General features: G+C 36.9%; 1 non-coding gene across 1 annotated transcript; it reads left to right on the top strand.

Moving 5' to 3' along the window:
* The first annotated feature begins 36,898 nt into the window (after nucleotides 1–36,898).
* Nucleotides 36,899–36,970, top strand: TRNAS-GGA (transfer RNA serine (anticodon GGA)). Its single transcript has one exon. It is a non-coding gene; the product is annotated as a tRNA-Ser (tRNA).
* The last annotated feature ends 35,119 nt before the right edge of the window (nucleotides 36,971–72,089 follow it).

The following is a 72,089-nucleotide window of genomic DNA, read 5'->3' as shown; positions in this document are numbered from 1 at the left end:
CAAGGACATAATATTGCCTAAATTAATGGAAAAATTGTAGTAGAAGTCTCCTTTTTAGAGTTAGAGAGGCACTAGTCAGAAAACTGAAATCAAACAGTCTCATATGTGGAGGGAGAAGTGCGGGAGTTGGCAAGAGGCAGAATAATGTATTTCTTGCCTTGTGCATTATTACTTATTTTTATTTAAAATAGTAAAATTTATAATGTATTGTTCTATTTAACCTGCTAGGTAAAGCATAATTAAATGTACTATTTGTGATCCTCTGTATTTTGAAGACATCTTAAGCAATTCTTGTTTTTGTGAAAATAATATTGCCTTCATAGGAGCAATCATTATGTCAAAATTCTAACAACGTGTACCTCAAAAGAAATAAGGTATTAATCTGCAGAAATACACTTTAATAAGTAGCTGCTAAGCTGCTACATCACTTCAGTCGTGTCTGACTCTGTGCGACCCCATGGATGGCAGCCCACCAAGCTCCCCCGTCCCTGGGATTCTCCAGGCGAGAACACTGGAGTGGGTTGCCATTTCCTTCTCCAATGCATGAAAGTGAAAAGTGAAAGCGAAGTCGCTCAGTCATATCTGACCTCCAGTGACCCCATGGACTGCAGCCCACCAGGCTCCTCCATCCATGGGACTTTTCAGGCAACAGTACTGGAGTGGGGTGCCAAGCAGAGATTATTTTAAAAACAAAAAGTACTTTAAAGTATGGGGAATTATTGAGTATTGAAATAAATGTGAGATATTTTCTTGGTGAAAAAAATAAACGTGTTCTTTTAAATGTCTTGGACATAATAATGATTGGGAACAATTTAAGAAATGCTTATAAAAATATAGGTACATTAACACAATATTGTAAAACAACTATATTTCAATAAAAAATTAATTTCAAAACAATATGAATGTGAAAGTGAAGTTGTTCAGTCGTGACCGACTCTTTGTGATCCCGTGGACTGCAGCCTGCCAGGCTCCTCCATCCATGGAGTTTTCTAGGCAAGAAAACTGGAGTGGGTTGCCATTTCCTTCTCCAGGGCATCTTCCTGATCCAGGGATTGAACCAGGGTCTCCCACATTGTAGGCAGACTCTTTACCATCTGAGCCACCAGGGAATCCTCCCCTGAAAAAAAAAAGTATAGGTACTAACTATGTGTGAAAGGAAATATCACTCAAAACCACAGGTTCCATAAATATACATACACATACATATGTGCATGTATATACACATTCAACTCTGTATATATATGTACACATGTATACATATATCCAGTTGCCCTCGAACAATGTGAGTTTGAACTTCACAGGCCCACTTATATGTGGATATTTTTCAGTAATAAATACTACAGCACTAAATGTCTGTGGTTGGTTGAATCTGGGTTATGGAGGAAATGAATATGGTGGATATGAAAGACTAACTATAACTTACATGCAGACTAACCACCATGCTCAAGGGTTGACTGTATATATGTGTATATTTACATATTATATATTATATATAAATAAAACAAAGAGCACAGAGAGCAATTATGCCTCAAATTTACCTGACCTATGCTTTCTCAAAAAGTTAAAATGGCAGCAAATATATGATGACTGTTTGAAGAAGGGACCAATACTTGAAAAATGATGATTTCTCCAAACTTAATGTAACAAATAGCATAACAGATGTTTCTCCATAATCAAGTGTGCATAGGAAATGAAAACCCAAAAGCTGTTTCATATGCTTAATCACAATAAATAAGTAGTACTGTGGAAAAAAGCCATTTGTGTTAAGCAGCTAAAAAATATATCATGATCAGGCATGTAGGCAATTGTCTTGACAGTATTTATGAAATATTCTACCCTTTAGCACCATGGTGTATTTATCATATAACCCATATGCACACTTATGCCTCTCTACTGTTCTAGATTCCTAATACTATCACATTTATTTGTCTATGCCACACAAATATCATATTGTTATCAATATACTAACTTCATGTCCTCTTTCTATAATCTGGTAGGTAGCCCAATTATCACTACAGTCTCTGTTTCTTCTTTAGTCCCAACATGTATTCTTTCATTCATTCACTCACTCACTTTTGTTACTCTTGCAAACTTATTTTGATAAACTTTAGACATAACTTGTCAATTTCAACAAATGCCTATTAAATGTGAGGGTTTTTTTAATATTAATTCAATTTTTTCTCCTTCCTTATTGAGATATGATTAACAAAAATATATATATTTAAGGTGTGTAGGTATATGTTTGGTGTTTTTATACACATATACATTGTGAAAGAATCTCCACAGTCTAGTTAATTAACATCCATCACCCCACATAAGGATTATCCTTTGTAGCAAATTTCAAATATACAATATTATATATTGTCACAATGCTGTATCTTAGATTCCAGGAACTTAATCAATTTTGAGTAAGTGAAATTTTATACCCCTTGACCAACATTTCCTGCTTTGTTTCTCCAGCCCTTGGGAACCACCATTCTATTGTCTACTTCTATGACTCTATTTTAGATTCTACATATAAATGACATCATGCAGTATTTATCATTCTGTGTCTGACTTATTTCACTTTGCATAATGTCTTCAAAGTCCATCCATGTTGTCAAAATGGCACAGCTTCCTTTCTAAGACTGAATAATATTCCATTGTGTATACATACCACTTTATCCATTTAATCATTTATGGGCATTTAGCTTTGGGGTACATATTAACATTATATTTCTGCTTAATTTACCCTTTTTTCATTATTTGATGACCTTCTTTGTCCCCAGTGATAATTTTTAACTGGAAGTGTATTTTGCCTGATACAAGTATAGCCACTCTTGCTTTCTTTGGGTTACCATTTACATGGAATATCTTTTTCTATCTTTTCACTCTCTGCCCATGAATGTCTTTAAAGTGAGTCTCCTGCAGAGATTTTTCAAAATCTGTATAGCCACCACATCCCTTTTTACTTAAGAGTTTAATCCATTTATATTTCAAGTAATTATTGATAAATGATTTACTATTGCCATTTAAAAATTGTTTTCTGTATGTTTTTCAGTTATTTTGTTCCTCTCTTCTCTTGCTGTCTTCCTTTCATTTTCATTTTTTAGTGATTTGCTTTCTTTTCCCTTTATCTTTTATGAATCTACTATAGATTTTTCTTTATGTTAGCTCAAGGCTTGCCTAAAATATGTTAGTTACAACCATCTATTTTACATTGATAACTTCAATCTTATAGAAAAGCTCTACATTTTTACTCCTCTTCCCCTGTGTTCTCATGGCTTTTTATATTGTATATGTATTAACAAATTTTTATCATTTTTATTTGAATTATAGGTAATTTATGAACCCACATTGCAATGTCAAATTATTCTGTGCTTATCTACATATTTACATTTACCAGGGAAATTTATACTTTCTTAAACTTCTATATTGCTGTGTAACATGTTTTCATTTCAGTTTGAGGAACTCCCTTAAGCATTTCTCCTAAGGCATATCTATAATGGCTGTGAATTCCCTCCATTTTTACTTTTCTGGGAAAGAATTTCTCTCTCCATTTTAAATGGATAATTTTGCCACATTTATTTTTCTAGGTTGGCAATTTTCTTCTTTCTGTACTTTGAATATAACATCACTCTCTTCCAGCCCACAAGGTTTCTGAAAACTCTGCTCATTGTCTTATGGGGATTTCCTATAATATGATGAATCATTTTCTCCTGAAGCTTTCAAAATTCTTCAACTTTTGACTTCTGATAATTATAGTATATCCCAGTGCAGCATTCTTTGGATTGATTCTACATGGGATCTTTTGAGCACTGAATATCTGGATGTCCATCCCTCCCCAAGATTTGGGGAAGTTTTAGGCATTATTTTTAAAACACGTTTTTTGCTCCCTTTTCTCTCTCTCCTCCTCTGGGACTCCCATAACACGTATATAAATTCTTTTATGGTATCCCATAAACCCTATAGCTTTTCTCCCTTTATTCATTCTTTTTCTTCTCTGACTTGATAATTTCAAATGACCTGTGTTTGAGTTTGCAGATTGTTTCCTCTGAGTCTACTGTTGAAGCTATTTCATTTTTTATTTCATTCACTGTATACTTCAGCTCCATAATTTGCTGTTCTTTTTCATGATTTCGCTCTCTCTTTGCTGTGCTGTGCTTACTCGGTCATGTCTGACTCTTTGCAACTCTCTGGAGTGTAGCCTGGCAGGCTGCTCTTTCCACAGGGATTCTCTAAGCAAGAATACTGGAAAGGGTTGTCATTTCCTCCTCCAGGAGATCTTCCCATCCCAGGGACTGAACCCAGGTCTGATCTTGTTTTGTTAATACACTGCTTTGCTGATTTGAGTTAGTTATTTGTTATCCTATAGCTTACTGAGTTTCTTTACAACAATTATATTGTCAAGCAATTAGTATATCTAACTATGGTTAGTTACTGGAAACTTAGCAATGTCCCTTGGTGGTGTTATATTTCCTTAATCTTCTTGCATTCCCTATAGCCTTACATTAACGTCTGCACTTTAGAAGAAACAGCTATCTCTTCTATAGTTTATGGATTGGCTTCAGTGAGGAAAGATCTTCCCCTATTGCTGGATCTTTGAGTGCTATCTGGGTGGAAATACAGTGGCTTTAGCTCTGGGAGGTGGAGGAGCACAGCAATGGTGACTCCAGATGGCAATGATAGCTGAGATCAGCTGAGGTCAGCCTCAGTGAAGACTTCATGGGCCTCAATGGTGAAGGCTATAGGTGTCCATGGCAGCATGAGCAAGGACTACTGGGGTCTTCCAGCCACCCTTTTCCCCTAGAGGGAAGCTTCCAAAAACACTGGGGCATGGGGTATTGGTACATATATAGAGGTGCCATGGTATGTTTGTGGTGGCCATGTCCTCAAAGGATTTCAGTGATGGAGATTCCAGGCAGTTCTGTATGCTGGGGTCAATGTCAGTGAAAACTACAGGGTTCATTGTTGGCAAAATATGTGAGTGTCTGTGGTGATGGCTGTTGACATCCCCTTGTCCTCCTTTTCCCCTGCCTGGGGAGCATCACATGGGGCAGTTAATGTTCCAGGATCCATTTCTAAAAAATATTTAATATTTGATGGCTCAGTGTTCTTTGCCCTGCTTATCTGTCTCTCTCTGTCTTTACAGCATATGAATCCCTCAGTCCTCTCTATGTGTCACAGGCTTTTTCTACATATGGGTCTCATGATAGACCTAATGCTTACAATAGCAGCTAGACTTCAAGAATAAAAAATTCAAAATACAGGAAGTGTAAGGTTTCTGGTACCTTAAATCCAGGTCCAGAAAATGCCACAGCACCACTTTCACCATCTTCTGTTATAAGCAGTCATAGGGTTCCCTACACTTGAAGGGGAAGCCAGACCTCACATCTCAATGTGGGAAATTTTGAATAATTGTATCCATCAATCCAGCACAGATCCTAATGCTTCCAATATAAAATTCAATCTTCATACACAGTAATCATCATTAGCCCACTGCCTACTTTTCCAGGCATCAGGTCACATGACTACCACCCACCTAAATCAGCCACGTCCCCCAACACACACACGCTCCACTAAAGGTCTCTCCACTGCACCATGTACTCCCAGTTATTCCTGTAGTTTCATCCTTCACTGTCCCACTGAAGACTACAACTGGCTAACAATCACTCCATCACCAAAGTCAATGCTATTGCCAAATGAGCTATGTTAAATTTTCAACTTCGAATGATATAAACTACTGCATCTGTGAAAAATCACTTTTAAATCAATAAAGTTCAAGCTTTTAGGATCAACAGTCAAAACAACAAATCCGTAATTCTGAAAAAAAGTTCCAGCTATTCTAAAACAGGAGACAGACTTTGAAAACATGCAACTTTTCCAAACTGATATGGTGTGTCTTTATGCTGCCAGTTTTACAGTCACTGTGAATATGTTCATTCTCTGAATACAGGTGTAGAATGCAAGAGCAAATCACCTGAAAATATTACCAAGCAGCAGAGAGAGACTCTTGAGTTTGAAATATTCTATTCAGGAGATGTGAGGATGATACAAAGTTTGTAAAACACTGTAAGCTTTGTCACTACATAAATCTTAGATCTCCTAAACATAGAAATCTGCCATGGAGTCCTCAATATTACATATGTAAACGTTAGGTTATGCACCCCTCCTGTGGAATACTAAACTTCCTTTCTATCCTTTGCTTTTATTACAGTCTACACTGAAAAAGAAAAGCATGCTATGTAACTCCAATATGTACCAGAACAATTCAACAATAGAATAATAAGTTCCTGATAACTGATAGGGTAATTTGATGACTTCATATGAATTCTTATGCACTCCTAAGGCAAGTTAACAAGAACAACAAAAACATTCTTTCATTATGAGATTCCTTGTTACATAAATTCTCCCTCAAAGAGTTTCTTTTGGCTGTGAAGATAGCTGTATAGTTGCACATGTACACTGCTGAATAGCAATTACCTATATGTGGATTATGCAGATAAATCTTAACCCTTATCTGCCCCCAAGGTGTCCTCAATTCTCTTGTCAGGGTATCTGGCTGCAACGAAATGCCACTGTAACTTAAATTCAGATTTTGAAAAATACGATATGCACACACTGAGACACAGGTAACACAGCTGACAAAATACAGAATCAGATTTTCAAGGATTCTTAGCCCCACTGCAAATATACCTCACAACTTTTCTAAGTTTATTGAATTGTGTCAACAACTCAACAGAAAGGAGGGATATGATATCATTAATTCAATATGCTTCCCAGGTGGGTAACAACATTGGAAACCTATACCTCTTGTAAATTATCAGGCCCTAGATTCAGACTGGACAGGTTCAACTGCAACTTTCATGTCTTACTGGCTAAGCGCAGTGAGGCAAAGTATTTTATTTATCTATTTCATAATCTCTCAACTCTAAAATGTAGGCCATGGTGGTGGTTTAATCGCTAAGTCATATACAACTCTTGTGACCTCATGGACTGTAGCCTGCCAGGATCCTCTGTCCATGGGATTCTCCAGGCAAGAATACCGGAGTGCGTTGCCATTTCCTTCTCCAGCGGATCTTTCCAACCCAGGAATTGAAGCCAGGTCTCCCGCATTGCAGGCAGATTCTTTACTGACTGAGCTATGATGGAAGCCCTAATTATCTATCAGGATTATTAAACAAATATAAAAAAGGTAATTCACATGAAAAAGTACTAGTAGGAATCAATCAACAGTAGCTGTTATATTATTGTTATTTATTTTCTGGTTATATTTTCAAGTCTCTATTTTGGTCTATAATCTGTATGTATGACAGGAACAATATTAATCTATTCTGAATTTATTTACTACCTACTATACACAAGGTACTGAAGATAATACATGAAGTGCAAAAGTTCCTGTTCACAATGAACCAATAGCAAACATGTGCAAATTGCTTTGCCAAAGTAGACTGCTTCTGATCCTCTCTTCCAACATGAAATAGGTTTTATTATTGTTATTGACTAATTTCTAGATGAGGAAACAGCTTCATACATGTGGAGACTTGTCCCCAATCTGATAGTTCATGAGTATCAGGAATAGTTGAGGTAAGTTATTCTAGCTTATCCTCATTCCATTCTACCTTTTTTGGTTTCAACTCAGCAGAAATAGCTACCTAACCACCTATATTTACCCTCCCCTTCCACAAGGTATGACCATTGCTGGGCAAAGGCTGCCAAACAAGGGGTTAGAATTCTTACTCTCTTATGATCTGGTGGAGCATGTGCTTTATATTGCCTTGTTAAATGTGACTACAATGATGTGTATCCCTCCTGAGCAACAGGGAGCTGGCAGTCCATGTCACAGAAGGCAGCATTATGAGATGGAAGAGTAAAAGTTCTAAAACAAACTACAAAATCAGGCTGTATATAATTACCCCCTGACTTTCAGTTAAGACTATATTATTTGAGTCCCAAGTACAGTGATTTGAGAAGGGCTAAAAATCAGGAAACTTCAAAAGAAAATGGTAAGCCCTATAACAGAGTTGAACGTAAGGTAAAAACAGAATAAGATGGGAAACTCTGACAAAGGATTTAGAAAGCACTTTTAAAAACAAAGGGTAATGGAATATTACTCAGCCATTAAAAAGAATGCATTTGGATCAGTTCTAATGAGGTGGATGAAACTGGAGCCTATTATACAGAATGAAGTAAGTCAGAAAGAAAGACACCAATACAGTATACTAACGCATATATATGGAATTTAGAAAGATGGTAACGATGACCCTATATGCGAGATAGCAAAAGAGACACAGATGCAAAGAACAGTCTTTTGGACTCTGTGGGAGAGGGAGAGGGTGAGAAGATTCGAGAGAACAGCATTGAAACATGCATATTATCATATGTGAAACAGATCTCCAGTCCAGGTTTGATGCATGAGACAGGGTGCTCACGGCTGGTGCACTGGAATGACCCAGAGGGATGGGTTGGGGAGAGAGGTGGTGGGGGGTGTTCAGGATGGGGAACACATGTACACCCATGGCAGATTCATGTCAATGTATGGCAAAAACAACTACAATATGTCAAGTAATTGGCCTCCAATTTAAATAAATAAATTTTAAAAAAGGAAGAGGTAAAATAATTAAGAGATTTTTCCAGGTAGAGAAAAACAAACACACAGTGGAATAGCATTCAAGCAGAGTGCATTTTGCAAGGCTGTGACAGTCTTATTTTGAGCACGCTCTATTCGAACTTGATTACATTTATGTACTGATGCTCAACAAACCACACCAAAATCCAGTGGCTTAAAATAACAAACATTAATTAGCTCGGGGTTCTATAATTTAAGTAGAGCTGGATGGGGAAGGCTGACATCTGTTCAATGTGGCATCAGCTAAGGGTAACTCGATCAAGGAGTGGGAGAACGGATTCAGTGCTTCAGAATGGCTTGCTTACATGGCTGGCAAGTTTATAATGATTATTAGATGGTGCTGAGCTAGGTTGAAACCTTCGATTCCTCTTCATTCTGCTGCTGCTGCTGCTAAGTCGCTTCAGTTGTGTCCGACTCTGTGCGACCCCAGAGACGGCAGCCCACCAGGCTCCCCCGTCCCTGGGATTCTCCAGGCAAGAACACTGGAGTGGGTTGCCATTTCCTTCTCCAATGCATGAAAGTGAAAAGTGAAAGTGAAGTCGCTCAGTTGTGTCCGACTCTTAGCGACCCCATGGACTGCAGCCCACCAGGCTCCTCCGTCCATGGGATTTTCCAGGCAAGAGTACTGGAGTGAGGTGCCATTGCCTTCTCCTCCTCTTCATTCAGGCCTCTCCATATATTCTCTAATTCCATACAGCATGACAAATGAGTTCTAAGCTCAAGGGTACCGAGAGAGAGAGCGCTAGCCAGAGGCTGTATTATCTGTTATGACTTAGCCTAGAAAGTCACATGGTGCCACTTCTTCCATAGTGTATTAGTTAAGATAGTCACAAAGGCCGATGCAATTCCAACGGAAGGGGGCATAAACTATACCTCTTAACGGAAGCATGGTAAAGTATTATGAAAAACAATTTGCTATAAACATCAAGACTGAGAAACATTTAAGGATGATAAGGAAAATTATTATCTACTTGAAAAATCTGTTCTAAAACCAAAAGGCCTTGTCAAACTGATAAACTGTGACTAAGCATGTGTCTCAACTTGACTGTTCAGAATTTCAGGTCTATTTCTTATTACCTTTCACCTACTGGGCATGAGGTTGACAATATCTGATAGGGCAATGAAATCTATGGCATATAGACCTTCCAGTTTGATATGAAGCTTAGCTAGCTGTTTGCAGAGGCTTTAGTTGATGGCTCTCAGCTTTCAAGAGGACAACTATAATCATTTAAGAACAATGTCCTGTTGAGTTAGAACTTACAGAATAAGGCAGTTACAAGGCAGAGTAAGCTCCTGACATCCTATTAAAACAGGTTACTTTTAGATATCCTCAAGAAAATCCATAAGCTTTTTCTTTGAATTGTTTCAAATATAATCTAAACTAGAATCAAAGAATAGATGAAATAGCTTTGCTCTTCTTAGAAATTCATCTTTTACATCCTCACTGCTTTAAATTTATAGGCATGCTATAGTGATAGTATAGTGAAAGTCACTCAGTTGTGTCCAACTCTTTGTGACCCCATGAACTGTAGCCTGCCATGGAATTCTCCAGGCCAGAATACTGGAGTGGGTAGCCATTCCCTTCTCCAGGTGATCTTCCCAACCCAGGGATTGAACCCAGGTCTCTCGCATTGCAGGCGAATTCTTTACTGTCTGAACCACCAAGGAAGCCCAAGGATAATGGAGTGAGTAGCCTATCCCTTCTCCAGGGGATCTTCATGACCCAGGAATCGAACCGGGGTCTCCTGCATTGCAGGCAGACTCTTTACCAGCTGAGTTATGGATTCTGCATATTCAAGGTTGCCTAAGACCTAGTTCCCTTCTTCTAGGGTTTATAGTTTTGGAAGTATAGCAAGCCAGGTAATTGCAAGGGAATGCAACAAGCACTATAACATGGCTACGAACAGTGTTCCAGGAGAAGAAGTGGTTAACTCTGGACATTTAGAAAAGGCTCTAAAAATAAAAAGACATTTCACCTGACCTTCAAAGAATGAATAGGATTTGTCAGGGAGAGAAAGGAAATGAACACTTAGTACAGGAACAGACCAAAGACACAGTCTGTATGCTGCACAGAATTTGTGTGATAACCACCTAAACAATTACATGAAGCAGTTTTATTAACATCACCATTTTTTATTACATAGTAAAAAGGAATTCTTTGCCATGAGATTCTGGAACACTGACAGCTTTCCTGCTCAGAGGCCCTTTTTGATCTGAGTCCTCTCTGTGGTCCTGGACATGCAAATAAGTAATTCTGTTGTGGTGACACCAAGAATGGCTAGGAGTACATTCAAGTTCACAACTTCAAGCAATCTCGACTGTGGAAATGAAATCACATTAGGCAGCTGAAGAAAAAAGCAGTGCCATAAAAGAGACACACTCTTCAGGCCCTAAAAGGACCTACTCTGTTATCAAGAGGAAACATATTGCCAATCACATTGTCAGGAGTAAATTGTCCAGACAAAGGAAATATGTACAGACACACAGATGCATACTGACGTGTGACAGACACAAAGATTCATATATACAAATAGCAACTGGTTAACATTCATTCGCTACCATGTTTAAAAGAGGGAAACGAATGAAACCTGACAAGGTTCTACTTACAGAATTAAGATGGTATAATGTAAAGCATCAGAGCACCTGACTTAGAGTGGTGGTTTTCAAATACGAGAATACACTGGAGCCACCTGGAGGGCTTAATAAAACACAAACTTCTGGCATACCTTCAGTGTCTATTTTAGTAGGTCTGGGTTAAAACCTAAGAATATGTATTTTTTAAAGTGAACAGAAAATGTTGATGTTGTATGGATTTTAATCCTGAATTAGAATCTTGACTCTAGCACAGCTGTTAAACTCAGGCAAAGTTAATCAACTCCTCTCTGACTCAATTTCCTCATGTGTAAGCTAAAGATACAGCACAGTGTTGAGGCTGCATCCCCACCCTCTCCAAACTCATCACTCTAGTCCATTCTGATGGAGTTTGGTAGCAAAATTCTGCCACTCTCTACCTAAGGGTCTATGTTGGGTGTGCCCATATTTCTGACCCGAGGTTTTAGTAAGTCGATATCTAAGTCATGGCTCTTGGCAAATGATGAAGAGAACATGGAAAATGTTACAACTTCCTGCCCAGGAGGTGAAACAACTCTTAGGCAGATCCTTGCCAGTTATTCTCAAAATTGGATACCCAGACCAGCTGTAGTACCTTCACCTGGGAACTTGATAGAAAAGCTGCCAAGTCTCAGAGCTAATCCACATATGCTGAATCAGATTGTAAGGATAAGAACTAGAATGATGGTTTAACAAATTCTACATCTTCTGAGAGATGGCGATATTTAAGAAACTTTGCTTTATACCTTCTTCTGTCTTAACTCTCTACTTGCCCTACTGGTGATTTCTAGATCCACCCCCCCACCCGCCCCACACAGAACAAACTATATATACTTCAGTCTTGCCATTAGCATCTGCCTCTGTGGGAACCTATTAGGAAAATAAAGATAGTTACTAGCGCCCATGTCTCAGGGAGTGGCATAGAGGGTGGAGTAGGAAGACCCTGAGTTCACCTCCTTTAACAGGCATGCCAACATTTGCACTATTTACAGAGCAACTATCTCTGAGAATGATCTGAAGACTAGCAGAAAAAATTATCACAACTAAAAACATAAAGAAGGAATCACAGCAATATGGTTAGGAGAATCGGAGATGTCGTATCATTAAGACCTATAACCCTAGGTTGGCAACTCACAAACAGGAGGAGGATCACAATTTCAGAGGTTCTTCCCAAGAAGTGAGGGGGTCCAAGCCCCACATCAGGCTTCTCACTGAAAACAACCTCCAAAACCAACTGGCTTTGAAGTCCACAGGGGCTTGTATTAGAAGAGCCAGGGGGCTATAAGAAAGATTTCACCCTTAAAGGGTGCACACAAAATCTCACATGCTCCAAGATTCAGTGCAGAGGCAGCAGTCTGAAAGGACCAGAGGTCAGACCCACTTGCTGATCTTGCAGAAGCCTTCCAGAGATGTAGGAGGTTACTGGGATGCCCCTGGGGACAAAGCCACCAGTAGCAGCCATTTTGGGGAGTGCAGGCAAGAGCCATACTGAAATCGTTCCTCTTTAACTATTAGTAGATGGGGATGAGGCCCCATCTACCAGCCATTTGTCATCGGCCCTAGGATACAGGACTGTATGTCAATTACATTTGAATAAAATTGGAAGGTAAAAAAAAGAAAACAGAAAAAAAAAGTCATAGGACCTGAACAGACATTTTTACAAATGCACACAGCTGGCCAAGAGACACATGAAAAGATGTTCAAGATTACAAATCATCAGGGAAATGAAAATCAAAACCACAGGGAGATACCACCTCACACCTTTCAGAATAGCTATTGGCAGAAAGACAACAAATAACTCACTGGGGAGGATGTGGAGAAAAGGGAACCTTTGTGCAGTGATGTATTTAAGTCAAATCATTATGCTATACACTAAAATTATACAGTTCTGTATGTCAATTATATCTCAATAATATTGGAAGAAAAAATAAAACAAAGAGAAAAAATAAATAAAAGTCCTGTATCTCATAGAGCTATTTTGCAAACTACATAAAAAATGTTTAGAGCAATGTCTACCATGTATTGAGATGCTAAAGAAAATTAAGCTACAACTATCTTTCAGCTAGTAATCATAATGACACCAATCTAAAAAAAGATTTACTATCTAAATATTCTAAATAAAATGCAAAAATATCAAGTAAGAATTGTCTTTGAATTCTGAAAGTAAGGAAGCAACCACAATTTAATCGTAGGATCTTAATGAGTTTTTTTCCCTCTAATTTTCATCTTTCTGAAGTATAAAATCTGTTGTAGTTTAACTAACTCTCTATACTCTTTTGTCACTGCTGGCATTTTGTATTTAGTAATTGTGACCACTTTATAGGTAGGGAACACCTTTCTTAAGCATTTTGTATAAACTTGTAGACTCGTGCTCATTATTATGTATTCAAAAATCTGCTTCAGTTGGGAAATTTGCTCTTTTATTTCTGAGATATTGCTAAGAAATAAAGCCTATGGCAATGTCACCGTGGCTTCCTGAATGCACCTGACATTTAGGTAATTTGACATGATAATAAATAGCAATTACTTTATAAAGTGAGCCCCAAAGTGGTTGCATCTCCTTTTCTGAAAGAAAGATGCTTTCCTATCATTTCTGACTTGAACTCCCACACAGACATTTGTCAGAATGAAGATTCACCACTGGGAACAGTTTCCAGCAGTCTCTAGAAACTATTTCATCAACATGAATGATTCAAACACAGTGCACTGAATCTACCAAATCATCAAATCCTCCAAATTCAGAAAAGGATTTCTGAATTCAGCAGCTTGAATAATACAGGATATATTGAGAATTATATTTGGAGGTGTCAAAATAGTACAATGAGCTCATGTATCCCATAAAACTAGCTTCATCTATTGCTAACATTTTGGTAAATTTGTATCATATCCCTTTCCTTACTAATTACACACATTCACACACATACCTATAGACACATATAATATAGATAAAATATTTGAGAGTCAAAGACATCAGGATCATTTACTTCTAAATGCTTTTACTTTTTTATTCTAAATTCAGGGCTTCCCTGGTGGCTCTGAGGGTAAAGTGTCTGCCTGCAGTGCGGGAGACCTGGGTTTGATCCCTGGGTTGGGAAGTTCCCCCAGAGAAGGAAATGGCAACCCACTCCAGTGCTCTTGCCTGGAGAATCCCATGGACAGAGAAGTCTGGTAGGCTACAGTCCATGGGGTCGCAAAGAGTCGGGCATGACTGAGCGACTTCACTCACTCTAAATTCTTGGTATTATCATGAAATTCCTGTATATCTGTCTATACATAAAATTTGAAAAAACCCATCATATAAAGTCTCAACCATACTATTAATATTATGCATGCATACTACATCGTTTCAGTCCTGTCTGACTCTTTGTGATCCCATGGACTGCAGCCCACCAGGCTCCTCTGCCCATGGGATTTCCCAGGCAAGAATACTGGAGTTGGTTGCCATTTTTTCCTCCAGGGGATCTTCCCAACCCAGGGACTGAACCTGTGTCTCATATATCTCCTACATTGGCATTGTCAGGCAGGTTCTTTACCACTAGCACTACCTTCAGTTCCACCTGGGAAGCCCCAATTACTATTATAGAAAGACATTTTAAGGAGAATAAATATGGAAGAATTAAAGGGCAATCATCTATACTAGATACCCAAATGAAGACATCATTTTGGTGTCACCATCATGGCATTTTCAAAATCTTAAATTCCTGGTAAACGTCTGAACAAAGTACAAGCTTCTCTAACTATACACAATCATTCGATTATTGGAAAATTCAGGGGGTATTAAATGATTGTAAAAGGGTTTTATGTTGGTATATAAATGTGTCTGTGTTCACACGTATATTAACAGACTTCTCACTTACATGAATATCTGGCTGTATGGCAACTGTAACATTGTATGTAATGAAGGGACAACTCCCTACTGGGCAGGAAAAATAATGATAATGTACATTACAAAATGCCTACCATACTTGACTTGCCAACTTATTCCTGTGGGGCCCTAAACGGGAAACCTTCAAAAAAGAAGGGCTAACTTTGTAGTTTAGAGCTAAGATGGTGCTTGGCGGAAGAGATGAGGGCGCGGCCTAAGTTGTTTGTTAAAACTTTTGATTGGCTCTCTTGATTTCCGTGCCAGTGGACAGCGCGTGATCACCATAGACTCTTGTTACAAGGAAGCACATGATGACTTGACCTTTAATGTGATTGGTGCAACTATAGCATAATCACCATAGACTCTTGTTACAATGAAGCGCATGATGACTTGACCTTTAACATGATTGGTGCAACTTTGGTATATTAAGATTTGACCTTTAACATGATTGGTGCAACTATGGCATATTACAATTTGACCTTTAATGTGATTGGTCCAACCCTCGCAAAACCCCCTTGCTTGCCTATATAAACCAAGAGTTTGTAGCAATAAAGCAGAACTGCTTAGACGGAACCCTTGTCGCGTCTGATAGTCTTTCGCTCGCTGAGGGGCTGGGTTGGCAGACAGCAGGCTCACCTCTCCTTGGGACCTCTCTGCTTTCCTGAGGGAAGTTTCACTGCCTCTCTCTGTGGAGCGCCCCCCGCAATTCCCAGATACCTCTTAGAGAAGTACAACTCTCAGTAAGTAACAATGCAGAACATGAGTGAAAATATTTAAAAGTATGTCATTAATTTTTATTTAATAATAATGGTTTACTTGAAGTGTTTCGTTCATATGCTTTTTTATTCAAGTCAGTAACAAAGCCCACTTTGTATTCATTTGACAAAAAATAGGTTTGAGAATGTATCTTTTCATTATCCCTGTAATCTTTTCATTATCCCTGTAATACTATTAGCTACACCCAGAAATTTTTTCTAAGATCATCAAGTACCAGGGATGAACCTCCAGATGGAGCATTAATACAAAAGATTCAAGAAACACAGCAGATCCTTCAAGCTACTTTAATTTACTTGCTAAAATTATACCACTCATTTCCCCCTGCCTACAACAATTTTGTTGGAGAGTATCACTATAAAAGATAGAAATAATTCTCCCATCCTCCATAACTCCAATGTCAAGATAATATGATCATACAAATATGAGCCATTATGTATCAAAGAGCTCGACTTATATACCAGCTATCAGTTCAGTTCAGTTGCTCAGTCATGTCCAACTCTTTGCGACCCCATGAATTGCAGCATGCCAGGCCTCCCTGTCCACCAACTCCCAGAGTTCACTCAGACTCACGTCCATCGAGTCCGTGATGCCATCTAGCAATCTCATCCTCTGTTGTCCCATTCTCCTGCCCCCAATCCCTTCCAGCATCAGAGTCTCTTCCAGTGAGTCAACTCTTCCCATGAGGTGGCCAAAGTACTGGAGTTTCAGCTTTAGCATCATTCCTTCCAAAGAAATCCCAGGGCTGATCTTCAGAATGGACTGGTTGGATCTCCTTGCAGTCCAAGGGACTCTCAAGAGTCTTCTCCAGCACCACAGTTCAAAAACATCAATTCTTACATTTCCTTAAATTAAACTAAATCCATAGTGATCATGGGTAACAGTTTGATATACTGGCTTAAAGGGAAATACACCAATGTCTGAAAATAATTTATTTGAAAGATGATTTTATATGATGCTTTCTCTCAAAAGTATGCTTTTAAAATGCTAGTTTTATAATACAAAATTGTTCTATGGCAATTGATATTTTGAAAATAAAAGGACAGTAAAAAATCATATAATTAAGAGAACATATAATTTTTCAGTAATATGCTCTTATCCAAAAACATCATGGAGGCAAATGGTGAAAGATAATATTAAGACTGTCTACTTTCAACTTGGGCTTCCCTGGTGGCTCAGAGGTTAAAGTGTCTGCCTGCAATGTGGGAGACCTGGGTTTGATCCCTGGGTCAGGAAGATCCCCTGGAGAAGGAAATGACAACCCACTCCAGTATTCTTGCCTGGAGAATCCCATGGATGGAGAAGCCTGGTGGGCTACAGTCCACGGGGTCACAAAGAGTCGGACATGACTGACCAAGCGACTTAACTAAACTTTCAACTTAGGAACTAAAATCACAAGCACCTAATGAACTGAAAGAGGAATCTTAATTACGAAAGGAGAAAAGGTTTGACCTAGTTTAGGCATGGCTAGATAGTACTAACTGTGCTCCGTAACTTACATGTGTGCTTAGCCACTCAGTCGTGTCCGACTCTTTCTCATCCTATGGACTGTACCTTGCCAGGCTCCACTGTCCATGGGAATCTCCAGGAAAGAACACTGGAGTGGGTTGCCATCTCCTCCGCTAGAGGATCTTCCAAACCCAGGGACTGAACCCAGGTCTCCTACACTGCAGGCAGACTCTTTACCATCTGAGCCACTAGGAAAATCACTATAACTTACATATTATATTTTTAGAAAATCAAAGTAGATTAAATGATTCCAAAGGTTTTTCAAGATACTTTAAAGTTAAAAAAATATGTCAGCAGTATACTTAGCCACTTCTATTCTTTCCTAGTTACGAATGAGTAAAGGATTAAATCACAAATGCAATGCATATACTTTGTCTTCCAAGTTAGTATTTTTGGATCAAAGGAAAAACAAACCTTGGTTTTATGCCCAGTTGTACAAATGCCAATACCTGAGACATCATATTTTAAAGCAATATAAAAAGTAGAATAACACTCTGGAGAAAAATTCTGTAGTAGGTGTAGATGTGGTTTTCCCAAATTTCTGCTTCAATTCTGAGACAGCTATTTTTAATAAGCCATTTGGCTTTCAAATGTGTGCTAACTATATCAAAACATAAAATTCATTCACATATCCTATATATCAAAGTCCTTATTCTAATGTGTCTTCCACTAAATAGAAGTGAAGAAGATACAAGCATCCAGTTAAAGTATGCATGCATTCCTAAATTTTTCTGACACCCCAGGAAACCAAAACTGCCCAGAAAACACTACCTTTAACTACGTTTTATATATATATTATGTGTACATATGTCTGTGTGTGTGTGTATTCTTGAGAGACAGAAAGTGATTAAGAGATATGGATCCTGACTAGAAAAAGCACATGATAACTCAGTCTCTCATCCATTCTACGGAGTGGCTTCCTTCATCAATGTCAAATGAGATTATATTTTGTATCATGTTAACACTGGAGAGTAGATTGAGTGCAACAGCTTTTTGAGTGCAGGTTGTGTTACAGCTGTCAAAAATCAACCAGAATCACATGTGAATTTACAACCTAGAGCTGAAAGGTCTTTTCAACCTTTTGAACCGAACATGGGAAGCAAAAGGTTTAGAATGCATTTTGACTTTTGAGAGTTGATGCATTTAATAAAGCTTTCTAAAAAGAAAATAGCTATGAATAAACAATGTATTCCATGACATAACTAAAATAATATTTCTAAAGGATCCATTAATGACAGAATATCATTTGTCACTACAAACTATGAAGACCCATGGATGAATCTAATTATCCAAAAATAATAATTTTATTGGGCATTTGTTTAAAAACTAAAAAGCTATGCAAACACAGCTACAATAATTTATGACAATATCTAATTTAGTACCTAAGTAATGTGTTTATTCAAAACTGGCATAGTCTTAGTCATAACATTTAAATGTAAAATATTATAAAGAAACATGCATAATATATTTTAAAATATAAAGAGAATATATAGCACAGTAGAAAACATAAAACATTAATAGAAATTTCTTATGGTGGTGAAATTACAGGTAATCTTTGCTTTTCAAAATTTTTATAGAGTAAGTTGCTATTATTTGATAAGAAAAAAAGCAAAACACATAAATGTTTGTGTATGTTAGTTACTCAATTGTGTCACACTCTTTGAAACACAATGGACTATTGCCCACCAGCCTACTCTGTCCATAGGATTCTCCAAGCAAGAACAATGGAGTGGATAGCCATTCCCTTCTCCAAAGGTTTTCCCAACCCAGGGATTAAACCTGGGTCTCCTGCATTGTAGGCAGACTCTTTACCATCTGAGCCACCAGGTCAGCCCTGGTGAATTTGGATTTAAAACTGCCACTATTTTCTCCTTGGTTCCAGGTCTTGCCTACCTAACTGGGTTCAATCATTCCCTCCCTCTGGATATGTCTAACTGCATGAATATCTGCAGTTGGTAATAAATCCACCAAAAATTACCAGTGAAAAGGAGAGGACCATCAGAATTAGACATCTGTATTATACAGCAGGGTCTATTATGGTATATCTGAATTCTAAAAATAATTATAATTTTAAAAATAAGTATGTTAAAAAACAAAAATAATTTTTCTTCCCACAGCTGATTTATCATTCTCTTTTTTCTATGACCACCTTAACTTAGCAGCTACTCAAAAAAAAAAAAAAAATCAGCTTTATTAACTTCCAATCTCCTGCTAGTAAATTGTCTTCACTTAGATCAGCAAGTGAGCTTTCTTACTCAAGTAGGAGTTTAAGTTTTAGCAGTTTCCCAAACCAGGCATCAGTGTCCATCATCGGATTCTGGGAAAATTGCAGCAAAGTTCTATTGCCAATTGAGTAAAATCATCTAAAGCGGCTCTAACAGAACTGGCTGTGATGAGGGAAATATTCTATAGTTGTTCCATTCAATAAGATGGCCATCAGGCAACTGTTGACCTCTAAGCAACTGTTATGTAACTAGGACTGAATTAAAAATGTTATGTAACTTTAGTTAAAATGTAAACTGCGAAATGTGAGTAGCATACTCAAAGAATTCAAGTTAACACTTTATCCTCAGATTCAAAGGAAGTTATATGGCAGAAGAGTAAAATGTCAGGTTGTAGTTTTAAAAGATTTACTGAAATACACTGTTCATGCCATAAAACCCACCCACTTAAGTTGTACAAGTCAATGTTTTTTAATACATTCAGGGACACGTATAATCATTACCACAATCTCATTTTAGAACATTTAATCATCGTAAAAGGAAACGTTGTACACATTAACAGTCACTCCTTGCTATTCTCCTAATTTCCAGTACCAAGCAATTACTAATTTACTTTGTTTCTATATAGTTCCTTATTCTGGACATTTCATATGGAATGTTGGTCCTCTGTGACTGGGTCCTTTCACTTAGTATGTTTTCAAGATTCACTCATGTTGTAACATGCATCAGCATTTCATACCTCTTACTGGCAAACATTATCCTACTCTATGGATATAGCATATTTAACTTATTAATTTGTCAGTTGATGGACATGTGGGTGTTTTTCACTGTTTGGATGATATGAATAACACTACTATGAAAATCCTTGCATATGTTTTGTATGAATGTGTGTTTTCATTTCTCATATGTACTTAGGAGTGGGATTGCTGGGTGATACGCTACCTCAGTGTTTAAGGTTTAGCGAACAACTTTACCAAAGCAATTTCTGCCATTTTACTTTTCCAATTGTGATGTATGCGAGTTCCATTTTTTCCACATGCTAATCAATGCCAGTTTTGTCTGCCTGTTACTGCAGCAATCCTAGTGGATGTGAAGTGGTATTGTGTAGTGGTTTTGCAATTTCCTATTAATAACAACGCTGAGCATCTTTTCATGGCCTTATTAGAGCAATTTCTTAAATAAATTTCTCTCTTCAAACCATTTACCCATTCTTTTAAGTTTTATTTATTTACTTTTGGCTGTGCTGGGTCTTCGTTACTGCACTGACTTTTTCTGGTTGTGGTGAGTAGGGGCTACTCTCTAGTTGCAGTGTACAGGCTTCTCATGATGGTGGCTTCCCTTGTTGCAGATCACAGGCTCAGGAGTACAGGCTCAGTAGTTGTGACACATGGGCTTTGTTGCCCTTTGGCATGTGGAATCTTCCTAGACCAGGGATTGAACCTGTGTCCCTTGCATTGGCAGGTAGATTCTTATCAGAGAAGTCCCATTTACCCATTTTAACTGGGTTATTTTTCTGTTATTGATGATTTTTGATATATTATGGATACATATCTCTTATTGAGTATGCATTTTGCAATATATTCTTCATTCTGTGGGATGTCTTTCATTTATTTCTTTTCGCAGTATGAAAGTTTTACATTGTGAAGTCCAATTCATTGGATTTTTATTTTGTCACTCATACTTTTGTTGCCCTATCTAATAAACCACCAGCTAACCAAAGTTCCCAAGATTTACTCAAGTGTTTCATTTTGAGTTATATTGTTTGTATAAAATGAGACAGAGATTTAATATTACTTTTCACATGGATATGCTGCTTACCTGGAACCATTTTTTTCAAATTTCTTTCCTTTACTGAACTATAAACCAATGCATCATATTTAATAGTTTATTTTGCATTATCAATGCCATTTCATCATTTTATATGTCTATTTTCATGCCAGCACCAGACTCCATGATTACTGTAGCTTTATGACAAGCTTAGAATTCAGGAAATATCAGGCCTCCATTTTATTTTTCTCTTTCAAGAAGAGTTTTATTTTGGCTATTCTTGGTTCCTTCCTTTTGTTATGAATTTCAGGATCAGTTTTTCAATTTCTTAAAAGAAAAAAACAACTGGGATTTTGGTAGGGAATGCAATGGATCTAGACCTTAATTTGGGGAGTGTTGACATATTAACAATAGTTTGATTCATAAACATAGATGTCTTTCAATTTATTTAGATCTTTAATTTTGTTTAGCGATGTCCTACCATTTTACCAGTATTGCACTTTGCTAAATCTATTCTTAAAAATTTTTATTCTTCTTGGTGCTCTTATAAATGGACTTTGTTCTTAGTTTTTTTCCTTTAATCATTGCAAGTGTATAAGAGTTATAACTAAATTTTCTGTGTTAATATTAAGCCCTACAATTTTACTGAACTCATTAGTTCTAATATGTCTTTTTGTGTAGATTCCTTAGAATTTTCTGTGGACAATATTAAGACATCTGCAAATGGAAGTAGTTTTTTGTTTTAATTTAGAAGCCGATTTCCCACTTATTGGAGAAGGAAATAGCAACCCATTCCAGTATTCTTGCCTGGAGAATTCCACAGACAGAGGAGCCTGGCAGGCTACAGGGGTTGCAAAGGGTAGGACACAACTGAGCGACTATCACTTCCCACTTATTCTTGCCTAAATGCCATGGCTAAAACCCTCACAACAAGATGGCATAGATGCATATAGAGGGAACATCCTTGTTTTGTTCCAAATCTTTGGGGAAAACAGGAGTCTTTCACCATTAAGTATAATGTTATCTGTGAGTTTTTTAATAGATACTTCCTTATCAATTCAGGAAATTCCCTTTATTCCTACTTTGTTGAATTTTTTTCCATCAAGAATGGGTATATTTTTAAAATTTCTTTCCATATTAATAAAATCATGGTTTTATCATTCAATCTATTAATACAAGTTATTACAAGTATATTGTATCAACTGGTTTCTGAATGTGAAGCCAACCTTGCATTTCTTGTTAAACCCCACTTGGTCACAGCATATAAATTCATTGTTGGATTTTTTTGATTAGTATTTTATTGAGGATTTTTCACCTGTATCCATATGATCTCTTAGGAGTATAGTTTTCTTGTGATACCTTTATCTGCTTTTGCTATCAGGGTAACATTGCCCTCATAAAATGATTTTGGATATATTCCTTCCTATTCTACATTTTTGGAAGATTTTATAAAAACTGTTATTAAATTGTTTTGAAGATTTAGCCTCCCAGAAAAGCTATTACTCAATATTGCTCAACTAGCTCCTTGAGTTTAAAATGGAATTTTGAGTTACTGCTGGTAAATGGCTGACCTGTTGCAACAAATATTTGTCTTTGGAAGTCAGGTTACAACCCAAAGTAACTTACACACAATTAATCTACAACACCTTCTGGGAAGCCAGAAATTCCTTTCCCATGTTTGCCAAGCCTGGTATCCAAAGCTGGGGAGAAATGTGAAAATAACAGAGAATGAAACTTTTTTCTGATTTCAGTGTCTAACTGAGAAGCTTTCTAAACACAGAGACAAAAATTGTCTTTGTTGGTTTGTTTGCTTTGTTTGTTTTCCAAACTATCCTGAGAGAGGTGAGGGATCTTTAAATGGTTTAATAGTCATAAAAAATGCTAAATTTAGTGAACATTTTTACCTGATGAATGTTTAAAAGATACTCAAGATCATTTATGAAACTTATTTGATCATTTATGAAACTGATTTTGTGCTACATGCAGTCTCAGATTAGATAAAGAAAGAACATAAAATGAAGCATTTTCAACCTGATACAAACTTTAGGATGACCCATACAAAGTTCTTTGAATATATTTTTGACAAGCAAAGAATAGAATAGAATCTTAGAATGAGGAGAGAAACGGAAAACCTAACTACTTCTTCTCCTGTCTCTGAAAACAAAAAAAATTAACTGTTTTCAGGCACTGGACAGTGGCAAGTGCAGGAGGACTATGATACTTTAGAAAATGAAAACACAAAGGGAACAACAGCATCTGCCTGCATTTCTGTCTGGAAGAGCTTTCCTACTATAGGGCAGGGTAAAGAATCCCGAGTAGTAGTTGCTTTGCTGAACACAGGAGGAAGAAATCTAAATTCTAATGGAAATGGGCCCTAAGTATCTGCATGGGGATTCACTATCTTTCCATAGCCAAAAGCAGAGCCCCACACGTTTGAAAGTCTGGGAAACTTAGTAGAAATCACTTGTTTTGTTGAGAGCTGACAAGTTATATAAGAGGTCCTGAAATTCTAGGAACGTTGGCATTCTGGACGAAGTAAAGAGGAGAGACCTCGCTGAACACCTTGGGATGAACAGTTTCTTTGGTACCCCCAGGAAAGCCTTGCTTTAGCAGTATGACCTGTGACCTAGAATAAGGGTCATGGCCTAGGAATAAATTCAAGACCAAGACAGTATTAAGTTAATAAAGAATAAAACTGTATCTAATACACTCAAAGGGAACCATCAATTATTTATCTAACTGCCTGAGCAAAGCTCAATATACTTTAAGAGGATGACTCTTCATAATAGTTCACTCATAATGTCCATTACACACTACTTTTTTTGTTTTTTAATTCAAGGCATGGAAACAAGTAGGAAAATGTGTCACACAATCAAGATCTGGGAGAGATTATCAACATCACTTACAGGACAACTCATGTTTGTGTTTACACAAGTGGAGTTATTTTATGTCATCATACTCCTGTGTTTGTCTGCTGTGCACCTGATCCTTTTTAGCAGATAGCAAAAATTTATGATTCGGCAAACAGCTGCATTCTTTCATAAAATGCATTTATCTTGCTCGATCATTGGTAACCCATTGCTCATGGTACCCCAAAAAAGGAAAATCTGAAAAAAGTGATCATCATACCCTAACTTGAATCTGGATTTCTTGAGGATGGTACTGCAGCATTTTACCCCTGTAGCAATCTTTTAAGTCTCTAATGAAAGTTGTAAAGATGTTGAAATCCCTAGTTCATGCTCCTGTTTCTACTCTGACACAAATTCAACAAAGGTTTCAATTTAACTGTAATCATAAATCTCTTACTCAGTCACTTGTCCCCTATGCCTTCTAACATCTTTATATATACACATGATCATACAAGTAGATTGTATTTTAATAACTTATGTTTTATTCTTTATCAACTAGCTATTTGTTACCAGTCCTATAACTTATTTTCTATTAATATTTTCTCCAATATGATATCCCAAGAGGGGAGAAGGAAATGGCAACCCACTCCAGTGTTCATGCCTGGAAAATCCCATGGACCGAGGAGCCTGGTAGGCTACAGTCCATGGGGTCGCAGAGAGTCAGACACGATTGAGAGACTTCACTTTCACTCACCTGTTACAAGTCTACTAGCATAAAGCAACTTTCTCTTCTATTTTCTAAGCCTCAATTTTCTTTAACTGTTTATGCTAAGGAACATTACCATATCTGGTAATTCAAAGTCGGTAGGTAGAACTCCGGCAATCAGACAGTAAGCCTAAAAGCTATTTAATAAACCTTTTCAATAATTTAGATGTATTGTTGCTATAGCTGTAAAGAAAAATACTGTTCTGTTCCTATTTTCTGTGATTCTATAATTCTTTTAGTTACATCAGAGAGAGAATAGCAGATAAAGTCAAAATTTCTTTCAACGGGAAGTATGTATCTACAGTCTAAATCATATTCTCAAACTTTAAATTTGATGTTTGTATGCTACTGTGATAACACCTAGCTTATTACCATACTCTACCTCTGACCACACTATTTTTACATTATCATTGTCTAGATTTCTAAAAAATTCAAATCTCATCTCCTCCTAGAAGCCTTCCCTTCTAACATATACTTTTCTCTGACAGTTTTCTTTCCTCCAAGCTGCAAAGAATTGCCCATATTTTTTTTTGCCCTGATCAAATCACCAAGCTGATAATTAGGTACAGCAGTGGTGGTAGTTTAGGTGCTAAGTCGTGTCTGGCTCTTCATGGCCCATGGACTGTAGCCCACCAGCTCCTCTGTCCATGGAATTCTCCAGGCAAGAATACTGAAGAGGGTTGCCATTCACATATCCAGGGGATCTTCCCCACCCAGGGATCAAACCCATGTCTCCTGCTTGGCAGGCATATTCTTTATTTGTTATTCTCAGATTCTCTGAGCCACCTAGGAAGCTTAATTATATACATAAATAAGTGAAAATTAATAGATGAAATTTCTTAACAATTAGATACAGGAGACCTAGAATGAAGATCATTATTATTCCCTTATAATCCCTGCTGCTGCTAAGTCGCTTCAGTCGTGTCCGACTCTGTCCGACCTCACAGACGGCCTACCAGGTTCCCCCGTCCCTGGGATTCTCCAGGGAAGAACACTGGAGTGGGCTGCCATTTCCTTCTCCAACGCATGAAAGTGAAAAGTGTAAGTGAAGTCGCTCAGTCGTGTCCGACTCTTCGCGATCCTATGGACTGCAGCCTACCAGGCTCCTCCATCCATGGGATTTTCCAGGCAAGAGTACTGGAGTGGGGTGCCATTGCCTTCTCCGTTATAATCCCTGTGAATAACCAAATACACCACAACTGATGGCTCTCAACACACACATATACCTACTTTCTGATATGGAAGTTTTAAAATAAAGCCAAAACAAGAATAAAATATCTGCTTAAAACTTTAATCTATCCAGTGTGTTTAAAATTATTTCTAAATAAAATAAGAAAGTAAGCCTTTTCTAAATATTTGGTTCACTATCTTCAGTATTCACGAGAGAGAAAGTACTTAGGTTTAACAATGTAACATTTTATTCCTTTTCTCCTTTCCTTTCCTTACCTCTTTTTTTTTTTCAGTTTTTGCCACCCTTTTTAACCAAAGGCAAATGTAGAAGTTCAGAACTGAAATAGTGATATGGTTAAAGCACGCTGTAATTTGTTTCAATAAATTATCTAAGTAGAACAGCTCTGTAACTCTACTTTGCTCTTACTTTGAACAGAAGCTAAAGGCTAGTTTTATAGTAATAAGATTGATAGAACCTATATATACTAACTGATAAAACTGAAAGCTTTGTGCTCCTTCTTTGTTCAATTTTTTCTCATCTGACGATATTTTTTTCTCTAATCCCTGATCGGCTGCATCTCAGTAGTGTATCCAGGTTTCAAATGCTCTCCTCTGAGCTTCAATTTTATTCAGTGTTCAAGATGTCTCATATGTTGCTTAAAACTAACTTATTTAGTTGCAATTTTTTTCTGGAAGAAGCACATCAATAAAAGGAAGAATATTATTTTTTCAGTTTCCCATTGGGAAGATAAAACTCTAATCTTTTTGCATAGCAGAGATTAAAAAAAATAAAAAAAAAACAGGCAAATGTAGTTAAGCCAGAACAATACGCAGGAGAATTCAATTTGCTATCCTATGAGAGCTACGAAAAATAGATGCATGCGTTCTCTCTGCTCAACAATTTAGAGCCAATCAAGACAAATTGTACATTTACATGAAAAGCCATAGTAGATAAAATGGGATATTTACTTTTACTTTTCAGATACTTCTGTTGCAGGGATAAGAGGAATATTACTCATAATATACTTCAAAATATAATCCATTTAACAAGCCCTCACTGTAACATACGAAGGCCTGCCTCTCCAGGAGGAAATTTTGCAGGTTTTGAAAAACTAAACTGAATCATGCCTTTAATGTTGAACTCATATTTTTAAAAGGGCATGCTCCATCATTAAAATCCAATATTAAATAGCCCTAAGTATCACTCCACATCTAACAATATCCTTTCTCCATCAACCCTGACCCACCCACCAGTTAAATACTAGCAGAATCATGTACTCCACTGGAGAAAAACAGACCTTTTACGTTTCTTTTATTCCACTTGGGTAAGATCTGAAAAATATCCATCTCTTCTGCAAGCTTTCTTCAAGGCTCCCTTTCAGTAAATTACCATAAAAGCCAAACCTGGGAGAATCAATAGGCTTTACCCAACGTATCAGAAGTGCTGAAATGGAGACAAATAAAAAAGCATCACAAGCCATCAATAATAAATTAGTTTGTCTGCAGTAGTGACATCAGGCCAACGGGAGAAAGGATGTACTTCTGAGCTATTTAACCCCTCCAGCATGAGAATTTCCACTGATGAAAGACAATTTAAACAATAAAATGTTTTGTGGATAAAAGGTAAGAGGAAAATCATTTTAGTGGGTGGATGCCACTAAAATGATTTTCCTCTTACCTTCATCAACTGATTTAAAAAATCAGTTTCTTTTTTCTTTCTACTCAACTTTTTATTTTAGGCACTTTCACGGAAAGCAATAAGACCACCTTTTGACAGCAGGATCGCTGCAGAGTTTCCTAGGTGAATTTCATCAAAAACTCTGCAAGCCCACAGAAGAAACACTGAAGTTAGCAAAGATTGAGAATTTCAAAAGAAAGCAATTTGTTGAGGAAATGGTAGGTGGAAGGCTGATTTTAAAATTATGAGTCAAAGATGGGTAATTAAAAGATATTGTTTTGAATGAATTATAATTTTAATAGCCTTTCTGTTGCAAGTCACTGTTTTCACCTTTATCAAACATTTTCACCAATGTTCTATTTAATAGTTTGAGTATAAGCAGAATGACAGCTACCATAGTCTGGCCCCTGGCAGAAGGCATGTATGGACACAAGGTCATCAAGTTCCCTTCAGATCCTATATTCTCATATACTTTACACCCTTATAACTCTTGAAAAAACAAATACTTACAGTTCTTTACTAGTCATGGCTATTGCCTCCATAAATTTTCATCAGATTTGCCTTCTGTATCCTATCTCCAGAGTCCTCAAATACCTATTGCATAGCTCCAAAAAGTGATTCTTACTCTATTCTTCAGAATGCTCTTTCCCTATTGTTTAACTGATTCTAATTTTCCAAAAAGAATCCCACTTTTCCCAGTGTTCCTCAAAAGTAAACACTGCCTCTCCCATCATCAAACAATCTACAAACAATAAATGCTGGATAGGGTACAGAGAAAAGGAAACCCTCTTACACTGTTGGTGGGAATGTGAACTGATACAGCCACTTTGGAGAACAGTAGGGAGTTTCCTTAAACTAGGAATAAAACTTCCATATGATCCAGCAATCCCACTACTGTGCATATATCCTGAACAAACCACAATTCTTAAGGAACTATGTACCCCAATGTTCATTGCAGCACTTTTTACAATAGCTGGGACATGGAAGCAACCTAGAAGTCCATCAACAGATGAATGGATAAAGAAGTTGTGGTACATATATGCAATGGAATATTACTCAGCCATAAAAAGGAATGCATTTGAGTCAGTTCTAATGAGGTGGATGGACCTAGATCCTGTCAGAGTGATGTCAGTCAGAAAGATAAAAGTAAATTTCGTATATTAACACATACACGTGGAATCTAGAAAAATGGCACTGATGAACCTATATGCAGGGCAACAATTGAGAAGAAGACAGAGAATAGTCTTGTAGACACAGTGGGGGAAGAAGAGGGTGGGATGAACTGAGAGAGGAGCTCTGAAACCTATTCATTACTATATGTAAAACTAGATAGCCAGTGGGAATTTGCTGTATGATGCAAAGAGCTCAACCCAGTGCTCTGTGACAGCCTAGAGGGGCGGGATGGAGTGGGAAGAGGGAGGGAGCTTCAAGATGAATGAGACATATGTACACCTATGAGTGATTTGCATTGTTGTATGACAGAAATGAAAACATTGTAAACCAATTATCCTCCAATTAAACATAAATTCATTTCTTTTAAAAAAGGAAAAATAAAAGTGCAGGCTGCCTCTCCTATCTATTTCACCCCTCATAGGGATGTGGTTCTGCTATTAATTAAACTTTCACTGTCTATTTGAGATTGTTACTCTTTCACTCTTATCTAAAACATCTTTGGGAACTTGAGCACACCACACAACACTGTTCATAGCTCATTTGTCTTATTTTCAAATTGAAATCCTTGTAATCTCATCTTCATTTAGGATTTGGGATCCTAAACTAGCCTTCCAGGCAACTCCAAATCTTTCCATTAAAATAGAAAATTTCAATATATATTTACTGTGCCCACATTCTCAACTCTCATTTCGTCTTCAGCCATGAAAATGTGTGACTCCAGTGCATTATGGCTACAGTCATCAAATTCGAACTGCCTGCTTAATCTAATCTCCATGTCTTAGTTACTGTCTTATTCAACTTGCCTGCACCGTGTATACTGCAGGCTACTTATGGCTTCTTGAAACTCTGTCATGTAAAATTCTGAGACATCACTCTTCTGATATTACCTCTTTGCCTCTAAACACACTTTCTCATTTTCATTTGTTGACTTTGTTCCTTACGTATCAGGATCCCCAAGTATTCCATCTTCAGGTCTCATCTTTACTCAAACCTATCTTCCTTTTCTGTTTGAATTCATACCCAGGGCGGTGGCAGTCACCTTCATGCTTACTGTAGCTTGCTGGTCTCCTCTGTCCATCGAATTCTCCATGCAGGAATACTGGGGTGGATAGCCAGTCTCTTCTCCAAGGGATCTTCCTGACGCAGGAATCAAATCCAGGTCTCTTGCATTGCAAACAGATCTTTTTCTTTTAACTGTCTGAGCCACCAGGGAAGCACATTACTGTTGCTAAAGTATAGTAATAGTCTTCACTAATTTTTGAGCCTCAGACACATAACTAACTTTACAAGAGGGTATCTCCATTTTAAGGGATCATGGTGATGTAGAAATCAACATGTCCAAAACGGAATTCTTCACTCCTCATATGCTTTTGGTACAATTATCCTGGGAGTTTCTAGCTCACTGAACCTGAACATCTTCCAATCATGAAATATAGAAAGCTTTGGCAAAGCCTTGTAAAAATTAGATTCATTCAATATTACATCTACATCATTTCTTTCTTGTTACATAATTTCTTAATTAACTGATTAGGCTATCAAAAGGAAAAACAGTTAAATCTTCACTCATTAGTAAAGCCACAGCAGATCCCAACTATTAACAATGTTGTAAATCACTTAAATATAAGAAATATAATCTCTAAATCACAAAAAAAATTATAGTCCTCCCAGTCCCAGAACCAATTAGCCTTTATCTGGAAAAGTATCTTTAGATTTCTTTTGGCTACCATTTTACAAGTATAGATAGAGTGATGAATAGACTAACTTATGAACAGTTGCAAAGATGTGAAAATCCACACCTTTGGAAAGGTAGTTATATGTTGCTTCTAAATGTAGGAAGGGAATCAAGAAGACAACTTTAAGGGTAGGAGGGGATTACAGTTCATATAAGAATTCTTTCACAGAGAGCATTGGCCTCCATAATGCTATGGGTTGGGTGTCTTCAGTCAGTTCAGTTCAGTCACTCAGTCGTGTCCGACTCTTTGCAACCCCATGAATCGTAGCATGCCAGGCCTCCCTGTCCATCACCAACTCCCGGAGATCACTCAGACTCACATCCATCGAGTCCGTGATGCGATCCAGTCATCTCATCCTCTGTCGTTCCCGTTTCCTCCCGCCTCCAATCCCTTCCAGTATCAGAGTCTTTTCCAATGAGTCAACTCTTTGCATGAGGTGGCCAAAGTACTGGGGTTTCAGCTTTAGCATCAGTCCTTCCAAAGAAATTCCAGGGTTGATCTCCTTCAGAATGGACTGGTTGGATCTCCTTGCAGTCCAAGGGACACTCAAGAGTCTTCTCCAATACCACACTTGAAAAGCATCGATTCTTTGGCGCTCAGCCTTCTTCACAGTCCAACTCTCACATCCATACATGACCACTGGAAAAACCATAGCCTTGACTAGATGGACCTTAGTCGGCAAAGTAATGTCTCTGCTTTTGAATATGCTATCTAGGTTGGTCATCACTTTTCTTCCAAGGAGTAAGCGTCTTTTAATTTCACACCTGCAGTCACCATCTGCAGTGATTTTGGAGCCCCCCAAAATAAAGTCAGACACTGTTTCCACTGTTTCACCATCTATCTCCCATGAAGTGATGTGACTAGATGCCATGATCTTCATTTTCGGAATGTTGAGCTTTAATCCAAATTTTTCACTCTCTTCTTTCACTTTCATCAAGAGGCTTTTTATTTCCTCTTCACTTTCTGCCATAAGGGTAGTGTCATCTGCATATCTGAGGTTATTAATATTTCTCCCGGCAATCTTGATTCCAGCTTGTGTTTCTTCCAGTCCAGCGTTTCTCATGATGTACTCTGCATAGAAGTTAAATAAGCAGGGTGACAATATACAGCCTTGACGTACTCCTTTTCCTATTTGGAACCAGTCTGTTGTCCATGTCCAGTTCTAACTGTTGCTTCCTGACCTGCATACAGGTTTGTCAAGAGGCAGGTCAGGTGGTCTGGTATTCCCATCTCTCTCAGAATTTTCCACAGTTTATTGTGATCCACACAGTCAAAGGCTTTGGCATAGTCAATAAAGCAAAAATAGATGTTTTTCTGGAACTCTCTTGCTTTTTTCCATGATCCAGCAGATGTTGGCAATTTGATCTCTGGTTCCTCTGCCTTTTCTAAAACCAGCTTGAACATCAGGAAGTTCACGGTTCACATATTGTTGAAGCCTGGCTTGGAGAATTTTGAGCATTACTTTCCTAGCATGTGAGATGAGTGCAATTGTGTGTTAGTTTGAGCATTCTTTGGCATTGCCTTTCTTTGGGGTTGGAATGAACACTGACCTTTTCCAGTCCTGTGGCCACTGCTGCGTTTTCCAAATTTGCTGGCATATTGAGTGCAGCACTTTCACAGTATTCTTGCCTTGAGTACCCCATGAACAGTATGAAAAGGCAAAATGATAGGATACTGAAAGAGGAACTCCCCAGGTCATTAGGTGCCCAATATGCTACTGGAGGTCAGTGGAGAAATAACTCCAGAAAGAATGAAGGGATGGAGCCAAAGCAAAAACAATACCCAGCTGTGGATGTGACTGGGGATAGAAGCAAGATCCGACGCTGTAAAGAGCAATATTGCATAGGAACCTGGAATGTCAGGTCCATGAATCGAGGCAAATTGGAAGTAGTCAAACAAGAGATGGCAAGAGTGACCGTCAACATTCTAGGAATCAGCAAACTAAAATGGACTGGAATGGGTGAATTTAACTCAGATGACCATTATATCTACTAGTGCGGGCAGGAATCCCTCAGAAGAAATGGAGTAGCCAACATGGTCAACAAAAGAAACTGAAATGCAGTACTTTGATGCAATCTCATAAACGACAGAATGATCTCTGTTCGTTTCCAAGGCAAACCATTCAATATCACGGTAATCCAAGTCTATGCCCCAAACAGTAACGCTGAAGAAGCTGAAGTTGGGTGTCTTATTACCTCCCAAATTCTGTCTCTCTGAGGTTGTTCAAGCAGAGGCTAGTCAGCATCTGCTAAGCTTACTGTGGAAGAATTTGCTTCTCTAAATTACTTTAATGTCATAAACTGAGATACTTCAGCACTACACATGAATCAATAGTGATTAACTACTATACTTCCTATCAATTTAAAACAAAACAGGCATAACAAAAGTGAACATTTTCCAGAGATTTTTTTTAAAAGGCTTTCTTTCAAGGTTAGGAAATTATTTACTTTGAACGAAATTTTAGCTACAATTCATGATACTTAAGTTTCTTCACTACCATCTCCACCTTCCCTCACCAACACTTTAGAAAAGCTAATAGTCTCTAAATCAAGATTTGGTAATCCCCTTGCTTTATTGAGAAAGGCAGAAAAATAATAGCTTCTAAAACAAAAAGAAGTGCCTTTGCCTCTAGTCATTCACTTCACCAGCAATTCCAATATTTCATCAGTACCTATGAACAATACAGAATGCTCAAAGAAGGCTATTTAATTTGTTCTCTCTGCTATAAGGCAGAAATGGCTTACTCTAACATTATAGACTCTAGATAAATACAGGTTACAGCCCTACTTTACCAAAACATTAACCATTTAATGGCTTTCATTGAATTTAATCCTGAATCAGGTTCTTAAAGCACTGCAAGTCCTGTGTCATGCACTGGACAGAAAATTCTGTTGCTTTTTTAAAAATATTATTTTCCTTTGTTAATTCAATGCAACTCACTTTTCAAGCTTTTGGTGAGAACAGCAATAAATTTTTAAAAAGAGGGGCATAAGTCTTTGCTTACATATACTTTTGGCAATGTACAAGATTCCCCCAGCACACTTTGTATTAAAACTGAAAATTAAATACCTTATTTTATGAGTCATGATTTCCAAAGACCTTTTGTCATTTGCGAGTTAAACAAATTTGGATATTGTCAGTTATTTTTATTCTTGATTCAGATTATAATTTATAGCAATAGTACTTGCCAGAACATTTCTTAGTTTCCTTTCAGCAATTCTGTTGTCTTCTAAGCTCTCTCTGTACTGTAGCCAGAATGACATTTTCTTATCTGTGAATGGGATGAACTCAAATCCCACCTCTCTTCAAATATTTCAACATCTTTCATCTCAAAGGATTCACACAACCATATATGGTTTTACTTACTCCACCCATCTTTCTTAAAGTTACCTCTCAGCTTCCCTTGTATCAGGAACCCTCTTTCCCCATTCTATGAGGGGAAAAAAAAAAAAAAAAACTTCAGATAAACTTTAGGTCACTTCCTCCAAGAAGACTACAATGACCCCAGGTTAGGTCAAATTTCTTTGCTATGGGCTCTCAGAAAACCAGGTTTCCTTTCTTTCAAAGAGTTTATCTTGGATGTTATGCATTTAACAGCAGGATTGTTTACTCAATTGCTTGTTTTAAATACTAGGAAAGTTTCTCAACTGTGGCATTTGCATTTGAGGCAGAATGATTCTTTGCTGTGGGTGACCATTCTGTTTAATGTAATGTTGAGCGGCATCCCTAGAGTACCTTTGCTTCCAGTCATTCAGTCACTTTACCAGCAATTCCAATATTTGGAATCTATCCACTAGATTGTGGTAGCACACTGCCTCCCCTCCAAGTTCTGCCAAACCATAGCATCTCTAGATTCACTAGTGTATATTGGATTGGGGTACAGATACTAAACCATTAAGTTCATGAAACTCCTGATATGTTTTTAATCACCATTTTATCCCTATGCCAAGCATAGTGCTGGGTTTCAGTGGGTCCTTCATAATTTTAAATAGTATATATTGGGCCATAAAGTTATTTCTATAGCATAATCTAAAAAGATATTTCTTGAAAAAAGAACATGAAGAATCCATCTAAAAATTTATTTTAAAAGCTTTCAAATGCTAAGCAAAATATACATTATTAAATACACACAAAAATAAGAAATGAACTCATTTTAAGTACTTTTCAAGAAGATGAGCATTTCTAAAATTGAGAAATGTAAAAAAAAAAAAAATCTGTTTTAGCAATGTTTCCCCCTTTCAAATTATTCTAGCACTACTTGAAAGACCTATAGAAGTGCTCAGCTTTATAAAGGTAAAATATTATACTTAACTGCTGCATATTCCTTAGCTTAATCTGATTCTAAAGTAATAAGCTAAAACTTATTTTCTACATGACTGGATACAGAGATTAGGTTTGGGCTACTAAAGTTAGTAGCTGGTCTTGCCAGTATTTAATGTTTTTAAGCATTTAACCATTGAACAAAAGATTGATATTATACTTCAAGGGAATTATGCCTTTATATATCTTCTGTCTTTTAATTCAAAACAGAAGTTTATCTAATGTCCATAAAAGTATTAATAAAAATTCAAATGGCTTAAACCAAAAGATTGTGTTATGTTAGGAACAAGTTTAGCAGTCTCTCTTAAATTCATCACACAAAATCCAGCATTTGGAGTTATGTTTCTGGGTGTGTTACCGTTACATTAATCATGGATATAATAGTTGTGATTTATTTGAATGCATCCACTCAAACTATTCCCCCAAGCCCTAAGAAATTGTATCTGTTCTCAGACTCATTTGGTATTCAGAATAAGATTTACACTTCATACAATATAAGACACAGTTTTCATAAAGGTTACATGAAGGGTTCTGGGATACAGCATGGAAACCACATATTTTGCTGTATATACTGACACCAGTCTTTAAAAGGATGCTTTCCTGAGATGAAGGGACTCAGTGATAATCTGAGTTTATAGCTGTGGCTTCAACAAATAGAAAATGAAAGAAATCAAAAGTCAGAAATTATTTTTTTTCTCTTCCTATTCTACCAGACTTCAATGCTTTAACATTTCTTCCTTGAACACCTTTTTTCTCAAAGTATGTTATCTATATATCAAAAAAGTGATCACTGATATAACTGAAAAGGTACATAATGCCACTTCAAAACCAAAGTATAAGGTAACTGGGTCAGAGGAAACCAAGTTGATTATCAGAAGCACTGATTAGTCACAATCTCAAGTTATACTAGACAGACCGATGAAAAGTTAATGATGCTATTTTTACTAGGAAAATGCAGTTTTTAAATATTAAAAGCTTGATTCTGAAATTAGAAAGAAAAATATAAAATTACCATTATAAATTCCTCATGAATATATCATGTTGGGAAGCAACAGCACTCAATTAAGACATTATATTGGGAAAACCAACATTTCATGTGGTGTCACCAGATAATCTTTCCTTCATGATGGATACAGACAGCTGTTTATTCAGTGGAGCACCACTGAATAATCAACTGGTTTGGTCTTAGGGTCCATGCTGTGTATGACTCACACTCAGCAAAGTAAAGTAAATACTCCCATTCTGAGATGCACATTGAAATGAAGCATTCTGAGCGAAGAGCAGATTCACATATCTTACACAGCTTCCTCTAGTATGTTTTCAAAAATGAGGGGGATAGTGTGTATATCCAAATAGGAAAAGGAGTACGTCAAGGCTGTATATTGTCACCCTGCTTATTTAACTTATATGCAGAGTACATCATGAGAAACGCTGGGCTGGAAGAAACACAAGCTGGAATAAGATTGCCGGGAGAAATATCAATAACTTCAGATATGCAGATGACACCACCCTTATGGCAGAAAGTGAAGAGGAACTAAAAAGCCTCTTGATGAAAGTGAAAGAGGAAAGCGAAAAAGTTGGCTTAAAGCTCAACATTCAGAAAACGAAGATCATGGCATCTGGTCCCATCACATGGCAAATAGACGGAGAAACGGTGGAAATAGTGGGAGACTTTATTTTGGGGGGCTCCAAAATCACTGCAGATGGTGATTGCAGCCATGAAATCAAGACACTTGCTCCTTGGAAGAAAAGTTTTGACCAACCTAGGCAGCATATTAAAAAGCAGAGACATTACTTTGCCAACAAAGGTCCGTCTAGTCAAGGCTATGATTTTTCCAGTGGCCATTATGGGCTTCCCTGGTGGCTCAGAGGTTAAAGTGTCTGCCTGGAATGCAGGAGACCCGGGTTCGATCCCTGGGTTGGGATGATCCCCTGGAGAAGGAAATGGCAACCCACTCCAGTACTCTTGCCTGGAGAATCCCATGGAGGGAGGAGCCTGGTAGGCTACAGTCCATGGGGTCGCAAAGAGTCGGACACGACTGAGCGACTTTACTTACTTTACTTACTATGTATGGATGTGAAAGTTGGACTATAAAGAAAGCTGAGCACTGAAGAATTGATGCTTTTGAACTGTGGTGTTGGAGAACACTCTTGAGAGTCCCTTGGACTGCAAGGAGATCCAGCCAGTCCATCCTAAAGGAAATCAGTCCTGAATATTCATTGGAAGGACTGATGTTGAAGCTGAAACTCCAATTCTCTGGCCACCTGATGCGAAGAGCTGACTTATTTGAAGAGACCCTGATGCTGGGAAAGGCTGAAGGTGGGAGGAGAAGGGGACGACAGAGGATGAGACGGTTGGATGGCATCACCAACTTAATGGACATGAGTCTGAGTAAACTCTGGGAGTTGGTGATGGACAGGGAGGCCTGGCGTGCTGCAGTTCATGGGATTGCAAAGAGTCGGACACGACTGAGTGACTGAACAAAGTGTGTGTATGTCAATCCCAAGCTCCAATTTATCTCTCCCTCTTCCCTTCCCTACCCCCCTGCAAGCAGTTTGTTTTCTATGTCTGACTCTGTTTTGTAAGTAAGTTCATTTGTACCATTTTGTTAGATTCCACATGTAAGTGACACCATATGATATATATGAGCTCACTGGTGGCTCAGTGGTAAAGAATCCACTGCCAATGCAGCATGCACCTATTTGATACCTGGGTGGGGAAGATGCCCTGAAGAAGGAAATGGCTACTCACTCCAGTATTCTTGCCTGGGAAATCCCATGGACAGGGGAGCCTGGCAGGCTGCAGTCCATGGGGTCACAAAGAGTCGGTCACAACTCAGCAACTAAACAATGACAAAGATATATATTAAAATTGATAACTAATAAGGACCTACTATACAGACCAGGGAACTCTTCTCAATACTCTATATGAACGACATGGGAAAATAACTAAAAGAGCGGGGATATAAGTATAACTGATTCACTTTGCTGTATAGGAGAAATTAACACAACACTGTAAATCAACTATACTCCAATATTGTTTTCAATGATGAGGATAAAAGGCCTATAATCATATTTACATTTTATCTATTGTATCTCTGGCTTTGTTTTATAGTGGACTTTTTATTTATTAAGTGATGTTTAACCTAACTCCAGAGTTAAAGAAATGTTTATCTTCATTTATATTCTCCAATCTAAACCGAAATTGGCAAAGTACATAAAACTTTAAATCATTTACTAAGGTAAGAGTTTAATTTTAGTTTTATGATTTCAACCTTTTAAAATTTGGCTTCATAAAGTACAGAATTCGATTAGTTACCAGATTATAAAATACATAGGCCCTAAATTTAAAGGGTCTATTATAATAGTTTTTTCCTGACTTCCAATCTTTGAATCCTGTACATTCTACTCCACCCACCCCTGTTATTCAAGAACATTTTTATGTTCTCCACTATCTATAGGTTCCCTTCTAAACTATGCCTTCTGGCTTTTTGCCTTCACAATGTGATCCTAATTTTACTTTTAACATTGTATATCACTACTTCTGTATATGTAATAGTTCAGCTCTCTTATTCATCACACCAAAAAATGCTTTTTTATTTCTTGCATCTTCAAAATGTGCTTACCCCATCTCTTTGATTCTGAATGGCCCTCCATTCATAATTTCCCATCTACCTTTTCCTATTCTACTAAATATAACAAAAACCAAATGTTTCATACTTGCTTCACTATATTTCCCTTTTACTATCTCATATGACAAGAATAAATGCTACTTCCTTTAATTAAGAATCACTAGTCCAGTTAGAGACAGATGTGTTTCATATACTATTTTATTCAATCCTTAAAACAAGGATGACTATTCTCACGTGATAAATATGAAAATTTAGGCTAAGCAACTTATTCAAGGACAAAAATGACTAGTGCAGAGGAGCTGTGACATGAACCAAGAACTCTTTGGCCCTAAAGGTATGCTCTTTCCATATATACCATGCGGTCTCACCTTCAATGTGTGCCTTCCATCTCAGTTTATTAAATTTGTTATTAATTTTTGATGTGAGTAATCTCTCAGATTTTGATGAAAGAAATGTTCTAATGTTCATCATGATTCCAAGAACAATGGAAAGTATTTTTTAAAATAAAGAAACCATCAATCAATAAAAAGAACATAGTTTTTTTTTTAAATTTCTCTCATGCCTCCAGTAGCAAAGTACAGCAACTTAATAAGAAACAAAACAGAAGAAAAAATTAACACAGAATTGGTTTTAAACCTTACTGTGAACAAATTTAATTTTATCACCCATAGGCCTCAGATACCTTACTGATCAAATGAGCTTAATTCTGAAATCATTTTTACTTTTAAAATTGTGGGTCAAATTTTATTGGGCAGATTATTGGGCAGTTCAAAAAAGATATATGTAAACAGATTTTAATATAGAAAACTATAAAGAAACAAAGAACTATTCTAATACAGTATCAGTAAATAAAAAATAGATTCATTTTCATTATGTGCTAGTAAGTAGGGCATTCAACTATTTAAAGGCTCTAGGTCTCAAAATGTGCCCGAAATTTGGAGGATTGAAAAGTATTTTAAAACTGAAATGCACTAAAAACATATCACAATCCAATTAAATGCCAGGCCAATATTACATATACCATTACCAACTTTTGATTTTAAACATTAGAAAATACATTATACTAAATGTTGAATATTTGCAATAGTTTTTTTTGCATTATATTATTTATATAGTGTATGTGGAATTTGAAACATTGATAACATGCTGGCTTTTTAACATTTCCAAATTAAGTGTTTGTATAAATACTTAGTTTCTGTGTTTTATTTATTTTATAATACTTTCTTGTGGAGAAAAAAATGTCCCAAGCCTTCTCTGAGAATTTGACTTTCCCCTCTGAATTCTGTAGTTTGTTTATGAGAAAAAGAACCACTTAAGGAAATGCAATATTTCATATTTTGGTAATCAATCAACAGCAATAAATACTGCACAACCAGCATCTTAAGAATGCACTTAGGTACCTTATTGATCCTCATAACATTAAACCTCTTACCAGTGTTAGGACTATATTCTGCTCTTGGATGCACATGCTGTGCCCAGTGACTAGATTTTTTATAAAGAGTTGTGTTCATATAAGCAGGGGAAATATTACACCTGAAGATGGATTCTATAAATGCATTTTAGGAATTTTTAATTTTATTATCTTTGTATGATATAGTATACAAATTCTATACTTCAAGAATCTTACTACTTAAAAGAAAATGAACTTACAATTTAATAAATGTGTTTATTCCTACTACTCCATTTGGGGGTTGCCATATTTAGTTAATAGAATGTTATTATAAACAAAATAAAGCACAATAACCTATAGAGGTTCTATAAAAGTATTTCCAATGTGATAACTGTATTAAACCTTATGTGATTTGAATTTGATATAAGTTTACATATAGTATTCCACCAGAAATACAAACATAAGTAAAGCATACCCACTCAGTGAATTCCATTTTAAATCTGTCAATACTTGGGGAGGCAAAAATGGGATTGATTAATACATTTTCATTTCTGTTATAACACTTGTTCTTCAAATTTGTTTCAGTGTGATTGATATCTTAAGGAACAGTGTAAGAATAACACAGATGTTGTACTGCTAGGTAAACTCAGGAAAGCACATCTCACTGAATGGAATGGTGGAGGAATGCATAAAATATAAGTACACACCTCAAGCATACACCAGATACTTTGGTTCACCTCCATCCACATCTAGGGCTAAAACTGCACTTCTGACTTCATATAGTGTGAAGTGAAAGGAGTGGGCTAAATACAAAATGTAGACTCTTTCCATACTCACTTCCACAATCAAGTGTCAGGTCATGTTAAACATCTAAGATGTATAAAACTATAATATCACTTTCATTAAGTCATATATGTTTTTTATGTAATAGTGGAAAAGATTCTTTAGTATTTTTCCTTTAACTATTTTTCATAAGGCCTGTGGTCTTTATTACATAATAATATACCATGTAAAAACTTTTAGAAACACATATATTATGCAATGTCTGTAATGAGTGTACCATGAAACTTATTACTTTTAATGGTCTATATTGATCTGACAGAAAATTATAATTTCATAAAATTTTAATTATCTATTATATGTATATGGTATAAGCTTATGCATAGAAATCCACTGATTCTCTGGGTTTCAGAAAGAGTTATAAAGTAAGTGACTAACAGAAAGTGAATTATATTTATGTTTTTAATTCATCTAATGCTTTATCCATGTAATATGTGAATCCTCATACTACAAAACAAATGGAAATATTTAACGAATGGGTTTCTTTTTTAAAAATTTAATCTTATTGTTTTAAGAACAATTAACATGAGACGTACTCTGTACATTTTTATGTGTATATTACTGTTGACTAAAAGTAAAATTTTTTAAGCCAGTCTTTAGAGGTTATTCATCTTGCTTGAGTGAAATTTTATGTCTGTTAATCAGTAACTCCCCATTTCTCCCTCCCTCAGGCCCTGGAAATCACGATTCTAATCCTTGATTTGATGAATTTGACAATTATATATATCTCATGTAAGTAGAACCATGCAGTATTTGTCTTCCTTAACTAGCTTATTTTATTAGCATAATATTCTTAAGGTTCATCCATGTTGTCCTATATGACAGAACAATCCTCATTTTTGAGGCTGAATAGTATTCCATTGTTTATATACCACATTTTGTTTATCCATCCATCCATCCATCCATCAATGGACATGTGGGTTGTTTCCACATCATGGCTGCTGTGAATAGTGCTGTGATGAACATAGGAGTGCCAAATGCAGTCTGAGATCCTGATTTTAATACTTTTGGATAAATACCCAGTAGCAGGACTGCTAGATCACATGCTAATTCTTGTCCCAAGTTTTCGTAGAATCCTCATATTGTTTTCCATAGCTGCCATATTGTAATCCCACCAACAATGTGCAAGGGTTCCAATTTCTCCACGTTCTCACCAATACTGATTGTCTTTTGACATACATAGAATTAGCACTAAATCATACTGCAATAAAAGTTCATTTTTCCCCTTCCAGTATCACTTGTGTCAGGATCTATTTACATGTTCTCTATTCTCCAGCATTGGTCTATTTATCTGTCCTTGCATGAATAATATCCTTTCTTGTTTACCACAGTTTTATATGCCATTTTATATTATAGAAATTCTTCTTGTTTGTTTTTATTCAAGTATGTCTTCACGTTCCTAGGACATTTACAGCTTACTATAAATTTTAGAATTAGCTAGCTGAATTGCAAAGCAAAATGTAGAATGAAACACCTGTTGGGATTCTTATTTTGATTATTTACAATCAGTTTTCAGGGAATTTTTATCTTTTTAATACTGAGCAATTCAATTCATGAACAAGGGAGGTTTGTCTTTATTCTTTAATCTCTCTCTAAAATTATATTCTTTACTAGGTGATGGTTATGTATCTCTTCTGTTAGATTCTCTACTGGATACCTGTCAATTCTGATGTTAGTGTAAATGGTATCTTTAAAATTTCACTTTCTAAATATTCAGGACTAATGTATCACATACATTTAATTATTATTAGGATATAGTTCCCATATCATTTAACTTATCCTTTTAGACTATATCATGAAAAAGTCAACAATAATGCTTGTGAGGGTGTGGATAAAAGAGAGCCCTCCTGCACTGTTTGTGGCAATGTAAATTGGTACATCCACTATGGAGAACAGTATGGATGTTCCTTAAAAATGAAAAATAGAAATGCCATATTATCCAGTAATCCCATTCCTGGGCATATATTCAGAGAAAACCATAATTACAAAAGATACATGCAACCCAATGTTCACTGAAGCATTATTTACAATAGCCATGACAATGGAAGAAACCTAAAAATCCATTAACAGAGGAATGGATAAAAATACATGGGGTATGTGTATGTACATCTGTATGTATGTATATATGTATGTAATGTGTGTGGGTGTATATATATATATGCTCAGTTGTTAGTCTTGTCTAACTCTTTGCAACCCTATGGACTTTAGCCCACCAGGCTTCTTTGTCCATGGGATTCTCCTGGCAAGAATACTGGAGTGGGTTGCCATGCCTTTCTTTAGGGGATTTTCCCAACCCAGGGACTGAACCTGCATCGCCTGCATTGCAAGCGAATTATTTACCACTGAGCCACTGGGGAAGCCTATATATGTGTAAGATACATATATATATATATATAAATATATAAATATATATAAATATATAAAAGAAGGAAATGGCAACCCACTCCAGTAGCCTTGCCTGGGAAATCCCATGGAGGAGGAGCCTGGTGGACAGAGGAGCTTGGTGGGCTACAGTCCATGAGGTCACAAGAGTTGGACACGACTTAGTGACTAAACCACCACATTTATATATACATATATATATGTACACACACACACACACAGACACACATGATGGAATATTACTCAAAAAAGAATGAAATAGTAACACTGGTAGCAACATGGATGGACCTAGATATTATTGTACTAAGTGAAGTAAGTCACAGAAAGACAAGTATCATATGGTATTACTCGTATGTGGAATCTAATCATTTAAAAAGTAATATAAATGAACTTATTTACAAAACAAACATATTTACAGATTTTGAAAACAAACATGGTTACCGAAGGGTAATGTTAGGGGGGATGAAATTAGGAGTTTGGGATTAACATACACACATTACTATATATAAAATAGATAACCAACAAGGACCTACTGTATAGCACAGGAACTTTACTCAGCATTCTGTAATAAACTATAGAGGAAACAAATCTGAAAAAAAAATGGGTATATGTATACTGAATCAGTTTTCTGTATACCTGAAACTAACCCAGGATTATAAATCAACTATATTCCAATAAAATTTAAAACAGTGTGCCATTAAATTTTAGAGTATTTTGTGTAGGATGTTTTGAAAAATCCTTATACTCTTAATGTTTACCTACTCACTTAGGTGTGTTGACCAGTGTTTGCTCTTTCTTCATGAAGATTCAAGCAATGGTCTAGGTTTCTTTCATTCTGGAGGATTGCCTATATTTTGTATGGCTGATCTATCAGCCAAGAAATCTGGGTGTTTATTTGTGAATGTATTAATTTCTCCATTTTTTTTTGAAGGACGGTTTTGTTGGATATTTAATTCCTTATTGACTTACTTTCTTCTATCACCATTTTGAATATGTTATACCACTGCCTTCTGACATCTATGATTTCTGATGATTCAGTTCAGTTCAGTCACGCAGTCGTGTACAACTGTTTGCGACCCCACGAACTGCAGCACACCAGGCCTCCCTGTCCATCACCAACTCCCGGGGTTCACTCAAACTCATGTCCATCGAGTTGGTGATGCCATCCAGCCATCTCAGCCTCTGGCGTCCCTTTCTCCTCTGCCCCTAATCCCTCCCAGCATCAGAGTCTTTTCCAATGAGTCAAATCTTCTCATGAGGTGGCCAAAGTATTGGAGTTTCAGCTTTAGCATCAATCCTTCCAAAGAACACCCAGGACCGATTTCCTTTAGAATGGACTGTTTGGATTTCTTTGCATTCAAAGGGACTCTCAAGAGTCTTCTCCAACACCACAGTTGAAAAGCATCAATTCTTCAGCTCTCAGCCTTCTTTATAGTCCAGCTTTCACATCCATACACGACCACTGGAAAAACCATAGCCTTGAATAGACAGATCTTGGTTGGCAAAGTAATGTCTCTGCTTTTGAATATGCTATCTAGGTTGGTCGTAACTTTCCTTCCAAGGAGTAAGCATCTCTTAATTTCATGGCTGCAATCACTATCTGCAGTGATTTTGGAGCCCCCAAAATTAAAGTCTGACACTGTGTCCACTGTTTCCCCATCTATTTCCCATGAAGTGATGGGACCAGATGCCATGATCTTCGTTTTCTGAATGTTGAGCTTTAAGCCAACTTTTTCACTCTCTTCTTTCACGTTCATCAAGAGGCTTTTTAGTTCCTCTTCACTTTCTGCCATAAGGGTGGTGTCATCTGCATATCTGAGGTTATTGAGATTTCTCCCAGCAATCTTGATTCCAGCTTGTGCTTCTTCCAGCCCAGCGTTTCTCATGATGTACTCTGCATATAAGTTAAATAAGCAGGGTGACAATATACAGCCTTGACGTACTCTTTTTCCTGTTTGGAACCAGTCTGTTGTTCCATGTCCAGTTCTAACTGTTGCTTCCTGACCTGCATATAGGTTTCTCAAGAGGCAGGTCAGGTGGTCTGGTATTCCCATCTCTCTCATAATTTTCCACAGTTTATTGTGGTCCACACAGCCAAAGGCTTTGGCCTAGTCAATAAAGCAGAAATAGATGTTTTTCTGGAACTCTCTTGCTTTTTCCATGATCCAGCAGATGCTGGCAATTTGACCTCTGGTTCCTCTGCTTTTTCTAAAACCAGCTTGAACATCTGGAAGTTCACGGTTCATGTACTGCTGAAGCCTGGCTTGGAGAATTTTGAGCGTTATTTTACTAGCGTGTGAGATGAGTGCGATTGTGCGGTAGTTTGAGCATTCTTTGGCATTGCCTTTCTTTGGGATTGGAATCAAAACTGACCTTTTCCAGTCCTGTGGCTACTGCTGAGTTTCCCAAATTTGCTGGCATATTGAGTGCAGCACATTCACAGCATCATCTTGCAGGATTTGAAATAGCTCAACTGGAATTCCATTACCTCCACAAGCTTTGTTCGTAGTGATGCTTCCTAAGGCCCACTTGACTTCACATTCCAGGATGTCTGGCTCTAGGTGAGTGATCACACCATCGTGATTATCTTGGTCGTGAAGACCTTTTTTGTACAGTTCTTCTGTGTATTCTTGCCACCTCTTCTTAATATCCTCTGCTTCTGTTAGTTCTATACCATTTCTGTCATTTATTGAGCCCATCTTTGCATGATTAAATAGCTGATAATCATACTGAGGCCCCTTTGTATTTTTGTCAAGGATATCTTCTCTCTAGTTACTTTCAAGATGTGTCCACAAATGAATCTCTTTGAGTTTATCTTACTTTGAGGTTTGTGAGCTTTGGAGGTATGTAGATTAATGTTTTCATCAAATTTGAAAAGAAAAAGTCAGCCATTATCTCTTCAGGAAGGCTTTTTTGTCCTTTTGCTGTTTCTTCTTCTGGAATATCCGTTATGTATATGTTAATACACTTGAGGGTGTGTCACAGGTTTCTAATGCTTAGTTCGTTTTTTCATTCTTTCTTCTCTCTGTTGTTCAGACTGGATAATCGCGACTGAAGATAATCTATCTTCAAGTTGGCTGATAATCTCTCCTCCCCACTTAAATAACTTGTTGAGCTTCTATAGTTAATATTTTAAAGATGTTTTTCAAGAGTAATTTTAGGTTCATAGGAAAATTCAGTGGAAAGAATAGTTACTTCTCTCATGCCCAGATACATGCATAGATCCCCCACCAGAGTGCTACACTTGTTACACAATGATCAGCCTCCATTGGCACATCATTATCCCCCTAAGTCCATGGTTTACCTTTATGTTCTCTCCTGCTTTTGTACATTCTACAGTTTTGGACTAATGTATAATGATATGTAGCCACTATTATAGTGTCATTAAAATATATATATATATTTACTGCCCTGAAAATTCTCTGCTGTTTCCAATCATTTCCCACCCCACCCCACCCCTTGCTAACTACTGAACTTTTTTACTAGTCTCATACTTTTGTCCTTTCCAGAACATCAGAACATCATATAGTGGAAAGCATATAATATGTAGCCTGCCTTAGGTGAGATACGATGATTCTAGGGGCTGGAGTTGAGTCTTTCCAGTCTCCTATGTTGAAGTCTAGTACTGACTGGATTGAGTATTTCCCTTCCCTTAGGTCAGTTAGTCTCTGGTTATACCATTTCCTCTGAGGGCAGGCCTTAGTAAAAATAACTGTGTGTCTCTGGCATATGTCAAAATGGTAACATTTTCAACTCTGTGCCAAAAGCAGGAAGGAAATTTTTTGTGACATTTACTATGGGAACCTGATGGACCTCCTATGATTGGGTTTAACTCTGAGTTGTCCAGACTGAGCCTCCAGCAATTCAACAATTGTATTTCAGGTTTTCCTTCCCCGCGCTGGTTCCTGTGGTATTTTCTATTCATGAGTCTCTACTCTGGTAAACTGAGTCCCTGTATTTGCTTGTGTGTTTCTTCAATCTTAAAAGTTGTGGTTTTTCCTGTATTCTCATCTCTATTAAGGATCCTAGGAAAGTTGTTGATTTTTTAGCCTTTTCAGATTTTTTTTAACTTGATGTTAGAACAGCATAGTGAACTCCAACCTCCTTACATGTTAAACCCTATATTTAATATTTTTATATCACCAGTTTTCTACTCTAGAATTTTGATTTCATTCTTTTTCATGTGATTTCTCTCATTTGTCATAGTTTCTTTTGGTAAGACACTTTTCTCATACTTTAATTCTTTAGACATGGTTTTCTTCAGCTCTTTGAACACAGTAGAAATAGCTGATTTTAACTTTTTTGTAGCAAGTCCAACAATTCAGCTTCTTCAGAGACAGTCTCAATTGGCTTTCTTTTTCCTTCCTAAAGCAGAGACCATACATTCTTCGTTTTTAGCATACCTAGTATTTTTTTAACCAGATGTTTAAAATAATATAATGCAAACTATTTTTAGTCCTGTTATTTTGTTTGCCTGTTTAGCGACTGTTCTGAACGAATTCTGGAAAGCTGATATTCTTGGTTACATGTGGCTACTGAAGCCCTGCTCAGTTAGCTTCTTGTGTGCTAAGTCTCTTCAGTTGTATCTGACTCTGTGTGACATTATGGACTGTAGCCCATCAGACTCCCGGGTCCATGGGATTTTCCAGAACACTGGGATGGATTGTCATGCCCTCCTCCAGGGGATCTTCCAGACGCAGGGATGGAGCCTGTGTCTCTTATGTCTTCTGCATTGGCAGGTGGCTTCTTTACCACTAGCGTCAACTGGGAAGCACTGACCAGCTAATGACTGAACAGAGATTTCCTTAAATGCCTGAAACCAATAAATCTTCCAATCTTTGCTGCGGAGCTCTGTGCATGTTGGTGACACTTCCACAATTCAGCAAGGCAGTAAGGCAGTGTACAACTGTGTCTTATCTTCACTTCTTGCATTGACAGAATCTCAAATTAAGCCAGCTATTGAAGACCAGGATTTTCCCTGATGGCTCAATTGGTAAAGAATCCTCCTGGAATGCAGAACACCCAGGTTCAATCCCTGAGAAGGGAAGATCCTCTGGAGAAGGAAATGGCAGCCCACTTCAGTATTCTTGCCTGGAAAATCCCATGGACAGAGGAGCCTGATGGGCTACAAACCTTGGGGTCACAAAGAGTCAGACACAACTTAGCAACTAAACCACCACCACTGGAGACTAGGCTATTGCCAGGTCTTTCCTTTGCTTTATACAGTTTAGGGCATGCACAAAGCTCTACGCACTTGAATTGCCTTCTTGATTCCTAGTAAGATATTGGAAATTTTCCAAGCATTCATGAACATCATCTTTCCAGGGTTTTACTTTCAAACTTTTTGATTAGTCAATTGTTTTCCTCAACTTTTACCCTTTTCTACAGGCAATTACACTGTTAAGTAATTGCCTCTTACTGTTCTCAAGAATCAGTCCCAGGAAAAGCTGTTCACACTGCATGAGTTTTGAATCAGATTAAATAAAGACAATATGATGAGTGAGGTCTTCCATAGACCCACCAGGCAGGAAAAATAATAACAGTTCTCTGGAATGGAGCTTTAAAGGAGCTCCAACCTTATTCTGTCCCTGGACTGCTGGTTTTAAGAGTTACCTCAGAAAAAAATGGCAACCCACTCCAATATTCTTGCCTAGAAAATTTCATGGATTAAGGAGCCTGGTGGGCTACAGTCCATGGGGTCGCAAAGAGTTAGACACAACTGAGCTATTTCGCTCGCTTTTTTCAGGAAAAAAAGAGTGAAGGGACACTGTTCTCAACAAGAGTCAGTCATTTTGTTCTTGAACAAACACTTCCTGGCTTGCTGAAAGTTTTTCTTAATTTTCAGAGTTTGAAATCATTTTCCCCATGTTCATTGTTTTTACAGTGGAGAGGATTTATGAAGTGCTTACTCTTTTAAGTTTTTTGCTTGAATCACTACTTTTACTATTTTTATTTTTTTAAATATAATTTTATTTATTTTAATTAGAGGCTAATTACTTTACAATATTGTATTGGTTTTGCCATACATCAACATGAATCCGCCACAGGCATACATGTGTTCCCCATCCTGAACCACCCCCCGCACCCCCCCCCCATACCATCCCTCTGGGTCATCTCAGTGCACCAGCCTCAATCATCCAGTATCATGCATCGAACCTGGACTCGTGATTCGTTTCATATATGATATTATACATGTTTCAATGCCATTCTCCCAAATCATCCCACCCTTTCTCACTCCCACAGTCCAAAAGACTGTTCTATACATCTGTGTCTCTTTTGCTGTCTCAAAAAATGGGCCAAAGAACTAAACAGACATTTCTCCAAAGAAGACATACAGATGGCTAACAAACACATGAAAAGATGCTCAACATCACTCATTATCAGAGAAATGCAAATCAAAACTACAATGAGGTACCATTTCACACCAGTCAGAATGGCTGCTGTCAAAAAGTCTACAAACAATAAAAGCTGGAGAGGGTGTGGAGAAAAGGGAACCTTCTTACACTGTTGGTGGGAATGCAAACTAGTACAGCTGCTATGGAGAACAAGTGTGGAGATTCCTTAAAAAATTGCAAATAGAACTGCCTTATCAACCAGCAATCCCACTGCTGGGCATACACACCAAGGAAACCAGAATTGAAAGAGACACATGTACCCCAATGTTCATCGCAGCACTGTTTATAATAGCCAGGACATGGAAGCCACCTAGATATCCATCAGCAGATGAATGGATAAGAAAGCTGTGGTACATATACACAATGGAGTATTCCTCAGCCATTAAAAAGAATAATTTGAATCAGTTCTAATGAGGTGGATGAAACTGGAGCCGATTATGCAGAGTGAAGTAAGCCAGAAAGAAAAACACCAATACAGTATACTAATGCATATATATGGAATTTAGAAAGATGGTAACGATAACCCCTATATGCGAGACAGCAAAAGAGACACAGATGTATTTTTATTCTACGTGTAGAAACCTTGCTAATCTTTCTTAACCCAAATTGTCTTTATGAAGATACTTTTATCTTTATAGGGATAAAATGATAGAATCTACAAATAGAGACAATTCAGTTATTCTTCCAATTCTTAAAATTTTTCAGCCATATTGCACTGATTAAGATTGCCAGTATCATGATAAACAGAGTTAGTGGTAATAATCATCTTTCTATTCCCAGTTTCTGTAAGAAAGCTTGCAGTTGTGCCATACTCATTCAGGTGGTAGTATGTGCCTCCTCATCCTAGTTTACTAAAAACTTTTACCCTGAGTAAATACTGAATTTTATTATTTTTCTGCATCTATTGAGATGATACTGTTTTCCTTAAATTTGTTAATACTGTGAATTACGAAGTGTTTAAATGCATAGATCAAAAGCCATGGAGGTATAGTTCTGAGATAGCCACATATAGCAGAGGATATAGTCAGCAAGGAGTGACAAAAAATGCTTTAGTGTTTTCTTTAAATATGTGTATATTCAACTCTTATAATCTGCTGTTAACACTGAAAAGGCTTAATTAAGTTCTCCACTGTCAATCTTGGCAAGTGCATGGAATCAAATAATTACCAGTGATTTCTGACAAGTTCTAAATTTGTCATTTTTATTTAAACAAATAAATATTTGTCATATTTATTTGGTGACTGAAAACCATATCAGTAATGTGAAAATATTCAAATAAGCTCCACCTAAATGTATATTGCAGGTTTAAAGACAATATGTATTGTTCATAGATTACCTGCATTTGAATCCCAAATCTGCCACTTAGTAGCTGTGATTCTCCTCTTTGTCCTGTACTTCAGTTTCCTCCTTTGTTAAGGTAACATAGACACCATCTTCAAAGAACTCTTACAAATATTTTATATGTCATGTGTGTCAATTCCTTAGAAGAGATCCTGGTCATAGGAAATGCTACAAAAGTGTCAGTAATTATGTACTTTCTACCCATGTTAATTAAGAGTTCTGCCTAATATATAGATAGGTTCTATCAGTGATACTACCACCCACTTTTATAACCAACAAAAATCTTCAGTCTTACTAACATTTAACCCATTGCTATCTCAATTGCTAGTATAGTATAATGTCTAAGGTAAGAAATAAGAATTATAATTGGGGCTTAGTTTTTAAAATCTCATTTCTGCTCCCAACTTTTATAAGATCTAATAACCAATGAGAATTTTAGTTGCTCAAAGGGACACATTGTAGGATTTTCAACATGGTTAAAACCTTAAGGATTCATATTTTACTATTGCTTTAGTATTTGACTTTCACTCTTACTACAGGACAGCTTTAAGAGTAAGAAGCTTTGATGTTTTGACTTTAAAATGGTAATTTTCTGTGTCTTATAAGGAATGCTCAGGTAATGAATCAAGGTCTGCTTAAACCACTACTATAAGTTATTTCAAAATTAAATAGCATCCCTTAATAATCATAAAGAAATGTAAGGTCAGTCATATAGTAAAGCAGAAAACAAGTGAATGGTTCACTGCATTAATGATGCAGAAGTCATTCATGGTCATTTAAATCATGCCAAGAAGTCAAAGGGCTTTTGAAGTAACGATAAAGAGGATGAAGGCTTTTTAGAGGTGAGAGAACTTCTTTAGGGGAAAGTTCCCTCTGACTTTGAGGCACTACTACGAGTAATGGCAGTTTGTGAGATAATAAACCTGACCTACCAAGAATTAATTTGACCTTCACATGGAAAAATAAAATAATAAAATTGGTTAAAATGATAAAGGACACCATGGCAACACTTGAAACAGAGTGGGTAAATATATAATATTCATTAATTTGTCCATTTGTCCATTTGTTCCTTCATTCAGGAAATATTGTTAAATGCCTGCTATCCAGTTGTGTCAAATATGTAAGAGCAAAGGACTGATGTGGTACCTTTCCTCACAGAAAGGAAGCAGGCAATAAACAAGCAACAGACAGACAAAATTATTTTAATGCATTTAGTGATTTCAGTAAATGCTAAGAATAAAATAATCAGTCATATGATAAAAAAATTAAAATGAGAGACAGAGATGTTTTAAATGCCTTCACTGAGGAAGGGGCAAGGCAAGCACTTGAATTGAAACTTGAAAGCTAAGAAATGTTTTCCTAAAGGACAACTGGTTAGAAAAAAAAAAAAAAACCTCTTATTGAACAGCACTATAGTTTTTGTACAACTTTATATATAAAAAGGTATAATCATAAATGTTAGCACATGGATATGCCCATTGATTGTAATAAAATTTAGAAATAAGAAAAAAGTCAGTCATAAGAAGTGCAGGCTATTTGCCTGCACTCACATCCTACATGCCCAGAGCTTGCACCATCAGCAAATCATGACAGTTTCTGCAAACTGAGTATTTTTCACAACTTTCTGTTCCCAAATCCACAGCACATTCCTGCTGGCAGACAAGATGAAAATTACTTGCATTCTGGGTCTTGATCTCTTATAGTAGTAATTTCTTTCACTACAGTTCCTAATTTTATCCAGTCCCCATTTTCTTACCCAGAAAACCATTTTTTTCTCCTCTCCAGAACCTTTTTCCCTCCTGATGTTTTTTGATCAAAGCCCTGTCTTTGCATTTAGGGACTTCCACAGTTTATCTGTGCACAGGCAAGAAGTCCTTTCATCCAAGACAGATTCCTGGAATAGTCTTAATCTTCACACAATGATGCTAATTTACGCACCAGCCTATCTGGTTTCCTATCCACTGTATCCTAGAGGGGAAGAACTTAACACAAACACAAATTGGTTGCTGAGCCCTGTTGATAGTTACATTTTTGAAGTATTGTGCATTTATCCCCCTATCTCAGTGACCTATTTACAAAATTTAAAAATCAAACTCTCCCAGGCTAGGGACAGGATACTTCATTCTTCTGGCTGTACTGCCACCCCTCAGGACTCTGCAGCAAACCTCAGTTCAATTTCGGTGAACCCAGCTGCAAGTCACAGATTCATGTATAAATACCCTTTAGTCAAAAAAGCTGTAATACAATTTTATACTTCCTAAGTGAACCAAACCTCACTCTTCTACACAATTGGACTTATTATGTGGTATTTAGGTGTTGAATCCTCCTATTGGTACAAGATTTAGAAGAAAAGTTCTCTCTGCCCTTTGTGACTAGAAAGTCCTAATATCTTTAATAATTAAGTCATATCTGACTGCGATGCCCTTTGCTTTGCTTGTGACAAACTGAAAATATGGCACTTGTGTCTATGAATTATATTTTATCTTTCTGCTTTGATTTGCTGGATAACTTACATTACTTAATTTACGACTTTTTTCTTAATTGAATACTTGTTATGTACCAGAGCTTGGTGTTTACAAGTTAAACCCATGCCTTGCAAGGAAGGATTTGGAACCTAAAGAATCCTGGAAGGGAGTGATGTGTCAAATGAAGCAGAGTGGCTCTCAAGTCCTAACGTTTAATCTTCTAAATCTCACAACTATTTGAGTTTGCTCAGCCTTCTCCTGATGTCGCCCTTGTCACCTCTACAAAATACTTTCATGTTTGTTCCTCCTTAGTAAAGTGAAAGTCGCTCAGTCATGTCCAACTCTTTGCGACCCCATGGACTATACTGTCCGTGGAATTCTCCAGGCCAGAATACTAGAGTGGACAGCCTTTCCCTTCTCCTAAGTAAAACAAACATTCAACCCTGAATTCTGCCTTATTAAGTATATATGTGTGATTATGGAACTAAAATTTGATTTAGCAACTCAATGGGTTTGGCCACTTAGCAGCTTTACTAAAAGGCAACTTATTTAATAATATGTACCCCCAAATATTTTCACTTCAACATAACAGCACTAAATTATTAAATTCAGAAACTTAAATAATAAGTAATAGTATATATAACAACAACTGCCGCATTTGCTCAAAGATTACTCTGTCAGAAAATCTGATTTTTTCTTTCCGAAGAATGATGTCAGTAAGGGTTTGTGTTTTGTTCTGGGCACTTTCATACAGATGAGTTCATTTTTATAGGTATTATCTTGAAGTTCTATGTCACTGGCTTCTTTTTCTCTCATGTTGCCCTTTTCCACAAAGACTTCACGCTGCACTCAACTGACATAATATTTCATTATAAAAGGACTAGTGACAGGAAGATCAGTGACATGAGAACAGAATTTGAATAGTCTAATCATCTACTTGGTGAAAGAAAAAGAAAGAACCTCTGTGCTAGTCATTGTACATAAGAAACCTTGTCCATCCACAGATACATTTTAGCTAATGAAAACTATATTTCTGTCTCACAATAAGATATCCTACTTTTATTGTTTAAAGCAAAATTTTCTCCTTAAATATTAATATAGCTTGCTATAATAGAAAGAATAGCTATGTTACAGTCTTTAACCTGGCTGTGACATATTCTTCTACGAAATAATTGAAAAAGCCATTAACTCCCTGGGTATCTTTATCCATCATGGCCCTGACAGTATTCAGATGTCACACCACACAATGGGATTAATGAAGTGAGGTGGGAAGGGAGATATTAACCAGTAAGAATTGTGGAGCACGCCGGGACTAGTAGTACTAGAAAGCCCTTATTCCCTGTAGGCCTGAAGGGATAATGGAAAAGAATGTTAATACTAGAGCCCAGTGAGAGCTGAGCTCTGGAAGAGACAGCCGCAGCAGTTGTGGCTGCGGAGAGAAAATTCAACCAGTTAGCTGGTAGGTTAGCAGGGAGTGAGCCAAGGCAATAAATACCTCTCTCTCCTCCAATACGCTCCTCTCTTGCCAGTAATTTCTGTTTAGGTCACACATCCAGAAGCCAGAGTTAGAGATGCTAGTTGATAGAACACTTAAAGATTAGTCTCCCTCTTATTAAGGAAGCAGGGTAGAGAAAGGCAGAAAGTAAAATTGGATGGGCAAGCAAATAAAGAAAGAAAAAAACCTGCTTAATAATTATATTATCTGAGGAATAGCAGAAATAATAATTTATTCCCTGTGTTGCTTGGCTTACAGGGAAGAATTAAGATGAAAATAATATGCTTAGGATGATAATTTATAAACGCCAAAGCATTTTTACAGTAAATGAACTGCCAAAAAGATTTGCCTCTTTAGATTCAGAAAAGACAAGCCAAGTGAAATTGGTGTAAATCTAACTTATTTTTTATAATGAAGAGTTTAAGAAATAATAAGACATCTTGGAAATCATGGTACTAAGACATCCCTCATTGTTAGATATTTCAGTTGTTTCTAATTTTCACTTATGTTAATGAAGCAATAACAAACACCCTGGTGTCTAACTTTTGTTTCTGCAATTTAAATTCCTAGGTATTTGATACATATTATTCAATGTTTTCCATAAAGGGTGCACCTATTAACACTGTTTTGTAACAGAAAATTCATCTCTGATTGCTGTTAGCCATTGATTTTCTTACTGATTATGCAGAGTCGGACACAACTTAGTGACTAAACAGCATCAGTAGCAGACATACTACAAATATACACACTGTGTCCTTTATGTATTTAAGAATTTCTCAAAAGTCTGTCATTCTTTGATGCTTTAAACCATTTACTTGAATCATCTTCCTCAATGCTTATTATATGGTATGCCCCCAGTTTTATATAGTACCTTTTTTCCCACAATCCATTTGAAATTTATTTCTGTAGTATAAAATAATCTAATAGAAAAGGTCTAATATTTTCCTAATTAGCTTTCTCAGTGTTACTATTGAATAACTTTTTACTTTCAGACTGATATATGATATTATGCTATTAAAGTATAGCTTGAACACATTTTTATTTATCTTGCAAGTATCTACTACACCATATTGTGATTTTTCTGGATTGATCCTGTATTTCCTCAGTCACTAAATATTCAGGTAAGTCTGTGACCCTTGCATATAACAAAGTGATTAATTTATGATTCTTTCCTAATTAAAATTTAGACACTGATTCGATGTTTTCTAGTGCTGTTACAGAGAAGTCTAAACCTACTTGATTTTTATTCTTAACCACATATCTTTTGTTGATTCACTAATTTATTTTAGTTAGATGTTTGTAGTAACTGAAATTTTTTAAATACCAAAATAATTCTTCAAAAAATTAAGAAACTTTTATTTTTATAGCTCAGTTTAATTTTCCTCCCTTCAATTGGTTGTGGTTTTGTCTTTGGCAAGAACAACTGTATGAATATTATTTTTTCCTACATTACTTTCAGGTTTATATTCCTTTTTTTGTCTTCATGTAAAAGGATTAGTTCCTCAATTCCATTCTCCACGGATTCAATTTTCTCTAGTGTTATTTTTGTTAAAAGCATCCTGATGAAGTTCTTAATTCCACTATTGTTAGCTTCCTTACAGTTTTTACTTAATTTTATTGAAGTTTCTTTCCCTCTCCACTTATATTTTACATTATTGTATTTTAAATCTAGGACCTCAATGTAACATTTTGAAATTAATCCATGCTACTCAGGTTTAATATTGTTTGAGAATACATAGAAGATACATCTTTTTTTATAAGTTTTATTTTTGAATATTTAAGACATTAGTTTTCTAAAGCTTTTGAGACATCCATATGCACCAGACTGCTTTCTTTGTTTCCTCTATTCATCCTTCCCTGCAGAACAATGGGATATGTTCAGACATACTCTTTAGCAATCTTTGGATTGCCCTTGGTACCACACCTTATCCCTCAGGATATTGATAAAACCCTGCCCTAAATTTAAAGCTGAAATGCAGATGGCTGTACATGTCTCCTATCCCAGTTAGTGTCTCCCTCAGAGGTTTGAAGGTGAAAGTGAAGTCGCTCAGTCGTGTCCGACTCTGTGTGACCCCATGAACTGTAGCCCACCAGGCTCTTCCATCCATGGGATTCTCCAGGCAAGAATACCGGAGTGGGTTACCATTTCCTTCTCCAGGGAATCTTCCCAACCCAGGGATTGAACCCAGGTCTCCTGCATTGAAGGTGGACACTTTAACCTCTGAGCCACCAGGGAATGATTTCATGGGCCTGTGGTGGTCATGTCCTGACACATCCTGCTCCTATAAGACCAGCATACGTGGCTTTCATACTGTGTACTGTGGATCTGTAGGAGTTCGAGATACTCTCGGCCACCCCAAGGAATCCTGCCTCCACTTTAAGCAGAGATGGTCTGCGTTTATAGTTTATTTGACTTATGTGTAGGATTTTCTGAAAAGATTCTGCTCCTAAAACAGTGTCTCATAGAGTTGTGTTGTTTAGTCTCTAAGTTGTGTCCAACTCTTTCGTGAGCCCGTGGACTGTAGCCTGCCAAGCTCCTCTGTCCATGGGATTTTCCAGCCAAGAACACTGGAGTAGGTAGCAATTTCCTCCTCCAGGAGATCTTCCCCAACCCAGGGATCAAACCCACATTTCCGGTGTTGTAAGTGGATTCTTTACCACTGAGCCACCTGGGAAGCCCATCTCATGGAGTAGCACTGCTCAAAATCAACCTAATAAGCTTTTTAAGATGCAGATTCTGATATGCAAAGCTGCTCGAGGTTACAATTCTGCATTTCTGACAAGCTCCAAGGTGACCATGACGTTACATTTCCATGGACCACACTTCAAGTAGCTGAGTGGTCTGAGAGTGTAAGAGTGGAGCCTCAGCTCTGCTTTGGCCATTTAACCAAATAAAACACTATTCATGTCTGTATGCACTTTGAGATCTTCATGTCTCTGTTACCAGTATTTTCTGTGAGGAACCATGTGTTCTTAGAATGCCATGTGCTGCGAGCCCTGCTCTTGGATTCCTATTGAGTTTCCTACTGTTATCTGTAATTTGCTTGCTTTTTGTCTTTTTGTGGTGATTTGTCACAGTGGTAGCTGTCCATTATCTCTTAAGCAGAACAACTAAGTTTGGGTACTCCACACATGCACTTTATCCCTCCAAAATTGCAGCGTCCTTTGAAGCTAGAGCACAGACTGCCATGTGTTAGAACATCCTCATTTATATGCAGTGAGGCAAGAGACTCCTTAAAAAAAAAACAAAAAACTTTTTATTTTGTACTGGAGTATAGATAATTAACAAAGTCATGATAGTTTCCGGCAGACACCAAAGGGACTCAGCCATACATATACATGTATCCATTCTCTCCCAAACACCCTTCCTATCCAGGCTGCCACATACCACTGAACACAGTCCCCTGTGCTATAGAGTAGGTCCTTGTTGGCTATCCATTTCAAATATAGTAGTGTGTACATGTCCATCCCACACTCTTTTAACGATCCCCTTCCCCTTATCCTTCCCTCCAGCAACTGTAAGTTTTTTCTGTGAGTCCATTTCTGTTTTGTAAGTAAGTTCATTTGTATCATTTATTTTTCAGATTTCACATATAAGGTATGTTGTATATTTCTCCTTCTTTGTCTGACTTCTTTCAGCATGACAATGTCTAGGTCCATCTATGTTGCTGCAAATGACATTATTTCATTCTTTTTAATGGCTGAGTAATATTCCATTGTATATGTGCATCGCATCTTCTTTAGCCATTCATGCATTGGAGGGCATTTAGGTTGCTTACACATCTTGGCTATTGTAAACAGTGTTGCAGTGAATACTGGGATGCATGTATCCTTTCAGATCATGTTTTTCTCTGGATATATGCCCAGGAGTGGGATCTCATTGTCTGTTTTTAATTTGATGAACTCTGACTTATCCTTTTTTTTTTCCTTATGTCACTTGTGTTTTTGATGTCATATCTAAAATACTTTGCCTTATTTAAGAACATAAGAATTTATGCCTAAGTTTTCTTAAGAGGGTGAGATAAGGGAGCAGGTGACAATTTCCGGTCAGGGTGGTGCTTTTAGAAACAGACATCAGTATGTTTCTAAAACAGAGGCACCATCTGTACATAAGCAAGTGTGGAAAAAACTGGGTTCTACTCTGGATGCAGAAATTTCTCCAGTGAAGTAATCCAAAGCACAAAATCTTAATTTGGATACTGTTCTACACTTCATACCTGCAAGCCTGATTCTCTGCCCTGTTCGTCTTCCCTTCAAAAATTCCTGTCAGGAACTAAATAGGAAATATGTAATAATGTCTTGTAGTTAATGCGTTTTCCATTTCAGTGAGCTAGCATGGTGTCTGTTGCTGACAACTAACTACCCTCACTAATCAGTCTTCCCAAAGAGAAATATTTCACATTAAACAAAATGTGCTTTGCTATATTCAATAGTAACAACCCCTTACAATATAAAAATACATTTTTGTGTTAGAAGGCATACTAATTTCACAAGAGAAGAAAGGGTACTATGAATAGATGAGTCTGGCTCAATGCTTGGTTTTCAAAAGTATATGAAAGATGATTAAAAATAAAAACATGAGAAGCAGCAGAAATCACTCATAATGATAAGAAAAGGCAAGTAAGAGATTCCAGTTATTTAACAACACTTCTAAAACAAGTTAATTCATAATCACTTTGTATATAAAATGTATACCATAGTAGTTTAAGGAGAAAACAAAGTCATAGGCATTTATTTTTGTATTCTAGAAAACAAAATAGCTTTGATCAATGGAAAAGCAAAAAAAAATACATATATTCCATAAATTTCTTTTTTTCTCAATCTTTCTCTCTTATATCCTTGCTGATATTTCTTTCCTCCCATAAAAGTAGGGAGTACATTTTCTATCCCTTCAGATTTTCTTGAAATTGTGCTATTTATAGCCAGAAGTCAAATATATGGAGAGTATAGCAGAAATATTTCTAACGTAATGAACAATGATCTTCTGCAATGAAAAAAAAGGATAGAAGATGCTTATTATCTTCACACTTTACCCTGCTTAGGTTTGCTTTCAGTTTTCCTTAAATCATGTATAAGAAAATGAGGTAGAAAGAAATTTCAAAGATGCATCTGCTATTCATTTTAAAGGCAGTAACCTGTACAATCTTCTCCAAATCTCAGTTGCTCTTTTGAATACCTAAGATACTGTTTAGAGAAAAATTCCTATTAAAGTCACCTGTGTATATGAGAGGACTCTCCTGTTTGAAACACCTAATTCAACATTTCTCAAATCAGAAATAATTTACAGGAAAAATATTTAACCACCTTTGCATGCCTGCTGTGACTAGTTTTCTCAAAGTGAACTGTGATTTTTGGAACTGGGGAAAGGGTTCACTTTCTATGTTATGTTATTTTCCACATTACACAATCTGAAATCTAGGTAATGGTTCCTGACTTATTTGACCATTTTGCCAAAACTCAAGCAACATTAAAAATATAAAATATCCTAAGCTACAGACATCATACTTCCTGTTCTGGTATTTGGCCACTCTTTTTCCAAAATATTTCATTTATGGTACCTCCATAATGGTACTGTATGAGATATATGGCAAGACTACTTCCTCTGTGTATTCCATCAAAGGATGACTCCATTTATGGGAGGTTTATACCGACAAGACTATGTTACATCTTTCATTCATCGTAAGGTCTTTCTTTACATGCATTTTTGAAGACACACGTGAAATTCCACCTTCAGGTTGAAGACAGAAATCTCTGTCTAGCCACATCCTCACCGTAATTTAAGAAATCAAGTGTATTTGGGAGGAAAGGATGAGGAAATTGTCTCCACTAAGAGCACATTTCAGTCCTCAAATATCTAGAAATAGGATAGAAAATCAAACACCAGAAAATAGGAAAGGTTCACAGGGAGAGCTAAGAGTGAAATATTATTTGGTTTTGTGGACTTTCTAATGGGTGTTTTTTGTCTTAACTCCTTCAACTAAAAGCACTCACACTTAAAAGAATGTGCACATACTTCCTACTTCTTTGTTGTTTGATTTCTTCTAGGATGCTGAGTACCAAAAGGAAGCACGATAAATGCTCACACAATGTGCATGAAAAGTTTTATAGCTCCATGAAACTGCAAAATAGAGGGTTCTTGTTGAAAAAAGCAAATATAGTTCTAATGTACAAATACTTGTTTTTCCAAATAAGAAATCTGTCAGAATTCTTACAGAATAATGAGCCTTTGAATATAAGGACACTTAATTTCTTATTAATGCTGCCTAATAGGTAAAAGCAAACCATAAAATGGTACATCTAAAAATTATTTTTCTAAAACATTTTATTTACTCAAGAAGTTCCACTAGCAGTTTAATAAGCTTATTTAATTCACTTTTTAAAGACTGAATGACTAACACTCATTTCTAATAATAAGTAAAATATGTCAAGCCAAACAGCCAAGTTTGGGGGTTTTATCAGACAGTTATTCTAAAAATGAACACATTTTTATATTATTCACACAACTTTAACTGTATGACTATAAATAAGTTCAAATGTAATTTTCACCGGAAGTCTTAATTTCGAATTAGGCATGATTTCTCTCATTTTCCCTCCAATTTTACTTCATAATTTTAATGACACATACTTTTTTAATATCAATCTGGTTATTTCCCTAGTGAACAACTGTCTTCCTGAAAGTATGCCATGGATCTGATTCTTCATTGCATTTTTCTGCTACCTGGCTCTGGTAGACACTACCAAGAGCCATGATTCATTTCCTCTTTCTGTGCCTACACCTTTTGCTAGGTAACTTTGCATTTACCTCCAGTCACAGGCAAGGTAACATGCTCAAATATGAGAGACTTGCCCTGACCAATTGGATATCATCAGATGTGGTATAATAGCAGAGGCTTCAAACAAATTCAGATTTGGGGGTTGCTTTCTTTTGTATCTGTAACATTAACTTGAAAACATGACCAGGCTTCCTTGTTGGAAGAAGAGAGGCACGTGGGGCAAAGTTAGGTTAACTAAATCATCACAGCCACCCTAGTTAAAACGATAGCCAGCTGACCTTCAGATGCTCAAAGAAACCCTGTCAAAAACAACAGAGCTGCCCAACTAACCCCAACTTAGAAGAGCTAAACCCTGTAGCACAAATAGTTATAATACAAGAGAGAATATGATCTGTTACAGAGTTATAGAATATAACGAGAGGCAGGAAGAGAAATGACAATGTACACGCAAAGATAATGTGAGTACAGATGAAGAACACATGGAAATCACTTTAATGATGTCACTTGAAATACCATAATCAAGGTGAAAGGTGAAAGTGAAGTCACTCAGTCATGTCTGACTCTTTGCGACCCCATGGATTGTAGCCTACCAGGCTCCTCCGTCCATGGGATTTTCCAGGCAAGAATACTGGAGTGGGTTGCCATTTCCTTCTCCAGGAGATCTTGCAGACCCAGCAATTGAACCTGGGTCTCTGGCACTGCAAACAGACTCTTTACCATCTGAGCCACCATGGGGCTTTAACCATAATCAAGACTTGACTAAATTCTGTTTTCAGTTATTTGAACTAATATATCTTCTTTTTGTTTATGAGCTAGCTAGTAAATGATAAGTATTACCAAACAAAGGAGTATTTTTCATTAAAATGAACTGAGTTCCTATTCCCTATTCTTCACACAATAACCAGCTGACAGTATATTACGTTCCCAGCTACAGTGCCAAAGCTTCCATTTCAAACACTAACATCCATGATTAGAAAAGGTAAATATAGAACAGGTAAACTTCAATGACAACATAAGAATTTCAGAAAGGTAATTCAGAACTCGGCCTCAGAATCATAAAACATAATTGACTAATTCAGGGCCCAGTAAGGCATGTATGAAATACTTCAACACAATGACTTTACAATCGAGTTGTACAGAGAAACACTATAAATCCATCAGATGACTAAAAAATGCAAGGTTACATATTCTTGTATAAGAATTCATTCTTGTACAATAGAATATGAAAATTGTATACTTTTATTCTAATGTGAGAGAAAAATAAAACAAAACTTGATGTGGGCTATATAATATAAACATAAATATAATACTGGGTCCCAGTACCCAGATTCTGATTTCTAATACCATTCTCCAACAGAAGGAACCAGGGCTTTTGGGAGAAATGGCTTATTCTAGGTACAATTGGGATGGGGAATGTCTAAAATAAGCATGGAAACAAAATGTAAACAAACTCCCTCCATCCCAGATATGAGCATGTCAAATGGACAGAGAGGCCAACTAAAAAAAGTTTCCAATGACCAAATAAAATTAAGAATGTGCATTGGATTATAAACATAAATGTTTTTAAAAAGGCAGCAATAATTCACAACTGAATACATAAATGAGGGAAGGGAGAGAAATATCCCATGCAGAAGAATTAAAAACAATATATGTAGATACCTCGTCTTCAAGGAGTTGGAGCATAGTTTTTCATTCCTAAGTATGGGCTACTTATAGCTACTTTCTTCCAAAGAGGACAATATGCCAAGTGTAAAAGACTAAACTTACAGTGTAAAAACCTGACAAGCACTACTTCAGTAAGGTGATCAGGGCAACTCAACAATAAGTCATGTTGATAGCATGTATCCTTGATATCATGTGATAAGAATGGCACATTATCTGTGATATACATGCCCCCAAACCAAACCAATAACTCCAGTCTAATTTGGGAAGAACTTCTGACTAATTCCAATTTAGGAACATGCTACAAAATACCTGACCAGTGCTCCTCAAAACTGTCAAGATAATAAAAAGAATAAGGAAGCTGAGAAAATAACACAGCCAAGAGGAATCTAAGGAGACATGACAACTAAATATAATTTGATATTTTGTATGGAACATAAAAAGGACAGTCAGGAAAAAATGAGTGTCGACGAAGTATGAACTTGATTTAATAAAAATGAAACAATCTTGGTTCATTATTTGTGACAAATGTACCATACTTATGTAAGATGTTGACAGGGGCAAATGACTGTGAGGTTTATAGCAATTCTGATCTATGTATGAAAATTTTGTATAAATCTAAAATTATCCTTTCCCAAAAAGGACACGTAGATGACCAATGGGCACATGAAAAGATATTAAACACTGCTAATCATCAGGGGGATGTAGATCAAAAGCACAACGAGCTATCACCACCTCACACCTGTCAGGATGGCTATCATCAAAAAGAACACAAACAACAAATGTTGGCGAGGATGAAGAGCAAAATGAACCCTTATGGACTGTTGGTGACAATGTAAATTGGTGTAGCCACTATGGAAAACATGGTGGTTTCCCAAAATACTAAAAATACAAGTACCACATGACTCAGCAATCCCACTCCTGGGTATATTAAAAAATAAGAGACTAATTTGAAAAGATATATGCACCTCAATGTTCACAGCAGCATTATTTAAAATTGCTAAGATATGGAAGTAATTTAACTGTCCATCAACAGATGAATGGACTAAGAAGACATGGTATATGTACACAATGGAATATTACTCAGTAATAAAAAGAATGAAAATTAGTCATTTGCAACAATGCAGATAGACTTGGAGGGTATTGCATTTTCTCAGACAAAGACAAATATTGTATGGATAACATCAGTTCAGTTCAGTCGCTCAGTCGTGTCCGACTCTTTGTGACCCCATGAATCGCAGCACGCCAGGCCTCCCTGTCCATCACCAACTCCCGGAGTTCACGCAGACTCACATCCATCGAGTCAGTGATGACATCCAGCCATCTCATCCTTGGTCGTCCCCTTCTCCTCCTGCCCCCAATCCCTCCCAGCATCAGAGTCTTTTCCAATGAGTCAACCCTTCGCATGAGGTGGCCAAAGTACTGGAGTTTCAGCTTTAGCATCATTCCCTCCAAAGAAATCCCAGGGCTGATCTTCAGAATGGACTGGTTGGATCTCCTTGCAGTCCAAGGGACTCTCAAGAGTCTTCTCCAACACCACAGTTCAAAAGCATCAATTCTTCGGTGCTCAGCTTTCTTCACAGTCCAACTCTCACATCCATAATGACCACAGGAAAAACCATAGCCTTGACTAGACAGACCTTTGTTGGCAAAGTAATGTCTCTGCTTTTGAATATGCTATCTAGGTTGGTCGTAACTTTTCTTCCAAGGAATAAGCGTCCTATAATTTCATGGCTGCAGTCACCATCTCCAGTGATTTTGGAGCCCCAAAAACCAAAGTCTGACACTGTTTCCACTGTTTCCCCATCTATTTCCCATGACGTGATGGGACCAGATGCCATGATCTTCGTTTTCTGAATGCTGAGCTTTAAGCCAACGTTTTCACTCTCCACTTTGACTTTCATCAAGAGGCTTTTTAGTTCTTCTTTGCTTTCTGCCATAAGGGTGGTGTCATCTGCATATCTGAGGTTATTGATATTTCTCCCAGCAATCTTGATTCCAGCTTGTGCTTATAAGTGGAATCTAAAAACTACAACTCATGGATTTAATTTTTTAAAAAAGAAAGAAGACTCACAGATATGAAAAACCAACTTGTGGGGGAAGGGGTTGGGAGATGCACAATATAGGTATAGGGTATTAAGAGGTACAAACTATTCATATAAAATAAGCTAGAAGTATATGTTCCAGGAATCCTACTTCTGAGCATATATCCAGAGGAAACTATAATTCAAAAAAAAAAAAATACATGCACCCCAATTTTCATTGCAGCACTACTTACATTATCCAGAACAAGAAAGCAACCTGAATGTCTGAAAGTCCATCAATAGAGGAATGGATAAAGAAAATGTGGTACATATATACAATGGAATATTACTCAGCCACAGAAAGAATGAAATAACACCATTTGCAGCAACATGGATGGACCTAGAGATGATCATACTAAGCGAAGTAAGTCAGACAAAGAAAAACAAATATCATATGATATCACTCATGTGGAATCTAATTTTAAAATATGAAATAAATGAACTATTTACAAAACAAAAAAATAAAGTAAGCTTGAAGGATATATACAATATAGTGACTATAGCCAGTATTCTACAGTAACTATAGAGTTAAACTTTAAAAACTTGAAATCACTATATTGTACAACTATAACTGATACAATATTGTACATCAAATATCCTTTAATAAAAACTTCCAACCCCCAATAAATAATAAAATCACTCTTAAATAAAATGTTTATATAAAAAAAACTAATGCCAGAATAGCTCAGAAGAGGGTGTGGCAATCTGCCCAGGGAGGGATCAGGACAAGGGAAAGCTTTCTTTCTTTCTTTCCCACACTGGAAAAGTTTTAAGAGGTAGCAAATTTGACTTTGGTTTCAAAAGAGGAACTGGAGTTTTCTATAGAAAGGAATTTTAAACAGAAGGAAGAGCAAGAGTAGATGTTCAGAGACAGTAGAGGATATGAGGTTTTCAGACAAGGAGCAGGACATACTCAGGATCACCAGATTTGTCCAACTTCTAAGAAAACTTGAGAAAAATCTGTGGCTAGAATACAAAAAGCTGTGCATATCATAATAAAGAATTTGGATTTATCCTATAGATTCAACAAATATCAAAGAGACTGTTTTAAGGATAGCAACCATCATGGAGATGATCTGAAGTCTAGAATCCATTTAGGAAGCTTTCTACTGTTTTCTGAGTTAGAAATTCAGAGGATATCAATTACAGAGGTACCAATGGGCTAGACTTGGAGTCATTTAATGAATAGCATTAATGAAATTTGCTGGCAATCTGGATGTCAGAAGTAAGAGAAGAGAAAAATCACCTGGAGAAGACCCTAAATTCCCTCATTTAGTTTACCAGAAAGATAGTACTTCAGTTACCTGAAAGAAAGAAAAAAGAAAAACATTAATAGTTCATGGTTATAACAGCAGAAATGAAGAGATCAGAGTCTCAGGATGATAGTCACAAGGCTTATTTGATAGACATTTCAATTTTTCTTACTCCTATTTGTGTCCCTACATATTGAATAGCATTTAATTTTATTCAATACACTAATCTCTTTCTATAACTACTTTAAATAGGTAGGTTTTAAAGTGGCTACATGTGAAGGGGAAGGGAAGAAAAAAAAAATCTTCATCTTGTCCAAGAAACTTTTATCTTCCATTGGGATCAAGAACTGAAGAGTCTATATAGTATGTCATATGTAAAGTCCCTTAATTAAAAACATTGCTCCAACCCACTACACAATCTTCCTTACATAGATAGGCACTACAGTATCTTGGTTAAGTACAGGACTGCATTATCTGAGTTACCTTGTCACTGTTTAACTACAGGTTTGTAACTACACAACTTAGGGTTGGTTATGTAATCTCTCAGGGTCTCATGTTTTTCATCTGTCAAAAGAGATCAACCTTCATGGGCTGCTGAGATGATTACAACATTTTCAGGAACATATTAATTGCTCAGTGACTATTAGTCATTTATTACTACCAGTATTGTTTAGTTGCTAAGTCATGTCCAACTTTTTGCAACCCCACAGACTAGCCCATCAGGCTCCTCTGCCCTGGGATTTTCCAGGCAGGAATACTGGAGTGGGGTGCCATTTCCTTTTCCAGGGGATCTTCCAGACCCTGGGATCGAATCCACGTCTTATACATGGGCAGGTGGATTCTTAACCATTGAGCCACTAAGGAAACCTGCTACTATTACTCCTCCTTGAAATGCACTTCATTTGGCACGGTGGAGAGTTATAGCAGGAAAAGATAGTTTAAAAAAATCTTTGACACAACTTCATACTATAAACATGCATAAACAGAATTATTAACTTCTTTTCCAACAGCCATATTTGTTATTTATTAGATGGGTTATATTAGCCTCAATTTTTAGGCATGAAAATTGAAGCTCAGAGTACCTAAGATACTGGGGTAAGTTTACAAAGATAAGAAGGTACAAAAGCAGGTGGAGACTCTATGCCATCCTTACCCTGTTCTATTCAATATCCTTATGGTTTAAAAAATTTACCTGTTTTAATAGCAACTGAAATACAGTAGAGTCTATCACTGGTACTTGTTTAGGCAGCTATGTATAGGTTTGGGTTCCACCTCTGCCACTTGCTATCCAGATGATTTTGGAGGAGTTACTTCTCTAAACTTCAATTACTTAATCTGGAAAAAATGGAATAATATTTGCCTTTTACAATATTTAGGCATTGATTAAAACACATATAAAGCACTTCCCAGGGGCTTCCCTGGAAGTTCAGATGGTAGAGAGTCTGAATCCAGTGTGGGAGACCCAGGCTCAATCCCTGGGTCCGGAGGATCCCTTGGAAAAGGGAATGGCAACCCACTCCAGTATTTTTGCCTGAAAAATCCCATGGACAGAGGAGCCTGGTGAGCTACAGTCCCTCGGGTCACAAAGAGTTGAACACAACTGAGTGACTAACACACACACAGCACTTTGAAAGTTGTTGGCATATAGGAATAAGTCCTCATTATCTATTATTCATTTTATCTGAGTCTTCTAGTGTAAATCCTGTCTCTTTGGAAAGACACTGACAGATTTGCTGAAAAGGAATTACTTAATCCTAAAAGTAAAATATTGTTACTCAACACACCAATATTCTTTATAAGATTAATGTTATGCTCTCAAGTGGCCCACCAAAGCTCCAATACACTGGCCACCTGATGTGAAGAGCTGACTCGTTAGAAAAGACCCTGATGCTGGGAAAGTTTAAAGGTAAGAGGAGAAGAGGATGACAGAGGATGAGATGGTTTCATGGCATCACCGACTCGATAGACATGAGTTTGAGCAAGCTCTGGGATTTGATGATGGACAGGGAGGCCTGGAGTGCTGCAGTCCATGGGGTTGCAGAGAGTCAAACATGACTAAGCGACAGAACAACAAGTGGCCCACCAGGTATTCCAACTTCGCTATGAGAAATCATAATTTAGTTAATATTATTCTAATTGCTATTATTATATACAAGAAAAATTATGGATAGCTTGTACCAGGAAAATAACTATGAACATTAACATCATAGGCTGTATAGTACATGACCTACAATTTTACACTTCGAGAAAACAGCCAAAAATCCACTATGGTTCATTAGCTTCTCAGTTTGTATCACTAGGCATTTTGCCACTATCTCTTCCTAAATTATCTTACTCTGATGAGATGCCAACTTAGAGGTGGTCTCCCACGTATTATAGCTACACTTATTTCAGAGTAATATATACTACTACTTATTTAAAAAAGACCCAAAGAGGTGAAGTTAATCTCATTTTAAGGGGGAACTGTTAATAAGAACACAAGTTTGGAAACAAAATAGCAAAGTAGCACATACTACCTTCCACTCCTTCACTTATGAAAGCTACACAATGAGCATCTTTTATGTACCAGGTATTGTTACATCTTATTTCAAAGATGCTTAAGGCATGTTCCCAGTACAGAAAGGGCTCACCACTTAGGCAGGGAGACAGAGAAATTAAAAAAAAAAGTATAGAGTGTGATAAGAGCAAAGGTAAGAAAAATCTATTAAGTTTACATAGGGAAAGGGTTATCTGAGCCATGTTAATGAAACTGAATTTATAAAGTTGTTTCATTTGGTTTTGTGTGAAAAGCATGACAGGTCTGACACAACTTCAATGAAAAATGCCAGGTGACACAACGAATTGTTCTTATTGTAAATAGAACGTGTGGCCATTTTTCTCGGACTGCATAATGATGCTGACAGCTATAAATACTTCACTGTTCAGTATGTGCCAGGCACTGTTCTTAGCAAAACATTATCAAATTGGATTCTTAAAACAGCTCATATTACAGATGAGTAAACAAAGAAATTAAAAGATGCTTACTCCTTGGAAGAAAAGTTATGAACAACCTATGTAGCATATTCAAAAGCAGAGACATTACTTTGCCGACTAAGGTCCGTCTAGTCAAGGCTATGGTTTTTCCTGTGGCCATGTATGGATGTGAGAGTTGGACTGTGAAGAAGGCTGAGCGCCAAAGAATTGATGCTTCTGAACTGTGGTGTTGGAGAAGACTCTTGAGAGTCCCTTGGACTGCAAGGAGATCCAACCAGTCCATTCTGAAGGAGATCAACCTTGGGATTTCTTTGGAAGAAATGATGCTAAAGCTGAAACCCCAGTACTTGGGCCACCTCATGTGAAGAGTTGACTCATTAGAAAAGACTCTGATGCTGGGAGGGATTCGGGGCAGGAGGAGAAGGGGACGACAGAGGATGAGATGGCTGGATGGCATCACTGACTCGATGGACCTAAGTCTGAGTGAACTCCGGGAGATGGTGATGGACAGGGAGGCCTGGCATGCTGCAATTCATGGGGTCACAAAGAGTCGGACACGACTGAGCGACTGAACTGAACTGAAACAAAGAATTACATCATCAAGTAACATGGTCAAAGTCTCACAACTCCAAGAGTGGGGAGTCAGGATTTCAAATCATGGAGCACAATTCCAGCACTAAAGAGGTTACTCTTTTTGGTAGATGAAGAATTTTCCCCCAAATTGGTAAATATAAAGGTAAGAAATTAAGCAGATCCCAAATGCCCACAATTAGTTACATGGGATACCAGTCTTCCCTGGCTCATATTGCTTGTTCACAGATAGGAAGAAGGGATATGGCTCTTCCCATATCTCCTCCTGCACCTCCATAGGTCTAGTAGCAGACACAGGAATAACATTTACGCTGTGTTATGTCCCTCCAATATCTCATTAACCAGACCAGCATTAAATGGTAACCATAGGTCTTCCACAGATAAATATCCTACTTCCATAGGATATTTAATAGCATACATAAAAATAGAGCTCTGTTGTAAACCAAGCTTGGAAATCACTGAGACAAAACCGCTTTAATAGGCTTCATTCCAATAATATTTCTCAGAACTTTTAATATAAATTGCTAATTTCCAGGAGGGGATATGCTATAAACATACTGTAACCTTAACTAAGCAATTTTTATTTCTTCATGGATATTTAATGGACCTAGTGTTCTATGGGATACACTTTGGGAAAGTGTTCTAGAAAGTGAATTATTTAATTTTAGAATATAGTAATTATCACTGGAAGCATTCATATTTTTCTCTCTTGAGTTAATCAGGTGTCTTTCCAGAGGTCTTGTTGCTTAGCTACAAAGTAACCAGAAATGCTTAGTCAATCATCTGAAAATCAAATTATCAATAAAGTACATTATCACTTTCTATTATTGGGAGAGTTGTTTGGCTTTTTTCATATTAGGAAGAGAGTCATATTTAAAACTTACAAGGCAACATAAGCTGCCTGATAACTTGATTAAGTAAGCATTAGAGCACATTTTGGGACTGCTTTATTGTAAATAACAGAATCGACAACTGTGTTACAGGATCTACATGAACCATTCCTGTAAAGGCACCTCCCTAGAGGATCTCAACTACATCGTTACCCAAATACTAAACAGTATTTTACATTTTCTGAAAGAGTAGAAAAGCTATCAGAAGCTTTTGTCTTACATGTAGGTTATGAATTATTTGCTTCCATTAATTTTTAAACTTGTCAGTAATGTTTCCCTTTTGAAAAATACCTTATGGTTCCAAATTATGCATTCATATTATTTTTTTTTTGCTAGCTGAACATTTCTGTCCGTATTGTATCCCACCATAATTTCTTAGCTTGATACCTGACACAGAATAGGTACCTAATTAACATTTTTTGAAAAAATTGACAAATTACTGATCTGTACTTTCTCAGGAGAAAACATTTTCTAACTATTGTTGATCAAATGGATTTTTATCTTCTATTTACATTACACTGTTCTCATTTTCATACCTCCCTCTCTACACTCGGTCACATCTCGACTAATTTCTTTCAGCTTCTGCCAATAGCTTCTTCACCACCATGGTTATAGCCATCCAGATACCAGTAATTGCAGCATTCTTCGTAACAGCCAAGAACTGGAAATAATGTAAGCATCATCCATTGGTCAATGACTAAATAGACTGAAGTATTTCCAGATAATGAGATAGTATTCAGCATAAAAATAACAAAGTACATGCTAAACATAATAAAAATCGCAAACTTGATGAAAACAGGCAAACGTCAGCCGCAAAGACCACTTCTTTCATTGTTCTATTTAAATGGCATATTCAAAAATGGCATCTCCCTAGAGACA

This window comes from Budorcas taxicolor, chromosome X (genome assembly GCF_023091745.1).
Source record: "Budorcas taxicolor isolate Tak-1 chromosome X, Takin1.1, whole genome shotgun sequence".
Lineage (NCBI taxonomy): Eukaryota > Metazoa > Chordata > Mammalia > Artiodactyla > Bovidae > Budorcas > Budorcas taxicolor.
This window is presented reverse-complemented; position numbering and strand designations above follow the sequence as displayed.